This window comes from Haliotis rufescens, unplaced genomic scaffold (assembly GCF_023055435.1).
Source record: "Haliotis rufescens isolate VD_foot unplaced genomic scaffold, xgHalRufe1.0.p SCAF_2, whole genome shotgun sequence".
Classification (NCBI taxonomy): domain Eukaryota; kingdom Metazoa; phylum Mollusca; class Gastropoda; order Lepetellida; family Haliotidae; genus Haliotis; species Haliotis rufescens.
In genome coordinates, this window is record NW_025963890.1 from 53,799,723 (window position 1) to 53,866,429 (window position 66,707).

Sequence of the window (66,707 nt, forward strand, 5' to 3'; positions counted from 1 at the left end):
TACCAACGCTGCTAAAGCTCCATCAAATCCTTCCAGGAACGCGCCAGTCGGTGTTTGTTGTTATCAGACGACTTCCGGTAACGGAAATAAAGAAACCGAGCCTGCCCGTAACGATTCAGCCTCATTATCATCTACAGATCTCATTAGTAAGATATCCCCTGACTCGAGAACGTTCACCCCAGACAGATGTGTCCGCCCACAGCCTTCAAATCTTTCCCGAGACTTCATTTAATTTTTTTTAAAAGTTGGTATCTCTACTACTGGAACTCCATCACACTGGAGGATTTGATCAACTTTACCTTCCCTAAAGATAGATGCATGTGGCTCTATTGAATTGTGAACCTGGTACACACAATTCTGACAGAATAGTCATAAACTTTGCTTGTACTATTGTTTGTTGTTTAACGCCGCATATAACGCAGCTATATGACGGCGGTCTGTGAATAATCGAGTCTGAACCAGACAATCCAGTGATTGACGTCATGCGCATCGATCTACACAATTGGGATACGATGACATGCATGAACCAAGTGATCGCAACTAAGTAATGTGGAGTTAAATGGTTTTTTTGCAATCGCTGTGCTGTAACAATTTCAAAGTCAGCGAGCCTGACCACCCAATCCCGTTAGTCGCCTCTTATGACAAGCACAGTCGCCTTTTACGGCAAGCATGGGCAGTCTATGAATAATATAGCTGGAATATTGCTGAGTGCGGCGTTAAACATCAAAGAAACACACCACGTCTAACTTAATTTAAGGTCGTGTAAGTTCAACACTAATACTGACCTTCACATTACTTCAAAATGGGTAAAATGACCATTTCACGAAGTGCATCCCTCTTGTAGTGACGTAATCCATATTTTATTGTGCGTCAAATACCCTGCCCTTGATTATCCAGTGTACTATGTCCCCATTCTATTATGATAAATACCCTGCCCTCGATTATCCAGTGTACTATGTCCCCATTCTATTATGATAAATATCCTGCCCTCGATTACCCAGTGTACTATGTCCCCATTCTATTATGATAAACACCATGGACCCATGTATCGGCGCTTCGCAAGTGACGTCACTATCCCCAAAGCTCCTACCTCCAGCACATTATTCCTCTCGCTCTTGGACGGCTATTTTTAGCTTCATGTCGTTCATAGCTCAAAACTACACTATGGTAACGAATGGGTATAGGGTATTTGTCAAAATAGAATAGAGATATCATACACTGGATAATCGAGTGTGGCAATACCTTCCCTTCCTGCATTCCCGAAGCAAGGGAAATAACTGACTGTAAACGTCCTGTATATATAGTCAGTTAACTCCCTTGCCTCGGGAATATGCACTTCCTGTTTTTCAAGGTGGTTCTATTTAAAAAAGCTTTTAACCTTAAGTTTTGTGAAATGGTGTTTCTTTAGGTCCTTGTCAAGGACGTCCTCAAAATATTAAAACTGGCGCAGCATTCGCTACACAAGGTATGGAGCGTGACTACAGGCCCGATTATTCGATTAGTATCAATTAAAACTCAATTTAATTTAAGCGCATAAAATCCAGTCATTTGTGAACAAATATTCTGCATGACATGAGCAGTGTGTCATACACTCACCACGATGCAAATAAGTCTATTTGAAGAGGCCTAGTATCTAGCGTTGGTTTTCAAAAAAACGAAATGTTGGGAAATAGTTTTCCAGAACCAAAGGGAAACGAAATGACAGTGTCACAGACGCCACCACTTAGTCAGGCTTTACAATGTATGCACCAGAGTTCATACATAGTCGATGGGTATCATCCTGTCGAGGCAAGGGAGTTAACTGACTATAAAAGTCCAGTTTCCACCCTTGCCGAACTAGACTGGAATTTCTGAGCTCGATCGTAGCGCCACCAGTGGTTATTACGAGTTGTGTCCCTTTTATGTCGCTCCTATACTGACCAATCAGATTCCACCTCTTGTATCACTTGCATTAGCTTCAAACCAAATGGCGGCGCCCTGCCAAGACGGGTCTTACATCGCAAAGTGCATCAAATCACGTGAGCATCTTGATTAAAAACATGAAAAGATTTGGAAAATATCTGCTGACGCCGATTTGGCGGTGCACATCATTTGCAAATCCTGCAATCGACCGACTTCTGCACGACAGTTTACAAACCGGATTCGATTTCGTAACGCGATTTTAATTGGACTATGCATAGACTCGTTAGTCCAGCCAAAATATAACTACATAATACCAGCCTAGTTCGGCAACTGGACTTTTGAAGTCAGTTAACTCACTTGCCTCGAGGAGATGGTTGGGTATATGATAAACTGTAACCTCAGACAACTGAACAGTTTCTCCGAGATACCCGTATCATTGTGTCGGAATACCTCTCGGGTACTGACACGTCCTCTTTCGGAAATATAATTTGGGAACCGTTCTTGTTCCATTCCACAATGGCGCGGCTCCAATGTCACTGCAAATCTGTCTCCGTGATTATCTTGACCCTTCTAAGCGTCTTTTGGGGGTCAGGGGACGTGTGTTGACAGACTGAGAAGGGAGTGGAGTTTGGGGATGCGGAGTGTGGGGATGAGGAGAAAGAGGAAGAGCACAGACTCCTCCCGTCTGGATGGGGGGCAGGTAAACGGTATCTTTGTCTTCTCTTCGTGGTTGTCACCATTGTTCTTTAGTGTACAACCATGTTTAGTTGGTAAGCGTTTGCATAGTTGTTGTGTTTATGAATATCCACTTCGTCAGATTGATTTTTCATGATCTCTACGAAACTACGCTAAGAAATATCTGATCAGATCAGTTTTATTAAAGGAAGCCATCGAACGATACACAAAGGCTGGAAGGCCTAAATTACCACGTTGCCGAAATACGTTACAATGGAACGGCCTTGTTCCCTGGGTAGGATGCGCTTACCCTACACAGTGGAATTACCTTTCTGTGTGTGTGTGTGTGTGTGTGTGTGTGTGTGTGTGTGTGTGTGTGTGTGTGTGTGTGTGTGTGTCTTTAGTTGCCGTATACGGTGTCATACTAGGTTAGCAGAAAAATATTGCGCGAGGCGTAAGTGACTAATTATATCCTCTAACTATAGGTACATTTAGTCACGTGTCAGGGAGGATCCATTTGATTTGTATGGGGGTGGGAATTTTTTTTAGAACAATCTATTTTTCCCCAGATGAATCCCACAATCTATTTATTTACTGAGCGCCATCACACAATCTATGCATTATCCCTATCAACAAACATTTTGACGCTTGGGAATTTTCCTCAAAACAAACTATTCATTTTCTTCACCGCTGCAAACAAACTATTCATTTTCTTCACCGCTGCAAACAAATTATTCATTTTCTTCACCACTGCCAACCAACTATTCATTTTCTTCACCGCTGCAAACAACTTATTTAATTTGGGCATATTTCATGTAAACCCACCTCCACGTCCACCTCCACCTCCACCTCCACCTCCACCCCCACCCCCCCACCCCCGCCTTGAAATCAAATGGATGCTCTCTTACAGCATTATTATTCAATTCATTCCATTCATTCATTGGACAACACTAAAACACATAAGTTGATGAAGTTTGTTTGGTGTGTGTATTCTGTTACTGTATGAACGTCACAGCGTGAGCTTTACGTTGTCGCCACGCTCACAATTATACAAAGTCTCATCCGGTGCCAAATAGTGGGATCAGCGGATGCTAGTTGTACTTCTTATTGTCTGTACATTCAATTGTCAATATGTGCCCGGAAATCTCAACGCTAAACAAGCAAGCTTCAGCAACAACGTTTCCTCGTGGAAAGAGAAACTGAGACCGATAAAGTATTAAGTGAAAAATTACGTCAATGCACTTCTCCGTCGTGAAGGTCAAAAGGCTTAACTTAATTCAAACTGTAAACGGCAAAAACATGATAATATTTTGGATTATGGGATTCTGCAGGCATCGGAAGAATGTGTTTATAAGTTATTCGTGTAATATGAAGGGATATCAGGAACATAGTGACGTATTCTGAGTAGAAAGGTGACTGACATGTGGGGTAATCGAAGGTGCAACGGGCTTCATAGCTTATGGTTGACGGTTCTCTCACCGAAAAATGTGGAATAAGATTAACATGTATGCGACAGTCTTGTTCTATTTCAACCGAGTCTATAAACAAAGTTCAATAAAAATAACTCCATGGTGTACACGAGAGGCGAGATGATATGAAAATAGGCTCAGGACTGTTATATAGCGATGTGTGGACGTGTGTATGTGTATGTGTGCTTGTGTGTGTGTTTGTGCTTGTGTGTGTGTTTGTGTGCGTGTGCGTGTTTGTTTGTATGCGTGCGTGCGTGCGTGCGTGCGTGCGTGCGTGCGTGCGTGTGTGTGTGTGTGTGTCTACTTGTACTATTTAGGACTTATGCGGTGCTAGCCCACTGTGATATTATGCCGCAGTTTAACATGAATCCCCCACACAGTATACGAGGGCTGGTCAAAAAGTCATAAGCCTAACAACCAAAACCAACAATTGTGAAAAAGTTTTTAATTTTATTTTTCAACATAATCTCCCTGCTTTTCCATACACTTCTCACATCGATAGTGAAGCTTTTCAATTCCAGTTGGGAAGAAGTTTTCTGAAGACACCCATTCTGGCAGCTTTGGGGTCATCATTGTGGTCATAGCGCTTTCCGCGAAGGTGTTCTTTAAGTTTAGGAAACAGGAAGAAAGCACTTGATGCTAGGTCTACTGAGTATAGAGGGTGAGGAAGCTCTTTGAACCCACATTGTCGCATAGCAGCCTTTGCAAGTCGAGAGGTGTGAGAAGAGGCATTGTCATGAAGTGGTAGAACTCCAGCAGTGAAGCAAATCAGCATAGTAGGCACTGGTAATCGTCTCAGACTTTCTAAGTAATCAACAAAGATCACGCCCTTTGCATCCCAGTATACAGTGACCACTTTCTTAACTGATCTTGAAGACTTGAATTTCTTTAGTGCCGGAGAAGTGAAATGGTGCCATTCCATGGATTGACGTTTTGACTCGGGATCATAGCTGTAGACCCATGTTTCATCACCCGTCACTAATCCTTTTTTTTTAAATTTGACGAAATCCTCCTCAATTAGCTCTAACTTTTCTCTGGCAATGTCAGTACCCTTTTGCTTAAGATTAGAATTTAGAATCTTTGGCACCCAACGAGCAGATACTAGTATCTTTATTATCTGTAAATATTCATGAATAATAGTTTGAATGGACCCATGGCTTAGACCTGTGATTTCCTCAAGTTCAGCAGACCGCCTCCGTGGTCTAGTGGTAGAGCGTCCGCCCGGAGAGCATAAGGTCCGGGGTTCGATCCCCGGCCGCGTCATACCAAAAGACGTTAAAAGATGGTACTTGTTGTTACCCTGTCTGGCGCTCGGCATTAAGGGGCTAAAACAAGGACTGGTCGGCTCGGAGTCAGTATACTGTGTCTGAGTGGGGTATTCATGTTAAACTGCGGCATGGTATCTCAGTGGGCTAGCACTATAAATCGACATCAGTCCGGTCTAGTACAAGCAGCCACACACACACACACACACACACACACACACACACACACACGTACATGCACGTCGCTATTTAAGTGCAATAATCTTGGACGCGACGTTAAACCCAATTTCACCTCTCCTCACCTCAAGTTCAGCAATGGTAATACGTATATCTGACGGTATACATTTTTTCTCTCTCCTTGATTGAATCTACATTGCTGGACGTTCAGGGGCGTTCAGACCTAGGGTCATCATCAAGGCTTGTTCACCCAGCCTTAAACAGCCTTACACTTGTGACCTGCGGTCATGAATTTCTTCGGGAGTACCTTTCTCTAAAGTCAAAAGCTTGATGAGTGCTCGGTCCTCGTTCTTTTCCATTTCTGTGTCCATTTGGACCTATATCACGTTCAACTGGCTGTCGCTAATATACAAACGGCTTCAACAGATCCAATACACTTGCAATTAACTGCTCAAATAATGAACTACACTGACTAGTTCACTTGGTTAAGGCCCCCGACCTTCCGCTCTCCAGACAGACACTCTATACCACAAGACCATGGAGGAGGTCCGATCAGTTAGGACGTGTGAGCAAAAGAAAAAGCCCAGGAGATTACACAATAAACCGATAATGTAAGCTTCCTTGTGGGAGAAGCAAAGCTTGGAATGGGCACTCAATGGTAACCTTTATGCAGTTGGAATGCACTCTCATCAGTTGACCAGGGAATTAATGTAGCGTCAACAGCATGGGAAGTTTAACGCAATGTCCTTATCAGGGTCCACGTGCACAGAACCATCTTAGCGCTACAATTATTTACTATATCCTCCATTGGTCAGAATGTGCTCGGATCTGAGCAGAGATTGTGGAGTTTCAAGTCACAAAATGACATTCCATTAACAGGCTCAGTGCTGGTCCTTATGCAGAGGGGCCTAGGGATGGCTTATCTTGAAGACATATAACGGAAATCATACTACTAAGCAAACACCACTGTGTAACAAAGTATATTGTAAATCCTCAAGATTACGATCTTAGGCTTCGGCTACAATCGCCATCACTTGCACAAAGCGATTGCAGGCTAAGATCATTGTAAGCTACAATCGAAACTTACAGTTGGCTCGGACCAATCTTGCAGACAACTGTGGACAGGAGTCGAGTTTAAGATATTCGTACCTCCACGGTTGAAGATTTCAATCTTAGCTAAGATCGCGATCTTAAATCCAAGCCGCCTTACAATCGCGCTAAGATCGGTTTGTGCAAGTGGAATAGGACAATTGTATGGTGATTGTAAAGGTGATTGTAGGCGCCGAAGATCGATTGTAACGAAGATTGTTCTGTGAAAGTGGCCCCAGGAAAGGAAATCAATTCATGATTAAATATGACAAGAGTTATGCTACTGATTTCAACTGTTTTGTTAATACACGCACGCACACACGCACACACGCACATACACATACATACAGACACACACACAAGCAGACACACACACACACACTCACTCACTCACTCACTCACTCACTCATTACACACACACACTACGGTGCCCATACGCATATTGTTGAAAAGAACCAAGAGAGATATAATATATGCCATACTTCATGATATACACACCGACGTTTTGTGTTTATTGCACATGACTTTTAAAGCACAATGTATACGTGTACCGTGTTTAGGTTCTACAAAGGTGGGAGATGTCAGAGAGGTTAAACGTCATGACCGTACGATCAGTCTAACAACTCTCAGTCTCAAGCCATTACTATTTGGTAAGTATAATTGATAAAAGTGAGTGAGTGAGTATGGTTTTACGTCGCTTTTAGCAATAATCCAGCAATATCACGGCGGGGGACACCAGAAATGGGCTTCACACATTGTACCCATGTCGGGAATCGAACCCGGGTCGTCGGCGTGACGAGCGAGCGCTTTAACCACAAGGCTACCCGACCGCCCCCAATTGATAAAAGTAAATTAGAATATATAGAAATCTTAATAGAAATTATGGCCACCACTTATGTAGAATGGAAATATAGAGTACAGTTGCAGTACTTTCATTACCACATATGTTGAACACAAACAAAATTAATTCAAAATAAGAGGTGACGTGAAATGGAGTTTTACGTTGCATCACGCTGTGACAGCTTATACTAGTCCAGGCTTTCGCTTCAATAGTGCTCGTCCACTGAGATACCATGCCGCAGTATAACCCACTCGTACACGTTACTCTGACTCCGAGCTGACCAGTCCTTATTTTATCCCCTTAATACCGAGCGCCAGACAGAGTAACAACAAGTACCATCATTTGACGTCTTTTTGGAAAAAGTAGCCAGGGGATCGAACCACCGACCCTCTACGAGTGCGTGTGTGTATGTGTGTGACTGCTTGTACTAATCTGGACCCGTGAAGATCCGGGGTACAATAGGTCTTCAACAACCAATGCTTGCCGTAACAGGCGACTGTGCTTGTCGTAAGAGGCGACTAACGGGATCGTGTGGTCAGGCTCGCTGACTTGGTTTGAAGCATGTCATCGATCCCAATTGCGTGGATCGATGCTCATGATATCAATCACGATTGTCTGGTCCAGACTCGATTATTTACAGACCGCCGTCATATAGCTTGAATATTGCTGAGTGCGGCATTAAACAACAAACAAACAAAAACAAAATTGTACTAATCCGGACTAATGTCTTTGAAGGAAAGGTCTGACATTAGGATATGAATTATACCTTTCAATTCAGCAAGACTCCTCAACGTACACGTTACATAATTTTATTTCGTCAGTATACACAGAAAACCCCGACTTCCTGACTGAGGAAGAATGTGACCACTTCCGGTTTCTGGCTGTCAACTGGGGTTTGGAGCCATGAAGACTGACGTCAAACTGAAAAAAAATGACTGCACTTTTTCGATCCCGACAATGATAGAATACTGACTATTAAAGATGTAAGTAAACACGTCATTGCTAGTTACTGATCTGTGATGTATTGGTTTAGCTCACAGACCATAGAGCATAATTGTTGTATATGTAGCGGCAATAAAATTTCCAAGTACCGTGATGGGAATCGAACTACGGACCTTCTGATCCGAGGTCGGACGCCTTGTCCACATGACCAAAGAGGATAACCCCGTCAGCAAGCTGACAAGGGAAGGATATCATCTGTGGGATGACTCCACGCCCTGCTACATATACTTTATACATAACTTTATTTCGGAGACTATATGTTGATATATTTTCCTATTTAGATGCGAATGATCATTGAGTGAGTGAGTGAGTTGGGTTTAACGCCGCTTTTAACAGTATTCAAGTTATATCACGGCGTGTCAGCTTAATGTGGGAGGAAAGCCCGAAGTGATGAAGGTCTCAGACGTTTACCACTTTGGTGAAACCCACAAGCACGGGTATGGTGCTGACAAACCTAGAAACATAATCAGGGCGAACCGGGATTCGAACCCTCAATCATAGGTCTCTGGCGTGTCCAAGGGACGCAACTCCGCACAGCGAATCGCGGCGCTTTAGACGACTGCGCCACCCGTGCCCCCGAATGATCATTGAGAATGCGTCAGATGTTTACCCAGTAGTGTATGCGAACTCAAGCTATCATCCAAAGCATTGCATACGAAAAACATGCTGCAAATAATGGAATATAAATAATTAATGCTCCAGAATGTCAAGATGACAGTGATAGCTTCCGACTTGGTTTTTAATATAGAAACAATAATTCTTCATTGTAGTTTATTATACACCGGAAAACAGATGGATTTTAACATTGAATAGTGTGTGTGTCACAACGGGTTTGCAAATAAAGATTCTGCCTGTTTCATGTTTTTCTTTCTCTAAAATCGCAAAGTAAATACAAACATTCCGAAACGCTTGATAGAGCGCCTGTCCGGACACCGCCTCCGTGGTGTAGTGGTAGAGCGCCTGCCCGGAGACCGTCTCCGTGGTGTAGTGGTAGAGCGCCTGCCTGGAGACCGCCTCCGTAGTGTAGTGGTAGAGCGCCTGCCTGGAGACCGCCTCCGTGGTGTAGTGGTAGAGCGCCTGCCCAGTGACCGTCTCCGTGGCGTAATGGATAGAGCGCCTGCCCGGAGACCGCCTCCGTAGTGTAGTGGTAGAGCGCCTGCCTGGAGACCGCCTCCGTGGTGTAGTGGTAGAGCGCCTCCCCGGAGAGAGCCTCCTTATACAGTGGATAGAGCGTCTGCTCGATGATGGGAAGGTCGGTGGTTCGACACATGGCCGCCTCGTACCAAAAGCGTTAAAAGATGGCACTTGTTGTTACCCTGCCTGACGCTTGGCATTAAGTGGGATGCACGTCGCTATATAAGTGCAATAATCTTGTACGCGACGTTTAACCCCATTTCACATAAATGTGCACACATATCAGATTCGTCAATTGTTAAATGTGTTTATCCGGATGGTTAATTTATTGGTTTCACACCCCACTCAGCAATATGACGTTCTGTAAATACTCGAGTCTTGACAATAGACAACCGAGTTAGTGAGTGAGTGTGTGATTGAGTGAGTGAGGGAGAGAGGGGGCTCGGGTATGATGTTCAAAAACCACAGGTCATAATCGGAGCGAATCTTGATTTCGAATCGTGGTATTTTCGAATTCATGTATTCCCTCGCTCTTGGTCGGGAAATACAAAACTTCTGACACTCGTTTCGTAAAATCAGTATTAGGACAGACATGCTCGTATAATAATCTATGTATAGCGCTATTACAAAAGTACAACGTTCGGCTTTGCATTATTCTCTTGACGTCATTTGACGTATGACGTCATTAGACTGTGCTCGTGAGTCATTCACTCAGCACCTCCTGACGTTTACAAACAAACACGTGAGACAGACAGAAGATAATGACCGTATACATGAACTTTTGTATGCATGTACAGTATCAAATGTGTTTCAATTAATCAAAACCTTTTTCATCAGTGGATTACATTTCTGCTTTTATCGAAATAGGCTCATGGTAAGTTTTCGTATAAATACGGTAGTGAGTTTTTAATGTGGAGGAGTATAAATATATTCAAAGGCCCATGCATGTAACAAGAGAGAAAACAAGAGATGTTGGAGTAAACGACCACTTAGAGTTTTGGAAATACTTAGATAAAAGTCAATTTTAATCGGGCTAAAAATATGAAATACGACTTTAAAATGACTGTTTACACACATAAATATATCATTTAGAAACAGAAGGAGGTTGACGCTCAAATACCGGAAGGAAAGATTGTATTTATTTCCTCCTAATTAAATGAGGACAAACGCTACAAGCATTTTAACCATAGAATAATTGTTTGTGTTAATTTTGGGATGAGCTTGGTGAAAATCGCCAGCAACTATAGGGTGGTGGAATCCTATTTGGGTACCAACTGTCGCAATTCTTGACATTCTATTTGAATTTTGGAACGGATATCTTTCTATATTTATTATTATTGATATGATGTATTATATATATGCCATCTGTGTGGACGCACTAAAATGGGTAGTCTTGTGGATAAAGCATTGCTTTGGCACCCCAAGGATCCGGGTTCGATTCCCTATTCACGGACAATCTGTCTGAAGTCATTTCCTAGCTGTGATATAGTATGAATATTGATACAAACGGCGTAAAACAAAACTCGCTCACTCCAGTGTACCACGGGAGTGAATACCGTTATTCTGCAAACTCTACTTAGACATATGAATTGTACGTTATCGATGCCCCATCATGCCGTGTTCGCTGACACTGAAATTGTTTTGGTCTTTTGTTGTTGTTTAACGCCGCATTCAGCAATATTCCAGCTATATGACGGCGGTCTGGAAATAATCAAGTCTGGACCAGACAATCCAGTGATTGACATCATAAGCATCGATCCACGCAATTGTGATACGATGACATGCATCAACCAAGTCAGCAAGCCTGACCATCCGATCCCGTTTGTCGCCTCTTACTACAAGCATAGTCACCTGTCACTGAAATAATCCATAGATTATAGACTACAGGGACAATAATTATCTTTGCCATATCGTAACTAGATTTTTACACATCGGGTTAAAAACAACAGAGTTCATAAACATCGTGCAAATATCACTTCACGCGCACTGATGTATTGTTTAAGTCACGTGGACGGCATTGTTGACGTCATTCGAACCTTATTGTGACGTAAGGTCGAAATGACGTCGCACTAGAAGCGACGTCATAGCTTAAATTGTGGTTTTCTAAGCCCGTCATGATCAGTGCATTTTTCAAAAGTGGAAGCTCTAAAGGATTACGAAATAATTGGTAATAAATAAATTATTACACTCGCATGTGTGTCATACTCGTGTAAGGATTCATGTATTACCCTCGCTCGCTCTCGGTCGGGAAATACAAAAATTCTGATACTCGTTTCGTAAAATCAGTATGACACACATGCTCTTATATAATCTATGTATACTGCTATCAGAAAAGTACAACTTTGCGGCTTTGCATTGTTTTATTGACGTCATTTGACGTATGACGTCATTAGACTGTGCTCGTGTGTTCAGGATATGTATCGCCGTTGCAAAAAGAATTTTATCTTAATTGGCCACGATGGTCTTTTTCTACATCTACTCAGAATGTGTAAGAAAGAAGTGACATCACTATGGAATAATTGATGCTCATCCGACAACGGAATCGAAATAAATCAACTAAAGTATGTGTAAATATATATTTTATATTGCCATGGCGAATCTTCCAAATGTTAAGACTAGTGTTTAAATTATTAACACGTCTACATCGTGAATAGCCTTGACATACAGGCTTCTAATCCTTTTTTCGTGCGCTTTTAAACCATCATATAGCGACACCTACTATCGATTGTGTTACAATATTGAATACAATACCCCATAGCCAATACCACACCATTGATCCATCACGCATGCAAAATCACAAATGCCGTAAAAATATCATGATAAAACCACTCTCCCATATATACAACGTGATTGTAATTGGATACGTTTGATCCTATGTTTAAAAAATTGCGAGCCAACTTCAAAGACAATATCTCTTAAAGCAAACTTTGGCAGTTCCACAACACAGGTTTAAATAACGTGCTCGTACATGATAGAATAAATATAAGCTATTGATTTATTTTGTTTACGATTATATTGCCAAGCAACGATAAACATGGACAGCTTACTAACGTTACCGAAACTTTCGAATCGAGTAAACTATTTATAAAACAGTTTAATCAAACGTAAACCGATAATAGCGATAGGAACAACGAGTTGTTGTTTTACTCAGCGCGAGAGCTCGCCACGTGTGATAGTGGATAACACACCCGGAACTCGGCTAATACAGTAATAGCCATGGCGCGACTCAGGCATCGGTTGCATGCGGTTGTTGCGGTCATTTTGACCCTCCCGGGCAATTGCTGGGGGTCTGAGGGCGCGTGCAGGCAGACCGACGAGGGGGTGAAGTGTGATAGTGAGGAGGGGTACCGACTCACCCGTCTGGACGGAGGCAAGGTGAGCGGCGCTAGTTGTTTACGTTTCATCGACAGCGTTTCCATATTGCGTTGGATGTCTAAACGCAAATGTGTGACTGGATGTAACAAAGCTCTCTTCTTGATGTATGTATTGCCATGCATTGTGGACATATACGAAGCGGCGTATCTGACAACCGATACACGATTTATAATCAGTGATACTGGTTGTGATATGCAATTAAAGACATGTATTTACCAATACAGTTTGATTCAACAATAAGCAGCTGATAAGTACTAAATAATCAGGGTCATTTGAAAGTCCGCTATAAAACGAGTAACTGACGTAATATTAAATCAATAATTTAACATCGTGTCAAGACCCCAGATTAGTATTTTATCAAATGTGGGAAGTATTTATGTCATGGATAACGCCGGAAACGTAGAATTTCGTTGAATTTCAGAGTTTTAAACCGAATTATAATGGGTCTTCTCACAGAAGTGCTATGGTTAAGTAGTATTCTTGTAAGTCTCCTTCAGAATATAATATTCACGCGGTTTGTCATGCAAGGGGTGACTTCAGATTTTGTCTGAAATTTCCATATATCCAGAGTCTGAATACAGTCCTTTGTCATGAACTGCTATAGTCTCTCCATGCACAGCTGACTATTTTATGTCACTTCACTTAATATTACAATGAGCCAACATTGCTCCTATTCACCAGTGTTAAGTGGCTTTAAGCAGATCAGTGCCCGATAAATATTGAGTCTAATATTTTGATTTGTTATAAAATATCCACGAATCCACCTAAGTATCCAAGAACAGGTACAATTTAGCTTTAGGAATAAGATTTTTTAAAAGTTTGATTTAATCAAATTTAAACATTAAGTTTGCTTGCCTGTGTCGCAATAGTCATACAGCCCATGCAAGTCTATAGTAGTTGGCAGATCTAAAGTTACTGCATTTTCAGTTTCTGAAAATGAAGAGTCTCTGTGCGCCTTTTTAATATATTTTATTAAGATAATTTAATAACTGTTTTTTTTTCTTTAATATGTTTTCATTTGAGAAACTAGATGTTAGCCTAGTGTTGCATTTGCATATGTCTTGATACAGCCAAGACTTACCTCTTTCCAATTTCTTCCCTAAATACTGATGTATTGTAGATATTCATTCCTCCACATTTCTCCATCCTGTTACCATGAATACCTGGGAGACTTCATCTTTACAGCTTTCTTTCTTCATCGCCTTACTCCTTCATCAGGTGAATAAATGCTATATCACCTACCAGCACCAATTATATGTTGGCTTCCCTTGTTAGTTTCCACCTTTGTTATCTTTTAACTTTTGCTGTTCTTACAGGTACATATATATGTTCTCTGTCTCATAGCATTTATTCACCTGATGAAGGAGTAAGTATGTATGTTGTGCTCCTCATAATAAAGAAGTTGACTTCCATAAATTCTCTTCCTTAACTTACTTGTCCACACAACATCGTTTTAGTAACACCTTCTGTACCTAAAAGCTTTTTTTATCCATACTATGCAAGGAATCATTGTGTTATGTGTAATTCATGACACATGACACAGTCTACATAGATCTAAGATTTTACATATTTGGACTAGTGTATCTCTGTTTAAACTTTCATAAATTGATGGAACCAGGCAGCAACTTGGTTTTGTCCTGTGCTACTTGGTTTAGTCTGGTGCAACTAGGTTTAGTCTGGTGCAACTAGGTTTAGTCTGGTGCAACTTGGTTTTCATGTCAACATGCACCTGGTGCAAGTTAAATCAAGTTCCTTAAATCGAGGGGGCACGGGTAGCCCAGTAGTCTAAGGCGCCGCGATTCGCTGTGCAGAGTTGTGTCCCTTGGGCATGCCAGAAACCTATGATTGTGGGTTCGAATCCCGGTTCGCCCCGATTCTGTTTCTAGGTTTGTCAGCACCATACCCGTGCTCGTGGGTTTCACCGAAGTGGTAAACGTCTGAGACCTGCATCACTTCGGGCTTTCCTCCCACATTAAGCTGACACGCCGTGATATAACTGGAATACTGTTAAAAGCGGCGTTAAACCCAACTCACTCACTCACTCCTTAAATCAAGCCCTGGAGTGGCTGGCTGGTTTTAGTGTTCTGACATTTAAATCACAAAGCTGTGTTAATGATGGGCCCAAGTATTTATCATAATTAATTGTAAACACAAGGATGATATTCATTTGGTATGTTTGTCATTTGGAACCAGTACTTTAGAACAGGCTTTGTAGAGTCATCTTTGTTGTCTTTGCAAGAGCATGTCAAGATTTTCATCAACATTGAATAGTTTCCCCCAAAATTCACACTTTGAAAGACAAGGTCTCACTGTGAGGAGGCAATCAATTATCTCACTGTTGGTCTTAGTTTTGAAATATGACCACAGAACGATCTATTGGCAAGGATTATATTGTACAAGTATACAAACAACTGAACCAATTTGATGAGAGTGTTCTCTTGAAAGCTGTATTCAGAGAGAGTATACTAGAGTTACTTCCCTTTGCAGAGAAATGTCTTGTCAAAGAAGGTTGACAAAATGTGTTTTAATGCTCTCATTAAATTAGTTTATAATATACGTTCACCATAAGTAATGTTATCATGCTGTAGTTTGAGGTTATGGATATGGCTTTTGTTACTAAAATTCCTAATTCAGGACTCCAGATATTTTTTTATCGTGATAAAAACAATACATGTATATGAGTATTTATTCACATGTACAAAATATATTGAATACTCCAAGAAAACAGTCAGTACCCAGTGTGAATGATAATGTGAAATACACAATGGTAAAAAAAATAATTAAAGGCCTGACACTTTTCTTTCTTTCTGATGTCTACAGGTGGGGGACATCAAGGAGGTGAAACTAGATGGCAGGACGGTGACCTTGAAGACTCTCAGTTTGAAACCATTGTTATTTGGTGAGGAACCTATTAAAAAAATAACATTTTTGAAAAAGACTTACCGTATTTGACGTGTTAAGTGCTCAGGGCGCTCTCAAAATTAGAAATAGGGGGCTCTTATTGGAATATTACTTTGGTGGAAAAAAAACAGTTGAAAGATAAATTTCGTGGTTTATGCTGACAGCCTGAAATGTTTATGTGCGACAGATATATTTTTCCAGAAATTAATTGCCCATAATTAAGGGTGCATATAGCACACGAGTGCGTATTATACGCGAAAAAATAAGTCTTGTGTACATTGATCAATCGGAAGGGGTGCCAATTGGGATTGTTCACTAGCCAATATATTAGCAAATATTGCCGTGGGCGCTTATTAGAGCGGGGCACTTATTACGTCGAATACGGTATATTTTTGTGACAGTTTTATTGTTTAGCAGCTGTTTTCTAAACATAAAACTTAATATGTCACAAATATATCACACCAGCCCTTAGGCAGATGAAATGGAGATTAAATTGTCAGTATGGCCGAGCGGTTTCAGTCCTTTAATCACTTGTAAAGGGCTGCCCAGCAACACTGTTGTGTTATGTGGCATTGAGATCCATTGATAAATTTCTGCTGTAAATGAGAGCACTTAGTACCATCCAAAAACAGCTTTCACTGAAACATTTTTAAAATGATGATTGCATATTAGAAAATTATATTGTTTTGAAAATAATAATAATGTATTTGCGTCTGAAAAATATGAAAGTTTGCATATACTATACAGAAGAAGTTCAGATTATTTCATATTACTATTCTTAGTCTGTCATGCCATGACAGATGAACTATTGTAATATGAAAGAATTGGGTGTTCTTAAATTCTTTTGAGTAGCATACTTTTCAGTTTATTAAACACATTCTGAGTTAATGAATTTTTGCATTTCATTCTGACTGCTTTAAGCATGGTGAGCCAATATGTTTATATCATTAGCATTACAGTTAGTTTGGTGTATATTTCTGTCTGCAGTAGACTTTTTGTCTAGTGGAAACAATTTTGCATCAGATTTCTCAAAATGTAGGTCAGTCAGGATTAATGGATTGGTCATTACAAATAAAAAAATTGAATGGTTTTTTTAGGGCGTAAAATACAAAAGAAAATGTTTCATGAGATGCATTAATTTTGCAGCAACAGTTTCTTTAATACATGTAGTATTGTTTTACCAGAGATCCCTGACTTCTTGACGGCGGAGGAATGTGACCATTTCGTGTCCCTGGCAAAGTCTGAGGGGCTGGAGAACAGTCAGACCACCACTGGGGGTGGGGCGGCACCCCCTCGCTTCCAGATCCTTGACAGCAATGGGGACAAAAAATTAACAGTTGATGAAGTAACTACAGTGTTTCAAACTGGGGAACTCTTATCTGAAATTATTGATATTTATGCTATGCATATTAATAATAACTAAACCTCCTGGGTTAGAATAGTCCTTAATGGACGACCAAGTCAATCCGGTGGTCAGGCTCGGTGGCTTGGTTGATTGCATTTCATCGTTACAGGACTACCAATTGAGTGGATCGATGCTCATGATATTAATCACTGGATTGTCTGGTCAAGACTCGATTATTTTCAGACCGCTGTCATATAGCTGGAATATTGCTGAGTGCGGCGTTAAACAACGAACAAACAAACAACAACATCATAACAGGACAATGTGGATTGATGCTTGTAATAGCAATCACTGTATTGTCTGGTCCAGACTCCATTATTTCCAGGCCAAGGTCATGTAGTTGGAATATTACTGAGTGTGGCTTCAAACAACCAGCAAACAAGTTCACACAAATTATTTGAATTGGGTAATGCTCCCTGCTTAAATCTAAATGCCAGTGCAACATATATGTGCAAAATGTTCTTGACTCTTTACCAAGAGGCTACACAGTAAACTGGTACAATGAAATTAGATGCAGAGTAAGTTAATGGTAAAAAACTGGAATTTGAATGTGTTGTATGCCGGAATATTGTGCATATTTTGTAACCAACAAATGTAACCTAGATTTTATTGTGACAGAGTTTTTTCAAAGTACATTGTTTTTAAAGTGTTTTTTGCAGGGTCATTTCTTTAAAAATCAGGCAATCCATATTTTTCTCTCGATTTGTATTATCTTTAATTGAAAAAATATGATTTAGAGGTCAAGTTAAAGGTTAAAAACATTTCCTGTAAACAAAATTTAGAATGTCATAAAATGTAGCAGCAAGTTGGAGAGAACAGACATGTAATGAAAATGTAACTAGATTTGAGATAAATGGTTGATGAACACGATTATTTCCCATTATAGATTTTTTTCTTCACAATGTTGAACATGACAGATGGATTTGTATAACGAGTCATTTAAATATGTCTGGCCTTATTGGTCTGTCAAATATCCGGGGTTGAGGGGCTATATTAAACCAGCCACAAAGAGGTAAATATGTTGTCAGAGATCAAGCAGTAAACAGTAAACAAAAATGTTGATGAAACTAAAAAAAATTCATAATAGTCACCAGGCAATTATATTCCTCTTCTCTACACCGATGTGTTTTCTGTAAAACAAATCTTGTAACAAGAAGCTAATAACTTGTCTTGGGTCTTGGAATGGAGAATTTACGAAGATTACTAACAGATTGGTCTTGAAGTTTATCAGTGGCGCTTATTGGAATGGGTCGCTTAATACAGCGAATACAGTACATTAAGTGAGTGTTTGTAAAAATGAGTGGTATAATTGCACTGTCACATTTATTTCAGATGCGGCTTACAATTGAGAATGGTTTTGACATATATCCTGACAATGAAGATGTACTGCAGTTGTAAGTCAGTCAGTCCTCTGTATCTCCATCTGCCAGCATAAAGGCAGACAAGTACACATCTTCCCGAGGCAAGGGAGGTAATTGACTGTAAAAGCCCACCACTAGACCTGATTTCTGGGCTCGATCGTAGCGCCACCAGTGGCTTCTACGACTTCTATGTCCCTCCTATTGACCAATCAGATTCAACCTCTGATATCACTTGCATTTGCTTCAAACAAAATGGCGGCACCCAGTGAAGACGATCTGATCGATAATCAAGATCTCTATTGTAATAAAACAGGTCTTATTTCGCAAAGTGCATCAGATCACATGAGCACCTTGATTAAAACATGTTCTTCAACTCTATTGACTGACAACGTAACATATTACTGTCCAAGGTCTATTTGATAATTAGTTGTGTTGACTGTGTATCAATATTTGTTTTTATTCGGTGTTGACCATTTTTCTGTTTCTGTTTAAATCCTCAGTTACGCCGATACCCAACTGGATGGCAATGGTGATGGTAAGTTTGGGAGCTGTGACCCTTAATTGTTATTTTGGGGGGTCTGAGGCATACACAGATGCGGAAGGGGATTCAGGGGTGTACAATTTTAAAGCATCCTAAACATTTATGCACCCATAATTGAGACAGTGATCAGGTGTACTAGCATTAGACACCTACCGTCATTGCTATATTAAAGGCCTGGGACACGTCCCACCTTGAGCTATATTAGCGCTAAGACTATCGTAACTCCCATACTTTAACATAGACTTATGACAATTGTAGCGCTACGATTGCTTTGTGGAATGGACCCCTCTCAGTTACGTGTTCCCTGACAAACTTCTTGATAAGGTTGAGTGAGTATGGTTTTACGCCACTTTTAGCAATATTCCAGCAATATCACAGCGGGGGACACCTGAAATCGGTTTCCCACATAGTACCCATGTGGGGAATCGAACCTGGGTCTTCTGCGTGACGAGCAAACGCTTTAACCACTAGGCTACCCGATTGCCCCATTGACAAGTTTGTAAATAATCTTTATATAATATTCTTTCAATAATGGTCAAAAAAGTTTAAACAAGCGTTTGGCACAAGCCTCAATTCTCTGTGCAGAGTTCCCTCACTTAGGTATACTAGACATCTATGATCATGGGTTTGAATTCCTATTCACTCTGATTTTTCTAGGTTTGTCAGCATTATGCCTGTGCTTGTGGGTTTCACCAAAGTGGTAAACGTCTGAGACCTGCATCACTTCAGGCTTTCCTCCCACATCTAGGTTACATGCCGTGATATAACTTGAAAACTGCTACGAGCAGCATCAAATCACTCAATCACTGTGTTGCAGGTGTGATCACACCAGATGAGATGGAGGCTTTGACCCCTGATGGGATGCAGAAATATTTGTCAGATTTCGTCAAGAAACAACCTGAAAAACACTCTCGCTTCAGCAACCAGGTCTGGCTGTACCCAGATAAATCATCAGACGCAGTGTTCAAAACAGTACAGAAGAGGTATGCCTGAGGTTTCAGTGTTTTGGAGCTTCAATTATTTCATCTTCCTGAGTTGACTGACTGTAAAAGTCCAGTTTCCACCCTTGCCGAACTATGCTGGAATTTCCAGGCTCGATTGTAGTGCCACCAGTGGCTATTACGAGTTATGTCCCTCCTATGTCCCTCCTATTGACCAATCAGATTCCACGTCCCATATCACTTGCATTTGTTTCAAATAAAATGATTAAAAACATGTAAAGATTTGGAAAATATCTGTTGATGCTAAGTTGTCGGTACACATGCTTTGCAAATTCTGCAATCCACTGACATCTGCAGTTTACAAACCGGATGTTGATTTCGTTACGCGATTTTGATTGGACTATGCTTAGATTCAATGGTCCAGCCAAAATATAACACCATACATGTTATTGCATCCTATATATATATAGTCCGGCAAGGGTGGAAACTGGACTTTCATTGTAAGTTAATTCCCTGGCCTCGGGAGGATGCAATTATTTCTACATTATATGGTCTTTTTTATCTAGTCTTTTAGGGGGCACGGGTGGCCCAGTCGTCTAAGGCGCCGCAATTCGCTGTGCACGCCAGAAACCTGTGATTGTGGGTTCAGATCCCGGTTCGCCCTGTTTTTCTAGATTTGTCAGCACCATACCCGTGCTCGTGGGTTTCACCGAAGATATAAACGTCTGAGACCTACATCACTTGGGGCTTTCCTCCAACATTAAGCTGACACGCCGTGATATAACTGGAATAATGTTAAAAGCGGCATTAAACCCAACTCACTCACTCACTCTAGTCTTGTAATTCAAGTTCCCTTATAATGGCCTACAGCATGTATGTTCATCAAATTCTATAAATTCAATAAATTAATTTGCAAATACAAAAGCAAGGAAGAAGAGACTTAATAAAGTCTAGAAGTTGAACATAATGGAAAACTCTGCTGGAAGGAATGTTGATGGGGCTCACTAGACATGTTAACAATCAGTCCTTGGTATTGCATAGCCTGTATTTAGGTCTCTATTCCCCATTTTCCCTAGGCAAGAGAGTTAACTGACTTTAAAAGTCCAGTTTCCACCTTTGCCGAACTTGGCTGGAATTCCTGGGCTCGATCGTAGCGCCACCAGTGGTTACTACCCTTATGTCCGTTCTAAGCCTCTCCTATGGACCAATCAGATTCCATCACTTGCATTTGTTTGAAACAAAATTGTGGCGCCCAGTTAAGACGATCTGATCGATAATCAAGAACTATGTTGTGATAAAATGGGTCTTTAATCGCGAAGTGCATCAAATCACGCGGGCACCTCTATCAAAAACATGAAAATGTTTGGAAAATATCTGTTAACAAAGGAGTTGGCGGTGCACATGCTTTGCAAATCCTGCAATGGACCAAAATCTGCGAGACAGTTTACGAAGCGGATTTCGATTTCGTTACGCGATTTTGATTGGACTATGCATAGACTCGTTAGTCCAGCCAAATTCTAACTCCATAAAACCAGCCTAGTTCGGCAAGGGTGGAAACTGGACTTTTATAGTCAGTTAACTCACTTGCTTCAGGAAGATGCTATTCCCTGGGGCAGGCCAGAAACATTTGACGGTGGGTTCAAGGCCCAGATTTTCCCTGCTTATGTTTCTTAGTTGTCAGCGCCATATGTGTTACGATTCCGAGTTTAATCAGCTTGTTCCTCCGTGTATATGATAAATGCATGCTGAAGTCCTAAATGTCTTGTGTCATTCTTCGTTCACTCAGCGTATGACGTCATATAAACATACGTGTATATATGTGTATATATTCTATCTATACTTGTGTTTTTGTATCAAACGTGCAGTCATCGTCACCAGAAAAGCGGAATGTTTTGATAAGTAGTGTACTCTGTGAAATCCAACATATGTCTATAGTACATATATTCAGTAAACAACCTTCAATAAACACTCATAATGCTTAACATATATTTATGTCATTCACATATTTGAAATAACAAAGGGACAAATTGTGGCACAGTACGTTTATCGGTGTGTCGAAATTTGCTGTTTTTAAGCATTACAAAATCTCATACAGTATTGGGCAGTATCATTTATTTATTACTGCGTACGTTTGTCCTTTATTTGAACTTTGTATTTTTTGATCGGATGGCCACCTATACAATCTCATTTAAATCAGATCTTATTAATTCTCGTTTCCGCTAAACATAGAGGTATGGCATGGCCTGAGAGAAATAAAGTGCCATTCTGTTCTGTTGCGAGAAATAAGATCTCAGTTTTAATGAGATTGTGTTAAACCAAACTCACTCACTTCTATTTTCATGAAACTTAATATAACAGAGTCTCCATGGTGACAGAACTTCCTGTAGAGCTGGTCCGTATGAGTGACTTTCAGGTAAGTCAAAGGGAGACAACCCATGTGCCATTTGTCCTTGAGCAGTGGGGTGAACAATAAGGATGAGACTACTGAAACAAAATTTTACACACTGATGTAACTGGTCATCTTCTCAAATGACGAAAATTGGTATCGTAAATTATTTTACAGAGTTATCGCCGTAGCTCCATTTTTTTCAACTTAGTGCATACTGTGTACAATGGGGTCAAGTTTTCTCAGAAACAACTGAAGTTGCATGAATGAAAGTTTGCATGCTTGTCTAAGAGATACATGTCAAGACAGTTTGAAAAGGTTCCCAAATTATTTGTTTACAGAGGTACAGACCTAAATCCATGTTATTTTACTTGGTGCATACTATGTGCAAGGGGAACAAGCTTTCTCAGAAGCTACTGAAGTTAGCTTATAGATAAGCTTAGAGATACTTATCAAGACTGAGCTATTTTTTTCCAGAGAAAGGTCCTTTTGTGTGTATCAATTTCACATTTAATAATTTTTTAAGCGACCCTAGAGCCTATCTCTTCTCAAGGCTTTATGGGGCTCTTTTTAATAGTTTATATTATTATATTCACTACTTTATGAACAAACAAACTTCTAATGTGCCTAATGGCTGGGGATAGTTTTCTTGTTTATTTTGAAACTGTTTGTGAATGAATACAACCACTGTAAAAGAATTTAAACCTTTAACAAGATTTCATTTGATTATCAGTTGTCAGTCATATTCGATAGTCCTGCAATACCATTGAAAACCGTCATTGATTAACAAAACAAATTAAAGAGTAACCATTTTTTAGCAATCACAGTGCCAGCAAAGTCTCCAGCCATGGGGGTTGATTATGTATCCAAGCTTGGGTTGTATCCCTTCAGGGAACTTAGCGTGAAAATCAAGTGTACTCTGATACATTGACCGGCACGATAATGTAGCACTTTGGGCGTGGATTCGGCGCATTTTAAATATGCACATTATAATTATGCACATTATAATACCATGTAAAGAACAGAAAGGCAAGATCACGGGTTCATTTGTGAGAAGGACGTACAATTAAATCTGTGATCCAACTAGTGACTTCTTACTCTACGGGACAGTACTCTTGAGAGCTACGGCCATCTGTCCTGTTACACCTTGTGTTGCTGCATACGCTGACGGGAGTGTGTTTGTACTCAGCAATATTCCAGCTATATGACGACAGTCTCGAAATATGGGCCAGACAATACAGTGATTGATATTGTGAGCAACAATCCATTGGGGTACGATGTCACGCCATTAACCACGTCACCAAGCCTGACCACCCGATCTATTTGGGTGGTCTTACAACCAGCATACGTGGCTGGGGAACAGTTCTATCCCTGAGTCTCCACAGGCTATACTGACATGGACTACAGGTACCTGACTGTGTAGAGACTATAACATAAGTCAGATTCTTGTTCTATCATGGATGTACAATACTCAAAATAAGTTCAAGAACATCCTATTCTTTCACGTTACTGTAGTAAATATGTCAAGGCATGGTGGTATGTAGTGATAACTTTTGTTTGTTTGTTGTTTAATGCCTCACTCATCAATATTCCAGCTATATGACGACAGTCTGTATATAATAGAGTCTGGACCAGACAATCCAGTGATTGACATCCTGAGCATCGCAATTGGGATACGATGACATGAATCAACCATGTCATTTGTGAAAGGACATACAAATCTGTGAACCAACTAGTGATTTCTTACTCTACAGGACAGTACTCTTGAGAGCTACGGCTATCCGACTACCCAATCCCGTTAGTCGCCTCTTACGACAAGGATAATCTCCTTTTACAGCAAGCATTGGTTGCTGAAGACCTATTTGACCCCGGATCTTCACTGGTCATATTGTTATATCATGGCATGACAGAGTTACTATAGTAATATGAAAGAATTTGATGTTCTCTAACTTCTTTTGAGTAGCATATTATGAAATTCTACGTCTGTGATGCTATTAACCATTGGTTAATTGGTTAACGTTTCAGGTTGTTCAGTATGATGTCAAAGGTCACTACAATGCACACTATGACTCCTCGAGACTGAGCTCCACTGTGCCGTGCTGTAAGCGGTTTGATAGGAAGAAGTGCCGGATATGCAGGTTAGACAAGTAATTAGTATACATGAGTGAGTCCCATGTTATCTCATATATATATGAGTGAGTCCCATGTTATCTCATATATAGACCCGTGAAGATTCTGGGGTAGAATAGGTCTTCAGCAACCCATGTTTGCCGTAAAAGGTGACTATGCTTGTCGTAAAAGGCGACGAACGGGATCGAGTGGTCAGGCTCGCTGACTTGGTAGATGCATGTCATCGATCCCAGTTGCGTTGATCGATGCACATGATATTAATCACTGGATTGTCTGGTCCAGACTGGATTATTTACAGACCGCCGTCATATAGCTGGAATATTGCTTAGTGCAGCGTTAAACAACAAACCAACCAACCAACTATGTCATATATACCACTCAATGTTTCACAGGGATACTCCTATTATTCCATAAAACAACTGATTTCTTTTAATATAACCTGATTATGTTTCTGGCTTTGTCAGCACCATACCAAAGTGGTAAACGTCTCAGACCTGCATTACTTCAGGCTTTCCTCCCACATCAAGCTGACACACCGTGATATAACTGGAATACTGTTCACAGAGGCGTAATCCCAACTCACTCACTTTTACTATTCATAACAGTTTCCATTGTTTTTTAAAAGAATTTGTTCCTGAAAATACTGGAAAAGATATTTAGAAAAAGTAATTGCTGAACATACTGGGTGCCCTGAATAAAACGTGTTTGACTTCCCCCTTCAGAGAATAGATCTTGAAATAGTGACCAAAATCATCTTCATCTCTAAAAATAAAACCAGGTCCCATCCCCCCCAAATCGTAAATGATCTCTGGAAGAGTGAGTGAGTTAAATATTAACGTCACACAGGCAATACAGTCTGTAAGAGTGATTTGTATATATCTGATATGACCCATAACTGTCCTGTTACACCTTGTGTTGCTGCATACGCTGACGCTAATATCATGTAATGAATGAATAGTGAGGCAAGATCACAGGTTCATTTGTGAAAGGAAGCACAAATCTCACTTCTTACTCTACGGGACAGTACTCTTGACAGCCACGGCCATCTGTCCTGTTACACCTTGTGTTGCTGCATACGCTGACACTAATATCATGTAATGAATGAATAGTGAGGCAAGATCACAGGTTCATTTGTGAAAGGAAGGACAAATCTGACTTCTTACTCTACGGGACAGTACTCTTGAGAGCTACGGCTATCTGTCCTGTTAGACCTTGTGTTGCTGCATACGCTGACGGGGGGGTGTTTGTACTCAGCAATATTCCAGCTACATGACGACAGTCTCTAAATATGGGCCAGACAATACAGTGATTGACTTTGTGAGCAATGATCCACACCATTTGGGTACGGTGACACACTGTGAGTGATTTGTATCCATCTGGTATGCTCCATTACAACTGTGTTGTTTCAGATACATGACAGTTCTGTTTTATCTCAATGATGTGGAGGAGGGAGGAGAAACAGCCTTCCTTGTTGCTGACAATGAAACTGTTCATGATAATGTGAGTCATTAAAGCTTCATTGATATGTCAGACTTCTACAGAATGCAGAAAACAAGCACTACAAAGATAATAGACAATATTATCACATTTTACTAAAAAAAGTTATTCATGTTTGAATTTTAGTGAATGGTATTGTCTTTATTCAAATATCTATAGATGTCGTCACATTCATTTTATTTAAATTGTATTTGGTATTCACATTATATTTGGTTCTCATGTGATATTTGGTGTTCACATAATACTTGGTATCCATATTATATTTGGTTCTCATGTGATATTTGATGTTTACGTTATATTTGGTTCTCATGTGATATTTGGTGTTCACATAATATTTGGTGTTCACATAATACTTGGTGTTCACATAATACTTGGTGTTTGCATAATACTTGGTGTTCACATAATACTTGGTGTTCACATAATACTTGGTGTTCACATAATACATGTATTTGGTGTTCACTCGAGCCTGATCTGGGTCAATCCCTAAGGATGAAATGTACAAAGTTTCTTTGACCTACTGCCAACAGTAAATCCTTCTCCAGAAAACAAACTTATTTGTAATGATATGACCAAGAGGATGACCTTGACCCTTGACATCACATATCAATGTGTCCAGTAAAAGTCCTAGTGCTATTACGGACATCTACATATGATATCCCTGAGATCTCCAAAAACAAAATGTGTCAACAATCAAATTCAAGCAAAACCTTGACACAACCTAATTTACATGGGGCTACTTAAATAGGACAATAAAAACAATATATGTTTTTACTTGAACTGTTAATCTGCCGAAAAGTTGATTTTCTCAGATGGAAAACTTGATGACCTATTTATTTACACACACACACACACACACACACACACACACCACCCCCCAACTCTAAACAATTTGACTGCAAGTCAAATGAGTACATATAGACAGATGTTCTTTGTTTTAATGTGTAAAAATGTGTGGAAAAGGTGACAATTTTCTTCCTGTCTCACAGGTAATGAGGGAGAGCAATCAGGTGAACCTCTACCGTCGTTGTGCAGACGCACGTCTGACTGTCAGACCGGGCAAGGGCAAGGCCGTCATGTGGTACAACCATTTTGTGAAGGAGGAGAACCAGTGGTTAGGGGAACAGGATGACTTTGGTATACATGGCGGCTGCGCGGTCGTGTCTGGGGAAAAGTGGATCGGCAACTTCTGGATAAAAGTAACAGATGATAAGGAAGAGGATATAAAAAGAATGTTGAAACTCAAGTATTAAATGTATAAAAGAAATATTTTTTTAAAAGATGACACTTTGAAAATAATTGCATTGTTCTTCAAACAGTACTGACATTTGTAGTTTTGCCTTGATGCGAATAGCTGCAAGATTGCTGATGCTGTGGTAAGCTTTGGTTTGTTTGTTGTTTAGCACTGGAGCAATATTCCAGCTATATGATGGCAATCTGTAAATAAAGCAAAATATTCTGATAATTTGGAGAAAAAAGACAAAGCCAGGAATTTAGATATATTTTTGACCTCGTTCCATGCATTGTCACATATAGAATCAATAAGTCATGGAGAAATCATGAGAATCTATTTCTGTCATTAGTAGCATCAACAGATTTGAGTGATTTCTCTGACTTAAACCATGTTATGGTTGATATATAATTGCCCTATAATTTTGCATAATGACCAATAATTGTGTCAGTTTTACTGTTGCATGTTCAGAGTGGCCTGTGAATTCCTGCTTCAGAGTCAACTGCAACAACACAAGCATGGCATCATTATAATTGTTTAATAATTAGTGGTGATGGGAAGATTTTGAGCAGATAAGGTATTAAAATGCAATGCAAATGATTTATTTTTTATCAACATCATACTAGTCAATCATAACAGTTATTTACCATTTGGGGGAAATTACTAATCCTAAATATTCCTATGTGCCTCAGTTAGGGTCTGGGTTTTCTGTACACCTTTATTCTTTATACTCATTAACCTTACAAATTGTATCTGATGACCAACTGGATGTTTGAGACTCAATGACTTGTTGCTCTCAGGTTTCTTTGGGGTTTTGGTTGTCTAGGTGACCTTGGCAAGACAAACCAGTGATCGACATTATGAGTACCGTAATCAAGTCACCTAGCCTTACAGCACGAACCAATCTAGTCACCTTGTACAACAAGCAGTACTGCTGGGGATTTCACTGTTCCCGCCTTTCGACATACATGTATGTAATCTAAACTAGTCTTAGTTGAATTTGGCGGCTCACCAGTCAAACAAGGCCCTCCAGCAGTCTTGAGTGTTAGACTCCCTCACAACTAAGGCCTTATGTTTATTATAGTTGGTTTACAGCAGTATTGTTTAAAGTGTTAGACCCCTCAAAGGTGAGGCCTTTAATTTCATATTTGATTAACAAAGTTGAACTACAAAGAAAATTGAGATTAGATTGATTGGTTGGTTGGTTTGTTGTTTAACGCTGCGCTCAGCAATATTACAGCTATATGACGGCGGTCTGTAAATAATCGAGTCTGGACCAGACAATCCAGTGATTAATATCATGAGCATCCATCCACGCAATTGGGATCGATGACATGCATCAACCAAGTCAGCGAGCCTGACCACCCGATCCCGTAAGTCGCCTTTTACGACAAGCGCAGTCACCTTTTACGGCAAGCATGGGTTGCTGAAGACCTATTCTACCCCGGAAATTGAGATTAGAACAAAATTATTGACTTTGGACGTTTTTGGAGTCGCCTAGTTGATAGATGTTTTGGGGGTGAAACCACTAGCATTTACAAACTGCTGTTCAAACCTGGCTACATCAGCACCTTTTACCAGCAGCTCAGTCACTTGCTGCCACGGACTGTCACTATGAATATATTAACAGCAGAGTCTGCCACCACTAAACTTACACTAAACATTAGCCATGACAAGGATGACAGAATCTGATAAAACTATTTTACCTACCTATTGATCAGGATTTTTCTTCAACAAAAATATCTATATCTATAAACAAAGAAATAAAAAGGCCACCCAAAGTTTTGTTGATACATATTTTATTGTAGTCATTTGTCGGAGGGTAATGTTTACATTTGTTGATGTTTTTTAACTTTTTATTGTGCAATAACACTGTGATCCAACAATAAAACTCAATATACTGCTTTTGATCCCTGTTTTCTCTGTTCCTACACAGACAAGTATGCATGAGTGAGTTGGGTTTAATGCCGCTTTTAACAGTATTAAATTTATATCACAGTATGTCGGCTTGATGAGGGAGGAAAACCGCAGGTGATACAAGTCTTAGATATTTACCACTTTCCTGAAACCCACAAGCACAGGTATGGTGCTGACAAACTTGGAAATATAATCAGGACAAACCAGGATTCGAACCCAAGATCATAGGTTTCTGGCTTGCTCAAGGGACGCAACTCTGCACAGCAAATTGCAGCACCTTACACAGCTATGCCAGCCATGTGATGGTATACCAGCATTACAATTCCACTGGAGGTGAACTGTTTACAGTATACTAGCTGGGTAGTATCCGTTCGTTGATTAACATCACTCAGTTCGAAGCCACCAGACAATAATGAAAACAATACCAACAAATGGAAGATGCACTGTATGAAGAAGTATTTCACAGCTGAAGATAGACAGCAGAAATTGAGTTGGCAAATGTTTTCAGCAGTCAATGAGACTTCTCTTGATGTAATCTGTGATTGAAATAGGGAGTGAGTGAGGTTTTACACCGCTTTTAGCAATATTCCAGCAATATCACAGCGGGGGACACCACAGACAAGAACACGGGGGACACAAGAAAGGGGCTTCACACATTGTGTGTCTGAAATCGAACCGGGGTCTTCGGCATGACAAGTGAACGCTTTAACCACTAGGCTACCCGACTGCCCTATCTGATCAAAATAGCTGCCTGCCTCCTAGCAAAATGCCAATGACAACAGTAGTCAATACATATTTATTTCTACGAATCAGCAAGTCTGTTCAGGCGTCGTTTCATGTAAAAGTCTGCTGTTTTCATTTTATAGTTTATCGGAAGTGTAAAAAATCTTTGTAGTAAATAAGAGGAGGCAATCTTTGACTAAAACAACAATTATTAAGAAGCTTAGCCGAACATGTGGCATAAAAATAACAACAAAATGATACATATTTCTTCAGTTATGGCAAGGTACTATATCATCTTCTGATAATCAATTGACACAGCGGTCCTGTGTTTTTCAAAAATCAGTTAGCTCAAAGGGAAGAACTTAGTTAATCCTTGGCTATGAGGTGAGGTGAGGTGAAATGGGGTTTAACGTAGCGTCCAAGATTATTGCACTTATATAGCGACGTGCAAGCACGTGTGTATGTGTGTGGCTGCTTGTACTAGTCCGGACTGATGCCGATTTATAGTACATTTACTAGCACACTGAGATATCATGCCGCAGTTTAACATGAATACCCCATTCAGACACAGTATACTGACTCTGAGCCGACCAGTCCTTGTTTTAGCCCCAAAATGCCGAGCGCCAGACAGGGTAAGAACAAGTACCATCTTTTAACGTCTTTTGGTATGAAACTACAATATAAAGTAAATCATACAAGAAGCAGAGATGAGAACAAATTTGAACTTTTTTAATTCATGATCATAAAATGTACTACATTTCATTGCATGTAACATTACAACAAATCTTGAATAAGAGTCTTATAGGACAGACTATACATACATATAGATATACACTCAATAGCAAGGCCAGAATAAATTAGTCATCAAACTATCACGGCCACCAGTTCATATTCTGGATGTCGAACGTGGATACAGCTTAAAGACAGGGAGAATTTTGCGATTTTTGGCAATTTGTGTTTATCATGTTTTGATGAAAATATATTTCCCAATGAGCTTGAACTAGTGTTGTTATACTGTTAGTTACAGTACCATATGGAACGTAACATTCAGCGACTAAACCAAACTTGTCTAGACCAATACAAAGTCAAGCTTGTAGAATCCAATATGAAAAGCGTAGCGTACTGCATGACAACGACTGGTATAGGTTTATAGAATGACACTTCTCACAAAGATATTTCTGGTACTGATGAAGTAGAAAAAGAATGTTTCTCAGGCATATTTTACTGAACATTGAGGAGGAAGGAAAGAAAACAACAGTGGTGAGAGGGGAACCTTTCATCTTTTTACCCACAAACACGTATAGAGAATCTCACCCGAGTGTCTTTTGATATCAAATATATCAACACGAGTTGATAAAAGTGGAAAAATCCGAGGCTTGCCGAGGATTTTTGCCACTTTTATCAACGAGTATTGATATATTTGATATCAAAAGACACGAGGGTGAGATTTTATTTATCATCCAACATCATTCTTTCAACTTTTTCAATTTGTAGACAGTAATTAGCAGTGTCTACAGTGTAAAAAGTACTGCAAACAGCTTCAGTAGCAGAGCCATTAGTGATGTCATTTGATTGTGACGTCATGGTAACCCAGATGTCACAATGGTCTGCAAAGCATTGGGATGTAATTTCATTGCAGCGATATCTACAGTGTAGATATCGCTTGATCTCATCCAAGCGATATCTCCTGTGGGAGCCAGTTTTGGATGATAAAAAATGATCCCGTCATGCATACACTGAAATTGACTGAAGTTTTATCATTTATTCAAACATATAAAAGTCAGAAGGAACGGGTGCATAGTCAGAAAGAAAAGGAACGTAAGTGGCTTTTTGTGTAACCATAGAGCTTTAGATAATTTTTGTCCTTAAACAATATATCACTTGACTAACCATGGGTCCGGGTAGTCCTGTGGGTACCCGGGTCCTACTCTGTACCAACCTGGCACACATCGAACTCAGCCTTTTATGCAACATTACAGATGTCAGATTCATGTCACATGACATGGGAAATTTGAAAATATTCTCTTATTAAAACTTTGAAAGGCATTTAGAAGTGATACACAAAAGGAAAAGAACTTAAGGATGTCAACTTCTTTGTTATGAGTAACAGCGTTTAGCATGTTTAGTAGTATATACTTACTCCCTCATCAGGTGAAGGGGTGGTGGGGTAGCCTAGTGGTTAAAGTGTTCGCTCGTCACGCCGGAGACCGGGTTCGATTCCCTACATGGGTACAATGTGTGAAGCCCATTTCTGGTGTCCCCCGCCATGATATTGCTGGAATATTGCTAAAAGCGGCGTAAAACCACAATCACTCACTCATCAGGTGAATATTTATACTATTCACCTGATGAAGGAGTAAGTTTATACTGTGAAACGTTGTGTTCCTCAAAACAAAGAAGTTGACATCCATAAATTCTCTTCCCTATTCTCTTATTGGCCATAAAAATAATGCGGGTAATTTAAAGTGACACCCTAATGCCTGATCAACATTCCTTTTTTTCAAAGCCTAGTACATGTAGAACTAAACACGAGTAAATAACAGAGGACAACAAATACTGTTAAAATACATGATCAGAGATAACATACATAACAACCTCACAACACATGGGACATAATTAGTATGATTAGGTCGGAGCAAACTGATCATGCTGATCACTGTGTGTGTGTCTGTTTATCGTGTGTGTGTTGGAGTGTGTGCTCATGTACATATCATGCATCGTAAGTAGGCTTCCAATGCCACTGCATCATCCTACCAAGGTTCAAAAAAGATTTAACACATAATATACTCACTGGCAAAAGAAACGCAAACCAAAGAAACATATCGAGAAGTATGTACGTTAAGAAGAGATGTTTCCAATGTGTACCACTTAATGACAAAACTAACAATCAGTCAAGTGCATATGATTTCCAGACTTTACAAGCTAATCCTGCATGAGACCAATGGTACATCTCGAGTCATGGATCTATGACGCTACATGTGATGCGTTCTTGAGTGTCAATTCACACATCAGTATAATCGTTTGTGCGTCAAACCAATCTCAGATCTCTTGAATATGAGTCATTTTTCATGTATTAACCAATGAGTATGGTATTTGCGTTTCTTTTGTTGGTAAGTATATAAACCATATACATATTTTATCTAACCAAATTCGTGTAGTTAATGGTCATGAGGCCTGCACATGCTATTATATTGACAGTGTACATTTATTGTTCTATGTTTATCAAAATTAATACATTTTATATAATTTATCAAAAAGCAAGCAAAAAGCAAATACTGATGTAATGTATTCATTTATGTCCTGGTGGCGAGTTGATGGATCCATTAGCCACAAGATTAAACGACCACCGAGACGCCATCTCTCTCCTATAACAAGAACAGGATAGGCACAGAACAAGTGTACATGTTTCTGAAGGATATTTTCCAATTTTTTTTAAAAATAATCATATTTAACTCCACAATTCAATTTCTACACATGTCAACTGGTCATTTTTGTATTTGTGTGGGTTCCCCATGCGACAGTGTCTTTAACATATTCCGTCTCTCTTCATCTCACTCGTAGTACACAGTAGCAATGTCAAAGAACTTGGTGTCGGTTGTTCGGGTGATCGTGTGGTTCACGTGTTTCACAAATCGGAGTGTTTCCTTGTCCCTGTATACCAGTGCCAACGAGTTGTCTGACGGACACACGGTCAGCAGCTGGAACACAAGATATCAGACAGTTTCATAAATGCATGAATATTCATCATGCATAAATAAGAAGTATAACCACATCTGATTTCTTGATTTCTACTCTAGTTATCAACAATGTAACAATGATGCGGATCAAGACACAAGAGCAAAAATAATAAATGATTTTGAAGGCAATCCCAAAGACAGAATTCTCAATAATGTGTCTTCAATTAAACTGCTTTCGTCCGTATTATTTTTACATTGCTTTGAGCAGTTTGTTATTGTAGTGTTAGCATAAGGCAGGCGTAAAGCTAAGGATGTTAACTACAGAGTGACTAGTGCAGATAGACAAAGGATCACGACCAGGGTAAATCTGGGATTCAAACCCACAGCCTAACGGCTGTTACACTAATGTTCCACCTGGGCCCATTCAGGAGTCTTGTTCATGCTTGGACTAAAAATTATTGTAACATAAACAGTGATGATTTCAAATAGAGGGCAGCTTTTACTGCAGGTAAGTATTGTGCGATGACTGTATCGAATCCTACCTCTTCGTCTTCTCCCTTAGCTATGTAAGTTGTGTAGCCACCGTTGTCAGAATCCCAGTCTGGAACAATGAATGTCATTCTCATCCATTCATGATTTTATATTTCATAGCCCTAACAGCAACACCTAGAAGTTATGTATCATGTAAAAAGGTTTATATCACTGACATGCACTTTGTTTATACACACTCTCCTGAAAAATAGGGGATTATGAAACAAAATGTTATGATTGGTTGTCAGAACAAATATCAGCTTTAAACATGACTGCCAGAGATCAATCTCACTAAAATCAGATCTGAGTTTTCGCTACCGCTAATTTTGACCGACCAATGAAATGACAGACAAGAAATCAACATTAGCCAATCAGAAGGCAGCTTTCTGGAGCTTAATTGGCCAGAGATAGAACGGTTTTGGAGCCGAATCCTAACATCCCAACACACCCGAGACATTGGGCCTGGACCATGCAATCCCTCTATGCACGTGGGCAGGAGTTCGTTCTTGGTTTTGAAAAAATAGTGAAAGGTCGCAAATGCCTCTGAGCCATTAATATTTTTTATTTCTTATTTTCATATTCCACAATAAAATGTAAGCTCTCTACTCTTGCTTTAATATAGCATTTGTGATCAGATTGAGACTGTGTCGCCAACACCGTGACAAACGCCCAAGGGATATTGGCATGTTTCAAATGGCTAGAACTTGGCGAGAAGTCAATACGTTCAATGTGTCTCAGTCTGTGATTTGCAGACACAAAAAGTTAATGATCGGATCCACAAAGGGCGCCTTGGTCAACAACACATGTCCATGATCAATTTATCAGAAACCAGGCTTAAAGAAAACTAATTGGTGTTCATTTGCGCCAGGCCGCCAAAGTTCAAGTTATCGAATAACTACAACTAATCTGTATGTTCGTTGACCACACAGTTGCCTCCCTTGAGTTGTACCACCGTTAACAAATCAACATATTCTAGCCACAAGCCAATCGTGTTTAGAGCCAATGGTCATGTGTAATGTTTCCATATTTGTAACGATTCCCTCTGGACTTTCTGGAGAAGCATGGATGTGTCTGGAAGCGTCCTTATGAGCATCGTGTAAACATCGATGTAAGGCAACATGACAGATTTGGGGGTGGATGTGTAATGTGGGGCTGGATGACTATAACTGCAGAACGCCACTGCATATATTGTACACAGAAAGGTCACTGGACAGTACTACCGAGACTACTGCACCAATATGTATGATGTGGCGCTCCATACTGGTCCTCTTTTTCAAGAAGGCAACGCTCTTGCCCTCCGTGGACGTATCATGACTGACTACCTCCAATCACAAGGATGTAATGGCCAGCCATGAGTCCTTTTCCTAATACAGCTTGACATGCGGAGATGTGAACCCTGGCGTCAAAGAACACCCGCTACATTAGCCACGTGCTGCAAGAGGAGTGGACAAGACTTCCTCAAATTGTCATTGGACCATTGATTTCGACCATACCATGCCATATAAACGAATGTTTGACCAATCGTCCAGGGGGTATGATCAAGTCAACATTTACATTTTACTACACCATCCTGTCATCTTCTTGGATGTTTGCACCCCTACAATACACCGCCAACTGGTTCTGCTTATTGACATTTTACCTTTTTCTTATCCATCCACTTACATCACTCGACACCTCTTTGTATTTCTGTAATGATGTGTTATTTTCAAATATCCCCTACTTTTTGGGGAGAGTTAACAATACAGTAAACAACGTTTAACATGAATATGCTTATAACAAACTGACAGATATAACAAACTGTTATTTTGATCCCTGCCATCCGTTGCATATATGCTGTATGTGTACTTCTAATGAACTACGGTTATAACAAAGTAAAATTAATGGGACATTAGTTATTACAATGTTACAAAGGTAATGTCATTTACAAATTGTAGCTATGCAAAATATTTTAGTTTCTGGACTTCGTTCCACACTTTGTTTAAAAACCAATAATACAGTATATTGACTTTATAGGCAAGAATTTATATGTATGAATAGCTTTACATTTCTTGAATGCCATATACCACAATTTTATTGACATACATACATACATACATACATACATACATACATACATACATACATACATACATACATACATACATACATACATATATATGCTGTATCTGCTGAGATGAATAAAGAAGGAAAAGATATTTTTAAATAATTAAATTTTTTTAATGGTCCCTTTGAGTTTGTTATAACCATAGTTTACTGTATGTATAGCATGTAAAGAGGGGGCTGTTTGACAGAAGAAAGACAAGGGACTTTTGACAGGCACATTGTCCTAGACTATGGCCAAACTGACCTCATTGATCCACATGACACAGTAATCTCCAGCCATGCCAAGTGGACTGACACAAGACATTCCTAGAACTTGTGTCAATGGTAAACACACACTGGATTATGGAAAGACGTGACTCAAACTTTGTGGATGAATCTGAACGTGACAAAACATCCCATTCCTGCCAGGGTTGAGAGATTGCTTTGATTCCCTACCTGGACATCCGAAGTACATGAAGGCGTCTAGAGCGTACTCGGAGCCCTCGCTGTCGGTGTCATGGATGAGGGTGTAGCTGCCGTGCCGCCACTGCCGTACCACGCTCCGGCACTGAGGACTGCCTCCCAACTCTGAAGAGTTAAATAACACCATCTGTAATAGCATATCATCTTCAACAACTGCTTTCGGGAATCTGAACTGCCAGGTAGAACCATCCTGCTCTATGACAATACCTAAACATAGGCATGACAAGGAGACAATAGTACTACAACATAATATTTGTTGACATAATAGAAATGGAACAGAGTCTGTTCTGAATGGAATAAAGCCTGGTCCCGTTCCACAATGCTAACTTAGTGGTACAAGTACTACTATCATAAGTCAATGGTAAAGAATATATGTTATGAATGGCGCTCGGGTCCATACCCCTTTGCAAGTATACTTCATTCAATTCTGCTGATGTAATCTCTACTGAGTCTATCAGGCCACAAGTGAGCAGGGGCGGTTGGGTAGCCCAGTGGTTAAAGCGTTCGCTCGTCAATCCAAAGACTTGGGTTCGATTCCCGACACGGATATAACATGTGAAGCCCATTTCTGGTGTCCCCCGCCGTGATATTGCTGGAATATTGCTAAAAGCGGCGTAAAACCATAACTCACTCACTCACCACAAGTGAGTGAGTCGTCCTTAACGCTACGTTAAACAATGTTCCAGTTATATCACCAGGGCTTTACCCCACGCACAAATGTGCATCCTGTACATACAATGTTGAGATTGGTCACAGAAAATTAATACACTGCGTCCTGAGACACACACAATAATATTCATTGTACCTACAGTGCATAAATATGATTCTGTCATGCCTAAGGGAGGCAACTCTGTACAACAAATCGTAGTGCCTCAGCTGATTCTGACCTTGTGGCCCTCCCCACCCCTCCTCCAACATCAGGCCACAAGAGTTTAAGTAGACAATTCATAGACATTTTCTCAGAAAACAAATGATATGCTTGTTTGGTTTGTTTGTTTGTTTGTTGTTTAACACCGCACTCAGCACTTTAATGGCAGTCAGTGAATAATTGAGTCTGGAACAGACAATCCAGTGATTGACATCATGAGCATCGATCCACACAATTGGGATACGATGACATGCATCAACCAAGTCAGCGAGCCTGACCACCCGATCCCGTTCGTCGCCTCTTACGACAAGCATAGTCGCCTTTAACGGCAATCATTGGTTGCTGAAGACCTACTCTACCCTGGATCTTCACGGGTCTCAATGATATGCATGAATATGCTCCTGACAAGTATACTGCAAAATAATCTTAGCACTAAACCTATCTTAAAGTATTTCTATGTACATAAGTTAAAACAGTGCTAGTGAAGAAGCAGAGCCAAACAGACTGGCTCAACAGGATACCTTTACTCTGATTGCCTGTTCCATTAGAGGTGTCAGCTGCCTCTTCCTCATCATCGGACGACGGCGCTAACTCATGCAGTTTGAGTCCTGTCAGGTTGGAGAGAATAAGGAACATGGCATCGGACTGGAGGAAGTTGACACACTTGGTCAGGACCTCTGGCCTATCCCCATCGATGCATGCATCATAGTTTCTGAAAAAAAGTACACAAAACATGGAAAATATAATACGTCAAGGCCAGAGAATAACAAGTCTCAATTATCCGGCAAAACAAATTCCACTGGGTGTAAAAGCCAAAATAGCAGTGACACATATATGAATGGGTCTCTGAAAATCAGTGATGACACCAGGTGTTTTGGGGAAAAGTGTAAATATATCCTGCTCTACTGGTAGGAATGATTTCATGACACTGCTACAGTTTTTGAGGATGCAGGCCTGATGTACCATAATTCACTGACGATTGATTGTTTGTTGTTTAATACCACATTCAGCAATATTAAAGCCTCTAAATAATCAAGTCTGGACCAGACAATCCAGTGATCCACTCGATCGAGGCACCATGACCCACAAACCAAGTCACTGAACCTGACCACCTAATCCATCTAGTCAAGTATAGGTTGCTAGGGACCCAGAAATTTATCTTGACCCGTTCAGAGGCTGATATTCGGCTCCAAATTCGGCAGCAAATGACAGTAAAAATTCCAAATTTGAATGACAAATTTCTTATTTCCCCAGAATTTACAAAAATATGTTTCATTTGTTTCAATTTTGTCTGCAAAGGGCACTTAGTATGGAAATGACAGAGATGGACCAGCCAACACCCATGTCAAGGGCTCCTGTAACAAACAGGAAACTGGGTGTGTTTTCTGGAGGCTTTGCGACACAGATGATGGTACATGCTACTTGCCCACCTTTTGTTTGCAGGGCCCTGTGGGGACCAGGACACACCCACATCACTCATTGCCTGCAGAACCGTCTTGTACTTCTCATCCTGTAAACAACCAATTCTTCAGTACATATCTTTTAATGCACATACTTCACTGCATCTGTACATATCCTTTACTGCAACATATCCACTACTACAACCTATTCTCTTCTGCAACATATCTTTTACTGCAACCTATTCTATACTGCAATATATCCACTTCTACAACCTATTCTCTTCTGCAACATATCTTTTACTGCAACCTATTCTATACTGCAATATATCCACTACTACAACCTATTCTCTTCTGCAACATATCTTTTACTGCAACCTATTCTATACTGCAATATATCCACTACTACAACCTATTCTCTTCTGCAACATATCCTTTACTGCAACATATTCTTTAACGCAACATATTTTCTTCTGCAACATGTCCTCTACTACAACCTATTCTCTTCTGCAGCATATTCTTTACTGCAACATATTCTCTTCTGCAACATATCCACTACTACAACCTATTCTCTTCTGCAACCAGGCAACATATCCTTTACTGCAACATATTCTTTAATGCAACACATTTTCTTCTGCAACATATCCTCTACTACAACCTATTCTCTTCTGCAACATATCCTATATACTATTGTCTACAACATGCTACATTTGGTTATCAAGAGGGGGAGATCAGACCCCCTGGACACCCCCCTCCTCTAGATCGACCGATGTAGTTAACTGTATCTCAGCATATCCTTTACTATATAACTTATACAACAACACTTGTAGTGCCCCATATTCACCTTTGAATGCATGCTCCTAGCATATAGCACAGAGATATTTACAACCTTGTCGCAACTCACCAGCAAATGTGTGCTTCTTTCATAGCCTGAAGATCATAACTTTTGGATAGAACTGTTTTACCAGTTGTAATGTCTTAGAAGCATCAACCAGTACATAACCCACTTGTTTAAAGTCAGTTCCTTCAGCTCAACATAATACTGAAGTTACATCTTCTTAAGGCTCCTTCTGTTTCCTGTCTACAAACTTGTTTCTACAGTAAACGCCTACACCCTCATGGTCATACCTGGAGAAAATCCTTCAATTCAATCTCTGAATCATTCTCGAACTTCTCCTTAATATCAGCCTGAATCTCGGGGTTGAGATAGATCGGGTTGATCCAGCTGTACAGATCATCCTCCTGTAACCATGGCAACTGGGTGAATAAGTGATATACTATTTTGCAGAAATAGTAATAAAAACAGACACTTTTTTGAAAATTCTCATGATTCATGTCTGGCTGAAAACTTGTGTTATAAAATCAGATATTTTAATTCAGTTAATTAGTTTTTTATAACTTGTTTCAGATCTGACCTGTGTAAAATAATGAAAACAGGAAAAATGAATGAAATAAATCCCACGATTGCAAACTGAAATGTTGACAATAAAAATCTGCATGCTATACATCCAACTACAAGACTGACATGACTGTGTATGGCACCATAGGCAAGAAACCTTCTTAAGAACAGTCAGCATGATCAGACGAGCTGAATATGTAAGGTGGGCATGGTCAGAGGTATTTTATCTCTTAAACATATATTTTAAACTGTTCAACATGTTCAAGGCATGTGTTAACACAATTCACATGATTCAACTTGTTCAAGGCATGTGTGTACACAATTCACATGATTCAACTTGTTCAAGGCATGTGTGGACACGATTCACATGATTCAACTTGTTCAAGGCATGTGTTGACACGATTCACATGATTTAACTTGTTCAAGGCATGTGTGGACACGATTCACATGATTTAACTTGTTCAAGGCATGTGTGTACACGATTCACATGATTCAACTTGTTCAAGGCAGTTGTGTACACAATTCACATGATTCAACTTGTTCAAGGCATGTGTGGACACGATTCACATGATTCAACTTGTTCAAGGCATGTGTGGACACGATTAACAGGATTCAACTAGTTCAAGGCATGTGTGTACACAATTCACATGATTCAACTTGTTCAAGGCATGTGTGGACACGATTCACATGATTCAACTTGTTCAAGGCATGTGTTAACACAATTCACATGATTCAACTTGTTCAAGGCATGTGTGTACACAATTCACATGATTCAACTTGTTCAAGGCATGTGTGGACACGATTCACATGATTCAACTTGTTCAAGGCATGTGTGGACACGATTCACAGGATTCAACTAGTTCAAGGCATGTGTTTACACGATTCACATAATTCAACTTGTTCAAGGCATGCGTGGACACGATTCACATGATTCAACTTGTTCAAGGCATGTGTGGACACGATTCACATGATTCAACTTGTTCAAGGCATGTGTTGACACGATTCACATGATTCAACTTGTTCAAGGCATGTGTTGACACGATTCACATGATTCAACTTGTTCAAGGCATGTGTGGACACGATTCACATGATTCAACTTGTTCAAGGCATGTGTGTACACGATTCACATGATTCAACTTGTTCAAGGCATGTGTGTACACGATTCACATGATTCAACATGTTCAAGGCATGTGTGTACACGATTCACATGATTCAACATGTTCAAGGCATGTGTGGACACGATTCACATGATTCAACTTGTTCAAGGCATGTGTGGACACGATTCACATGATTCAACTTGTTCAAGGCATGTGTGTACACGATTCACATGATTCAACTTGTTCAAGGCATGTGTGGACACGATTCACATGATTCAACTTGTTCAAGACATGTGTGGACACGATTCACATGATTCAACTTGTTCAAGGCATGTGTGGACACGATTCACATGATTCAACTTGTTCAAGGCATGTGTTGACACGATTCACATGATTCAACTTGTTCAAGGCATGTGTTGACACGATTCACATCATTCAACTTGTTCAAGGCATGTGTGGACATGATTCACATGATTCAACTTGTTCAAGGCATGTGTGGACACGATTCACATGATTCAACTTGTTCAAGGCATGTGTGGACACGATTCACATGATTCAACATGTTCAAGGCATGTGTGGACACGATTCACATGATTCAACTTGTTCAAGGCATGTGTGGACACGATTCACATGATTCAACTTGTTCAAGGCATGTGTGGACACGATTCACATGATTCAACTTGTTCAAGGCATGTGTGGACACGATTCACATGATTCAACTTGTTCAAGGCATGTGTGGACACGATTCACATGATTCAACTTGTTCAAGGCATGTGTGTACACGATTCACATGATTCAACATGTTCAAGGCATGTGTGTACATGATTCACATGATTCAACATGTTCAAGGCATGTGTGTACACGATTCACATGATTCAACATGTTCAAGGCATGTGTGGACACGATTCACATGATTCAACTTGTTCAAGGCATGTGTGTACACGATTCACATGATTCAACTTGTTCAAGGCATGTGTGGACACGATTCACATGATTCAACTTGTTCAAGGCATGTGTGGACACGATTCACATGATTCAACTTGTTCAAGGCATGTGTGGACACGATTCACATGATTCAACTTGTTCAAGGCATGTGTTGACACGATTCACATGATTCAACTTGTTCAAGGCATGTGTTTACACAATTCACATGATTCAACATGTTCATGGCATGTGTGGACACGATTCACATGATTCAACTTGTTCAAGGCATGCCTGGACACGATTCACATGATTCAACATGTTCAAGGCATGTGTTTACACGATTCACATGATTCAACTTGTTCAAGGCATGTGTGTACACGATTCACATGATTCAACATGTTCAAGGCATGTGTGGACACGATTCACATGATTCAACTTGTTCAAGGCATGTGTGGACACAATTCACATGATTCAACTTGTTCAAGGCATGTGTGTACACGATTCACATGATTCAACATGTTCAAGGCATGTGTTGACACGATTCACATGAACGTTTGCTGGGACTGTGTACAATGGTGTATATGATATACTTCATCAAGTATAGAAAGAGGGGTCCACATTAAGTGACTTCTTTTGTCTATAGGTAATTGGGTACTTATGTGTCGTGTTCAGCAGTGAGACAGGTGGAGACTAAAATCAAATGCTTATTTATCACGGCCTAGTGGCAAATCCTCTAAACAATGACAACATGTTTACTTACATCTATCGTGTTGGGCGAGATGAGGGGAGGCAGGGACTCCACGAAGGGTTTAGATCTGGGTACAGCGGGACCATGGTACCAGCCGCTTACAGACAGTCGACACTTGCTCTCCGACAGAATCTCAGCCACCTGTAACGAATGAGTTAGATACATACAGAATTGGCATGCATGCAACATGCTTTGAATGAAATCCTGATCCAGTGTGCTGCATATGATTATGTCAATGCCAGACATGCCCTACAACATGTGCTTGGCATACAGTTCAAATTAATTTAGAAAGTTACAAGCCAAAACAAATGTTTAAGTACATCTCTAGGTTGAATAAGTTGCATAAAATGAAAGTCACAAAGTTTGATGATGGATAAACAGTAGTCTTCTAGTTTGCACACTATGATTCCAAGGGGCACTTCTAAACATCTGTATGAGTGCCCCGTGGCACACTTGACAACATGGCATGGGTTGTTGCTCCTGGTTGCAGTCACTCACCTGATGAGTGAGTGAGTATGGTTTTATGCCGCTTTATAGCAATATTCCAGCAATATCACGACGGGGGACACCAGAAATGGGCTTCACACAATGTACCCATGTCGGGAATCGAACCCGGGTCTTTGGCGTGATGAGCGAACGCTTTAACCACTAGGCTACCCGACCGCCCCTCTCACCTGATGAAATGATGCCTCCGTCACTTCAAAGAACAGCAGACAGTTCCTCTGGGGGCAAACCGACTTGACAACCTTGTTTGGCTGTCCATGCTCTGAAACATGGAACAATGCCAATGACTGACAGCTGCTGCATGAGAAATGTTCCTTCTGTAGTTCCAGAAGTTTGTTTGTTGTTTGTTGTTTAACGCTGCACTCAGTAATTTTCCAGCTATATGACAGCAGTCTGTAGGAAGGACATAGAAGGGACGTAACTCGCTACTGGTGGTGCTACAAACGAGCCACTAAATTCCAGCCTAGTTCGGCAAGGGTGGAAACTGGACTTTTATAGTCAGTTAACTCCCTTGCCTCAGGAAGATGGCATGGAACCACCATGTCATAAGTCTAAAAAGTCCACATAATATCGAGCACCATTGTGTCAAATTCTTGCAGGTCTCCCTTGCAGTGGCACATTCATGTATCAACATTTTTTCTTAAAAGCGTTCAAATAGACGTAACACCTTTTCAAATGTCCTTGTCTTTCTTTGAGGTTCCAGTCATTGACCACAGGTGTAAAGTTGCCGTAATAATACTTAAATACTTCAGATGCTATTTAACTCACATCAGCGTCTCATAATCAAAAGGAATATAAAGTTGCTTCATGGTTTATTAAACTGAATTATGATGAACATTTGTGTCAATTCTCAGAATGGTCAAACCATTTTTCTGGTTCCAATGAGTTCAACATGAGTCCATGGGCGGATACAGAGGGGGGGTGCGGGGGTGCGCACCCCCCCTTTTTATTTCGAAAAAAATCTTTATTTCTGTATAAATTACCACCAAAGACAATAAATAGATCTTAATTGTGCACCCCCCCTTTTCAAAAAAGCTGTATCCGCCCATGTGAGTAACCAATGACATGAAAGTTTTGAAGTACATAGTTTCATTTTCAACTTTATGACAACATTGTAAGTGAATGGGTATGGTTTAATGCTGCTTTTAGCAACGTCCAGGAACAGGGAACAGCAGAAAAAATGAGCTTCATACATTATACCCATGAGGGGAATTGAACCTGGGCCTTCAGCGTGATGAGCAAACACTTTAACCACTAGGCTAGCCCGCCACGCCTACAGGTTAAACTCCACCAAATCAGAATGAGTTGTTCCCCGTCGTGGAGACCCTTCAGTGCCTTTCAGACATCTGGCAGCTGTGATTCCACGATTTTGTGTAAGATTTTTATGTTTCTTATAATGTACATCTATCCTGTTATTAAAACTGACCATGTTTTTCAATATTTTGTGCTGTCTTTTTCAACATGATGACTTACGCTGAATGTGACAACAGATATTTTCAAGCAAGTGACATTTGGTGCAGAACTGGGTAAGGCGTGTTTAGCGTCCTGTAGTGTGAAAACTAACTTGCAAACCTAGCCATTTTTATTGTTTTCATTGCTGCTTTAAGGCCAGACTGTGCACACATGTACAGGAAATAGCTGTTGAATGCTTGTTGTTTTAAAAAAAATATATCTCACTATAGGAGACTATGGGAAACCATTTGGTTTTGTGTACCCTACAACAAAGTGACAGGTCTATCATCTTACCGTCCATGTCGAAGAGGTCAAGCATGCCGCCATCAGCCTCCCCCCAGCTGTCAGGAACCAGGTAGAAGATGAAGGCAATCCTCCGACCCTCCAGCTCGTCATCGTGACACAGGAGCACATCTGTGTTCACACAAGATAAGAGACAACTACAGAGAGTGAGTGAGGGAGTTGGGTTTTAACGTCGCTTTTAACAATATTCCAGTTATATCGCGGCGTGTCAGCTTAATGTGGGAGGAAAGCCCGAAGTGATGCAGGTCTCAGACGTTTACCACTTCGGTGAAACCCACGAGCACGGGTATGGTGCTGACAAACCTAGAAACATAATCGGGGCGAACCGGGATTCGAACCCACAATCATAGGTTTCTGGCGTGCCCAAGGGACGCAACTCTGCACAGCGAATCTCGGAGCCTTAGACGACTTGGCCACCCGTGCCCCCTCAACTACAGAGAGGCATCATGACTTGTTTTTAGAAACACTGACTTCCTAATCCGGCCATGTAAAAGAAACAATGGCCGTGTCAAATTAGGAATAGTCAAGCTTTATCATGGAAGATTGTGAAAAATTAATCTGGACCAGCTGCACCAATGATTGAAAGCATGAGCAATTATCCCCAGCATCAGTAAGAGTGAGTTGGGTTTAGCGCTGCTTTGAACAGTATTCCAGTTACCGTATTCGACATAATAAGCGCCCCACTCCAATAAGCGCCCATGGCGATATTTGTTAATATATTGGCAAGTGAACAATCCCAATTAGCACCCTTCCAATCGATCAATGTACACAAGACTTATTTATTCGCGTATGATACACACTCGTGTGTTATATGCACCCTTAATTATGGGCAATTTAATTCTGGCAAAATATATCTGTCGTACATAAACATTTCAGGTTGTCAGCTTAAACCACAAAATTTATCTTTCAACTCTGTTTTTTTAAACCAATATAATATTCTAATAAGAGCCCCCTATTCCTAATTTTGAGAGTGCCCTGGGCGCTTATATGTCGAATACGGTATATCAAGGTATGTCAGCTTGATTTTGGGCGGAAAGCCTGAAGACATGCAGGTCTTTGATGTTGACCACTTTGTTGAAACCAACAAGCACAGGTTTCTGGCATGCTCAAGGGATGCAACTCTGCACAGTGAATTGCAGCGCCTTAGACTTTGGAGTAATCAGTGGGGTTAAAAAGAATAATGTTAACAGTACCAGAAGTTCCCTGTCTGAACCTGCAAAAATCAACTGATAAAATGAGTGAGTGAGTGAGTTGTGTTTAACGCCGCTTTTAACAGTATTCCAGTTATATCACGGCGTGTCAGCTTAATGTGGGAGGAAAGCCCGAAGTAAGGCAGGTCTCAGACTTTACCACTTTGGTGAAACCCACGAGCACGGGTATGGTGCTGACAAACCTAGAAACATAATTGGGGCGAACCAGGATTTGAACCAACAACCATAGGTTTCTGGCGTGCCCAAGGGACGCAACTCGGCACAGCGAATCGCGGCGCCTTAGACGACTGGGCCACCCGTGCCCCCACTGATAAAATGACTTGAGTGTGTTTTAACATAACACCCCATCAGACATCTTGTGTCAGAGAGTAAGAATATCATGTGCATTATGTGAATTGAAAGCACTGCTCTCATTGGCCAGCATAGTTTGCTGTCGAAAGTTTCATGTCACCGGTGCATTCACAAATTGCTCAACTTGATATTCTTGGCATTTCAATAATTCGGGGGAAAATCACAAAAACTGTAATTTTGGGTAGGACAAGCAGAATCAATTATAGCGTAATTTCTGGTTCAGAATCATAATGGTTGGCATCTCTTCAGAGACGCTATACATCTTAACAGTAACCATGGTAACAACCAAAGTTTCCTGATGTTTGTGAGACTATTGTCCGCCATGTCTGGTCCCCATTACTACCATGCTGACTGTCCCTTACCTGTGTATTTATACTGAGAGCAGAATATGTCCACATTTGACGTTAACGGAATATCCGTGACCTCCTCAAGCCATCCATGAAAATCTTCATTCAACAGTTTTCTGAAAAGCGTAGGCAGAAACATGAAACAAAACACATGTGACCATAACGACTTCATACCTTATTCAGCAGCAATATATCCTGAGAACTTAAATATCCCTTTTTGAGAATACTGAACAGCAGTTAGTTAAATATTGAATGAATGAATTTTGTTTCATATAGTCTCTACATTAATCAGCCTTGAAGAAAATACTTATTTGGAGGCTTCCAACATCAAAAACTTGCTTCTGATTGAAAAATTGATTTAGCAGCCACTTATGAAATTTCCACACAGCTATAGTCCAGCTTTCAAAGCCATTTCAAAAGTAATTTTCCAAAGTTCATTTCAGCACCACAATTAATATGAAATATGATTTACAAAGGTATAGCTTTTTTGTCATTTCTTCTTTATCACCATATATACATGATATCATGAGATATACCATGGCGGCTCTATTAGCATTATTAGCAGGGTTGAGACACATATATTCTTTACATTTAACATGTTCACAAACTGACATAAAGTCAGGGATTTATCTGGACCTGCTCAGAGGCTCATATTTGGCCCCAAGTCTGCAGCAGATGACGGTAAACATTCCCATTTTAAATGTTTTTAATTTACCAAACTAAGAATAATTTTCACAATTTGCCTCCAAAGAATACTTAGTTTGGAATCCTAGATAAATCCCTGAAAGTATAGGTACCGGTAGTTGAGTGAATACCCCTTATCATGATAAGTGTTCTAATATGCATGATATGTGTACCGAAACTCAAGAAGAACGTGTAGAGAATAGATCTTCAGCAACCCATGCTTGCCATAAGAGGCGACTATGCTTGTCATAAGAGGCGACTAACAGGATAGGGTAGTCAGGCTCGCTGACTTGGTTGATACATGTCATCATATTCCAATTGCGTAGATCAATACTCATGATGTAAATCACTGGACTGTCTGGTCCAGACTCGATTATTTACAGACTGCCGTCATATTGCTCAAATATTGCTGAGTGTGTCATTAAACAACAAACAAACAACACCCTAAACTGTGTAATCAAGTATTAAATGCCATACATGAATTTACATCTTATTTCTTTGCCAGCAGTTGACACAAAGAATTGGGTTGTTTTTTTCACATTTATTTGTCCTTCTCGCATCCTGTTTAGGAACTCATTTAAGCATTAAACTAGTCTGCACTTAAAACCAGAGCCTATCAACAAAATAACTGTCGTCTGCTTCTTGTGACAACTCAGTACAATACTTTTATCGCAGGATACATTCATAAAACAATATTCAATCACTCACTTGAGATGTGCTATGCATGGGGAAGCTGTCTTCTTCAGATCTGAACTCTGCGAAATAATAACCATCTTAAAAGTTTAGACACAAGAATTGCCAACACAAACATTTAACACAACAGTAATCATGATAACAAAAGTACAGTATTCCACATTTTAAGGTCTTATTTCAATGTGGCATTAAATATTATAAGCAGGTAGAATGCTTATTTGTCCCCCCATTATTCAGGCATACAGATCCATACAAGTTCATGAATCATACCGGTAGTCAATGTTCACTCCCAAAGTACGAGTGAGTGAGTGAGTGAGTGAGTGAGTGAGTGAGTGAGTGAGTGAGTGAGTGAGTGAGTGAGTGAGTGAGTGAGTGAGTGAGTGAGTGAGTGAGTGAGTGAGTGAGTGAGTGAGTGAGTGAGTGAGTGAGTGAGTGAGTGAGTGAGTGAGTGAGTGAGTGAGTGAGTGAGTGAGTGAGTGAGTGAGTGAGTGAGTGAGTGAGTGAGTGAGTGAGTGAGTGAGTGAGTGAGTGAGTGAGTGAGTGAGTGAGTGAGTGAGTGAGTGAGTGAGTGAGTGAGTGAGTGAGTGAGTGAGTGAGTGAGTGAGTGAGTGAGTGAGTGAGTGAGTGAGTGAGTGAGTGAGTGAGTGAGTGAGTGAGTGAGTGAGTGAGTGAGTGAGTGAGTGAGTGAGTGAGTGAGTGAGTGAGTGAGTGAGTGAGTGAGTGAGTGAGTGAGTGAGTGAGTGAGTGAGTGAGTGAGTGAGTGAGTGAGTGAGTGAGTGAGTGAGTGAGTGAGTGAGTGAGTGAGTGAGTGAGTGAGTGAGTGAGTGAGTGAGTGAGTGAGTGAGTGAGTGGGGTTTTACGCCGCTTTTAGCAATATTCCAGCAATATCACGGCGGGGGACACCAGAAATGGGCTTCACACATTGTACCCAACGTACTAGAAATCACAACACTTTGGGCCATGATACAACATAAAATAGCCCCATTGTGAAGTGTCAATATAAAATGGCAGACAGATATATGACATAAGAGAACACATTAGGAAAGTGCTATAAACATGATATAGACACTACTCCCCTTTTGATAGGGATATTTATATCTTTGCATGATTCACAAAACTGATTCTCAAAATATCCATGTCAAGATGTCTTAAAATTTGACCTGACAAGTGCAGAGTTTTCATGTACTGTACTGTGAATCATATTACTTCAAACCTAATCGACACCATGGTTACAGGTAATGCAGCATTTGGGGGAACAGGTAAAAAATATATGTATGTTTCCATGGTTCCTAACCTGTTTGAACTTATATAAGTCATTGTTTTTCTCTGCAAAAGGCACTGCATGAAGTTCAGCTGTCAGATCATCCAGGAAGCTGGAATCTTGTATGAAGTCTGGCAGTAAACTGTGTGTGAAGGGCAGCTGGTTCACACAACACCCGCTGTCATCTGCAAATAATTTTTTAATTTGAACTTTACACGATATACGGCTTTTCCATTGGACGATAGGTCGGTCACATGACCGCGAAATTGAATTGACACAATTTGACATTCATATATTTTTCACGAGACCGTGTTCTTGAAATGACGTAAACATTGACGGACTACTTCCACATTTCTGGGGAAACCCCTGGGAATTCCCTAGCACGAAAACATACATAAGTGTTCTTTCTGATCATTTAGAACCTTTATTCTTGGTCTCAGCGTTTCAGTATACATTGAGAAATGTCGCAAGCTCCAATGTTCATACGGTTTGGCCCTCACTCTACATGCTCTATGAAGGTTCATACTCCAATGAACTCGCACAAAGTGAAAGTCAATTCTTAAATAAATTATTTGCATTCGAGACACATGTAGAGAATTAATCATGTCATCTAATCATAGTCATGGTTTAGACTGATTCAAATGTATTTATACAACATATGAGTATAAACAACTTTTTATGACCTGTGTCATATAGAAATTCAGAAAGCAACTAAGCACTTTGTTGTTGATGTGTAAAAAAATAAACATCACAAATTAATACTCAGTCATTGATGGTAGACAAGGTTCTCGACATAAATGGCACAGATCAAGTTATTTCTTATATGATTATCAAACAGTATGCATAAGATTATGAAAGAAGTCATAACATTCTTGAGTTACATGCTCACTTTTGGGAACATGTGTCAAACATTTTGTATTTCCTGAGCAAAAGTGATAATGCAAAAACATATACCGTATTCGACGTAATAAGCACCCACGGCAATATTTGCTGATATTTTCAACTTTACCTGCTGATTACCGGTACTTCCTGTTGGGAACAATGGGCGTCGACTATGATTTTTACTTATTGTTAATGTGGAGTTGCGTTATCACAAATACGTAGTTATGTAAGTCAATACGTGCAAGCATGCACATAGTATTATTTGTAAGAGACATATATACCTAAAGGGGTAAAATACTGAGGGCCATCGTTTTCTGTGTTCACCAAACCACAGAATTTACAATCTTTAAATTGTTTTTTTTCACACAAATATTATATTCTACTAAGCGCCCCTTTTTTCTTATTTTGAGAATGCCCTGGGTGCTTATTACGCCAAATACGGTAGTCACTTTTCATAATCTCACTTGTTCCATATTCTCATGGAAATACAGGGTTTGAATTACTGCTGGGTTTTTTGCCTCTGCAGGCTCTGGTTAGACAAAATGACTAAAAAAGTACCTGCATTGCTTTAAGTTTGTGGCCTGGTAGGTCATTACATTGCGCCTATTCCCATACCTGTGTCTCATACTGCACATCATCAGCTGGTAATAGTTTTTAAAAATGATTATATTTTGGGACATCCAAAACTTTGATTTTAAGAATAGGTTATGGTCGGCATGCATGAAATGTACACTTATCACATCACCAACGGTAGTGGTGTATTTAAAGGGCAAAATATGCACTTATAATATAGAACATAGGTGATCAATGCTATCGTCCCATATAGTGCATTTGGCAAGAGTGAAATTATTGGGCGCAGCTGTCTGCCATCCACCCGACTAGCTTAATGTCTCGTCTCCTATCAATCATTCTCCAGTCTAAACAACACAAAGTCTTTGATAATATTTTCTCACCATCTGTCACACACTGTTTTTGGCTAAAGGCGTTTTTAAATGTTGTTTTCAGATTTGTCACTTTAGAATTTATTTTCACATCCTCCAGATTTGGCGGTCTGTGCCGTTTTGTGACAACTTCCCCATCAGACACTTGTGGTCTTTTACCACTCATCGTGAGCAACTGTACACGGCGACCCAATGTACAATACTGGAAAACGTCTACATGATCTGTAAAATCGACGCGCAATCCTGTCAGTGCATCCCCGCCAAAACACGTGCATTTGTTGACGGAAGTGCCGTTTTCCGTTATAGTCGTAATATTCTTGAACGGTGTTCCTGATAAAATCTTAGATAAATAATCATGCTTGTCATTCATATCGGAATAGAGTGTTAAAACTGGTAGAAATTAGCCTGTTGAAACAACGCTTCAAATTTTAAACTTCGGGAAGATTTCAGTTGTTTACGACTTATCAACATCGTAGCTCTATCTGTTTCCGGTTCAGAAGCATGTTTTGAAGAATTATCTAGGTTTAAACGTTTATCTGCATCGAATGCCATTACAATGGTAAAAACACACATTTTAGATGACTGCGTTATATTAATTCCTTGTGTGATACATTAATGAGTAATATGTGCCAAACACAAACCTGTTAACAATGGTTTAATCAATAAAAGAAAAGGTCTAAAAATTGTTTTTGTTAATTGTGTGATGTTGGCGTTTTGTTTAATTTCTTGAGTCTAGGCGACCCCAAGCATCTATTTCGTCGAATTTCACTTGCAATCTTGTCAATGAATGTTCTTTCTACTTGTAGTTACCCTTGTCACTCCTGAGAACTGCTGTCAACCATCCAATGGTGAGTATCCCAGTAGCTTTGTATTTTAATGGCAAGAATTCAGTTTACCGGCGCAGCTTTTATCCCTAATTAGCTCCGTCTGCAGGGGGTGCAGGCTAAAACGGCTACTATGTGTTGGGCGAAAACGGAACCTCTATGTTTAATAACGATAACAACGATTTTTGTAGTAATATATAGGGTTTATTTACATGGCATTTGATGTATTGAGTACATCTGAAGCCGTAATGTGAATTTCCGATAGGTTTGGTACTATCATTTCTTCATCATCTTCTGACTGGAAACTGACATGAAAGTTACCGATCACCTCTTCAATGACGGGAGCTACGCATTTCACACAGCGGAAAGGGAAGTCAGTACGGCAAATTTCTCTAAAACGGGCCATAGAAAGTCCGGTTCCACTGGTCACAGTTATCACATGATACAGCATGTTGATTTTTTTCTGTCATTCTTCTCGCATGCAACACATCGAAAGGCCATTGTGAATAATTGTGATCTGACAGCACCATGTTAGGCCTCTTAAATACAGTTTCAGCTTAAATTGAGTAAAGGTACTTAAAACTTCAAAGCGTATAGTGAATAAAAGTCGGTGAGTAAATTGGAGTAGGGGGCTAATTTCTTATTTGTTTTATTTCACAATTAGTTGTGTTTGTAAGAGACGATGTGAGTTTAATTTCTATTATCTCTCGTCAAAGCATGTTATGTTTTCACCATAAGTTGAGTTGCGTATAAGCTAAGTTGGATTATAGTTGGAGCAGAGGCTAATTTCTAATGTAAACTTTTTTTAACATCTCACAATTATTGGCCTTTGCAAGTTACAATGTAAGTTTAATATCATTCATTTGACCAAGGTAACAAAAAAAATAAGGTGCCGTTTTCGCTCGAGTCGAGGTGCCGTTTTCGCCCGGTGACGTTTTGCTGAGGTGCCTTTTTCGCTATAACCCTCTGCAGGCAGTGTCTCTTCAACCCTTAGGATTGGTTGTGTTAAACTAAGGTAGGTTTCCTCCAACGCTTGGATCCCCTTTCCAATCAAGCACCCTTTACGATCATTAGGTTTAAGTACCCCATGCCAATCAAACACCCCATTGTGATCTTTAGGGTTAGTTGTGAGTTACGGAATGGGTTAACTAGTTCACTTCTTGTAATGGATTAATACAATGTAATTTGAGGAAAATCCTTACAATTTCTATCAAGATTCGAGTTTTGCAAAGAATAATGGCTACTTTGGGTGTTGATCACTTGGAAGGGGACACTAATTATTTGTGATAGTGCCCATGGTCCCATGTTAAAGTTTTTGCTAATTAGATCATTGTCATGATTGTAGTCATACTCATGAGCATGATTATCCAAGTTTAGTTTGAAGCAAAGAATTATACCATAGCAATGACAACCCTGATCATGATGATGACAGTTGATTGATAAATAATATTGTCGTAATATTAGTAATAATTTTTAATAGTGTATTTGGACACAATGAATAATGACAGTGAAATAAAGTAAGCATGGTAAGAATGACCTAAAGAATCTGTTTGAAATCTACCTTGTAGTTGTGTCTTTCTTTTAGCCTTGAATGTTAAATGTTTAAAACAAGCCTTGAATCTAGCTCAATTTTTTTATCAACAATGTTATTTGTACTATTTCCATATAGTTGAGAGTTCATTTTATACCAGTGATTAAGATCAAAGATTTTGGTTGAAAAAATAGTCCAGATTTGTCATTGCTGAGTGAGGCAGTAAACAACAAATGTCATGTTTTTACGTATATCTTAGTGTCGGAATAGTTGCTGTTTCTAACTTTATTTTCAGCTTTATCATGTTTACAGCATTAACATATCAAACGACTCGTGAAGATCAAGGGTAGAATAAGTCTTCAGCAACCCATGCTTGCCGTAAAAGGCGACTATGCTTGTCGTAAAAGGCAACTAACGGTATCAGGTGGTTAGACTCACTGACTTGGTTGATGCATGTCATCGATCCCAATTGCGTGGATCGATGCTCATGATATCAATCACTGGATTGTCTGGTCCAGACTCGATTATTTACTGATTGCCGTTATATAGCTGGAATATTGCTGAGTGCGACGTAAAACAACCAACCAACATATCAATCATAGCTTAACCTTAGCGTTTAAGACTATGATCTGATGATACGTTGAAGTATGGTGTTGGGCAAATGTGATACTAATCTCTGCTGTTTCTCTTGTACAATGTGACCGCCTCCGTGGTCTAGTGGTAGAGCGTCCGCCCGGAGAGCGGAAGGTTCGGGGTTCGATCCCCGGCCGCGTCATACCAAAAGATGTTAAAAGATGGTACTTGTTGTTACCCTGTCTGGCGCTCGGCATTAAGGGGCTAAAACAAGGACTGGTCGGCTCGGAGTCAGTATACTGTGTCTGAGTGGGGTATTCATGTTAAACTGCGGCATGGTATCTCAGTGTGCTAGCACTATAAATCGGCATCAGTCCGGACTAGTACAAGCAGCCACACACACACACACGTACATGCACGTCGCTATATAAGTGCAATAATCTTGGACGCGACGTTAAACCCCATTTCACCTCACCTCTTGTACAATGTGGTATTTGCCTGGTTTGTGAATGATTAAAATTATGGTCAGTGTCATTTGGTTGGCAGTGTCGGCCTAGCCATTCCTGTATGACCTACTAACACTTGACATTGATCATGTAAATATTAACTCAATTCTGAGGATCATTGCCAATGATCATACGAGTGCACTGCAGCATGTTCAGTGAACACATGACTAATCAGCATCCCCATCAACAACGTCAACCAACTCTTAATCATGTAAATGATCAAGTTGGATTTTTCACTTATTTTCAGCTGGTTGAGTTGAAGAATGGCGAGACATACAACGGACATCTTGTCAGCTGTGATAACTGGATGAACATCAACTTGAGGGAAGTTATCTGCACATCTCGGGTAAACACACGTTAATCCTTCCATATGACTCAAACCTGTAGGGCGGTCGGGTAGCCTAGTGGTTGAAGCATTCTCTTGTCACGACGAAGACCCGGGTTCGATTCCCGACATGGGTACAATGTGTGAAGCCCATTTCTGGTGTCCCCCGCTGTGATATTGCTGGGATATTGCTAAAAGTGGCGTAAAACCATACTCCCTTTCTCAAACCTGTGGCAAACTAGGTCCCCATCATCCGATGCTTGTCATAAGACCTGGAGTCAACTAACATGAAGATAGGTTATAGTGTGTGGCAGCAATTAGCCTTCACTCACTGTTTTGGTGCAATTAGTCATCTAGTCATGCTGGTTGTGGTGAAGTTGTATTTCATGTTAACTTGACCCGTGAAGATCCGGGGTAGAATAGGTCTTCAGCAGCCCATGCTTGCCGCAAAAGGTGACTATGCTTGTCGTAAAAGGCGATTTTTACTTGTCATAAGAGGCTACTAACAGGATTGGGGAGTCAGACTTGCTGACTTGGTTGATACATGTCATCATATCCCAAATGTGTAGATCAATGATCATGATGTCAATCACTGGATTCTTTGGTCCAGACTCAATTGGTTACAGACTGCCGTCATATAGCTGGAATATTGCTGGGTGCAGCATTAAACAAAAAGCAAACAAACAAATCTTGTTAGCTTCTTCAATGTGTTTAGGATTTGGGTTTAAGGTTAGTTTTGTGTCTGTTGCACCAATATCGGCAGTAATGAACAACAGTATAAACCTCATTATTTCATGATTGTCTTTTTCCTATTGCTGTATCGATGAAGAGATCGGTGATTACCCAAGTCATAAACAGTGATAAATGCAGGCTATGACAAGGGGCACAAGCGCTACAAATTGCTATACAGAATTACATCCTTTGGGCATGCCAGAAACTCATGGTTGTTGGTTTGGGGCAAATATGTTTCTAGATTTTTCAGCACCAATACATGTTCTGCATCATATTGCAGGATGGTGACAGATTCTGGAGGATGCCGGAGTGCTACATCCGAGGAAGCACAATCAAATATCTTAGAATTCCTGATGAAGTCATTGACATGGTGAAGGAAGAGGTCATTCAGAAGAACAAAGGTCGTGGAGACATGCGAGGGAGGGGAGGTCAGCGTGGGAGGGGGAGAGGTAGGTTGTCTCTTCCATGCCTGTGTCACCTGTTGAGAACCCAGGTCGGAGTAGGTATCCCGTCACCCATGCATGTAACGCAGCCCTCCATCCTTGCCGTATGAGTAAAACTATAATAACATTTGGATGGTCGTCGTCGTGGGAAAGGAAGTGGTTAGATGTCTTCTCCTCGTCAGTGACATCTGTCTAATACCCCGGTCAGAGTAGGTCCCGAGTACCCGCGGCTTGTCATAACTCTACAATGGGGTAGCTACGTTTATTGACCTTGGCCCCGTTCCACAAAGCGATCGTACCCCCCATACTTTAACATCGACTTATGACAGTTGTAGCGCTACGATCAATTTGTGGAATGGGGCCCTGGCTGATTGTTGAGTCATCCTACTCCCAACAGTATGTCTGCTCATGCTTATAATCATGCTATTGACCCCCAATGTTGAAAACACTGAGTTAGCAGACAAACATTTTGGGTTTTAAAGGATTCAATCAGATGTGCCAGAAATGCAAACTATCTGAACCTAGTACCCATTTAATGACCAAAATAATAGTGGTGACACTGCTATTCTTGTGTGAATCTCTTTCGTTTAAAAGAAAATCCCAGGATACAAATCGTATCTTAGCAGTTGAGTCCAAGTGAATGTACAAATCGTTATCATATTGACTACTGCAAGTCAGCACTATACCCATGCTTGTGGGTTTCACCAAAGTGGTAAATGTCTGAAACCTGCATCACTTCATGCTTTGTTCCCACATCAACATGATTAAAGGGCAAGTTCACACGGAAATGAACCTAATTTTCTTATACTTTTTCCACAATAAAAGTGTTAACCTAGAAGTGTCATAGACAAAAATATAAAAATATCACAATTAATCAACAAATGTTTTTTTCATTAAAACGATTTATATTTTTCACATTTACCAAGTGTTCTATTTCCATAACAAAAACACCATGGCTTATGCCCCTTGCAATATGACGTCATTGGTGCCAATTGATAAACATTATGACGTCATCATGCTTTTTTAGAGCCGCTTCACGTGGTGCAGGTACAGGTGTGTGATTCTAGCGTCTCAGATGCCAGCCAGCATAGTGTCATGCTGAGTCACCACTGCGCCGGAGTGTGTCGTAGGCCATGTTGTTTTACCGAAAACTTGTACTTGATATCTTTTGCGTTCAGAATAGACAGGGACCCAGTTGAATTGGCACCAATTACGTCATAATCTAAGGGAGATAACTCAGACCTGTTTAGCTCGAAAAACGAAGGCCTCATAACGGCATATCATTTTCACACTATTGTAAGCTTCCTACTTTCACTGTGAAAAAAATGAGTGTATATTTTCAAAAACAGATACTAACTAATTCTAAAATTGCCTTTTGTTTAGAAAAAGAAAGAAAGTAATTTTTGCGTGTACACTTCCCCTTTAAGCTGACGCACCATGAATTTAAACCCCACTCACTCACTGCTACTGTAACTGTAAGATGAACCACATGCAATCAATGACCTTTTGCTGACTGAATATGTTTTGTGCAGGTGCATTCTCGGCTGGAGGTCGGGGAGGTCGTGGTGGAGGTCGAGGAGGGGGAGGTGGAGGTCAGCAGAAGCCAGGCAAGGGCCGCGGCAACTGAGAAGCCAAAGTTCAGAAAGAAGGCTTCCTACCATTTAGTCATCACAACAAAGGCTAATTGCCAGTCAGTTATCTCCCTTTGGAAGGCTTCAGATTTGAAGCTGGAGCAGCAAGTTGAATATGGTGTGGAATTTAACAGAAAACAAAAGTGCTAGGGTAGTTAGAATATAGCCAGACTGACAGGCAAAGACAGTATTGGAAAGATCAGATTGTTTTCTTAGATTGTCAGTATGAACCTTTATTCCAGTATAAGGTATAATACTTTTTCGGTTTCATTTGTAAATATGTATTGGTTCATGCCCTCCTGAAGGTGACATGGACTTTCAATGCTGGAGGCATGAGCTTCGAAAGTCCATATTGCCAGAGAGGGGGGCGCTAAATGACTTATACCACATGGGCCACAAATGCAACTGTGATCCGAGGCTCGGTCCCTCTTGTTCGAATCGAATCATCCAACCTCGGTCTATTGTATGTGCAGGGTCATTACGAAGAATAACTATCTGCCACAATAGTAGACACAACACACCCTAGTGGTATAAGTGACAGTAGTCCCCGTCTAAGAAAGACTGGTCACCATGATGAGGTGGCAGTTATCGTTAATGCTTACTTACTTTTTGAGGGTGTAAAACATACGTTCCATTTTCCTAGTCAACCGATTAACAGGCACAAATAAGACTACCAGTAACTCGGAATGAAGTGTGTCATTTACTGACAAAGATATAATTTCTCTATTTGTAGAACAATCATATGTAAAAAATTTAAAAAACACACACACGACTACCGGTAACTCAGAATGAAGTGTGTCAGGTACTGACAAAGACATAATTTGTCTATTTGTAGAACAATCATATGTAAAAAATTTAAAAAACAAAGTTTGAAAGCATTCTTATCTGAATTTAGTCATTGTCATCGGATAGCATGGCTAGTCCAAGACTACCGGTAGTCATATTTAGGAAGGACTAGTGACATTTCCTTATGCACTTTGACTAATTACTGTTAGGCACATGGCAAATGAAGAATATCATCTTTGCAGACTAGTGAAAATAAAACTTGGTTTCTTAGTCTGATGCAGTCGGTGAACTATCTCTTCTTTTATTTCTTTGTTTTTGAAAACTTTTTAAATGCCACGATTAGGGCAGAACAAAGAATGTAACAGAGATGGACTAACTTCCTCCCGATATCTGGTTAGATACAGATTGGGGGAAGTCATGGTAGTTGCCATAGTTACACAACTTGTGAAATATGTTAACACTTGTGCTAATGCTATCGTGTTTCCCCTTGTAACTGATCCTCCCTATACTATACTTGAAGGAAGCTAAGTATGGCTGTTTTGACTCTTGCTTGATTTTATCGTGATGTTACTATGTTTGTCTTTCATACTTGTAACACATATTTCATTTTGATATTTTCAACATTATGTATGACGGATGCATTTCATCATCGATTTTCATGGTTATTGTATTGATGACAGTGAATGGCTGTTTGTCTGTCCTGGTTAGATACAGGTGAGAAACTGAATAAGGCTACGTTGTTCATCACTGTGTTATAACTGTCTTTACATTTGTTTGTAACTTTAACAAATAAATGTCACTTTCGACCTTCATTCATTTTCAGTGTTCTGTGTTCTGTTCAGTTTTACTGGAGATTTACCAAGGATTTCTCTAAGGTGTTTTTTAGTTCTAAGAACGGACAGACAAACCCATGTACAAAACCACAATTTGCAATATTTAAGTGAGACTCTGGATTCAGGGGAAGAATGGGTTCCCAGTATCTGTATTGATGTAGCTGGTATATTGCTGGAGTGGACTGCCTCTGTGGTCTAGTGGTAGAGCGTCCGCCCGGAGAGCGGAAGGTCCGGGGTTCGATCCCCGACCGCGTCATACCAAAAGACGTTAAAAGATGGTACTTGTTGTTACCTTGTCTGGCGTTCGGCATTAAGGGGCTAAAACAAGGACTGGTCGGCTCAGAGTCAGTATACTGTGTCTGAGTGGGGTATTCATGTTAAAATGCGGCATGGTATCTCAGTGAGCTAGCACTATAAAACGGCATCAGTCCAGACTAGTACAAGCAGCCACACACACACGTGCATGCACGACGCTATATAAGTGCAATAATCTTGGAAGCGACGTTAAACCCCATTTCACCTCTCTCACCATTCTATTATGAAAAATACCCTGGACCCATTCACTGCCAACCTAAGCTTGTTGTAAGAGGAGGGGGCAAGAGGAAGACCTGCATCACTTTGGGCTTTCCTCCCACATTAAGCTGACACACCGTGATATAACTGGAATACTGTTAAAGGCAGTGTTAAACCCAACTCACTCACTGTTGTAAGAATAGACTAAATGGATCCAGTGGTCAGGCTCTGTGACTTGGTTGATTGTATATCATTGTATCTCAGTTGCATTAAGCAGTGGTCATGATGTCAATCACTGGATTGTCTGGTTCAGACACGTTTTATTCCAATCAATACAGACAGACAGATCTTTAATCAGAGCCTCACCTTATGCATATGTTTGTATTTATAGTCCATATAACATGTTGTCATGCATAAGACACTCCATATGGAATTAGGGGTGGTCGGGTAGCCTAGTGGTTAAAGCGTTCGCTCGTCACCCCGGAGACCCAGGTTCGATTCCGACATGGGTACTATACACAGTAAAAAAAGTGTTGCACCCCCACATTAATACGTTTGATACATCACAACATTTAAAACGCCCGACTCTGGTTTTAATGGTAGGTATTCCTTGGGATCTGATGTTAAATGTGTAATGTTTTCGGAGGGAAGATGATCACCAAAACGTAGCAATCAGCACGTGAATTGCATGGTGCATGACATTTGCAGATTGCAGTATCTTCTTAAGCTCAACATCGCCTATAAAAGATGTTCTCTGACAGCCCAGTTTATTGTAACCCACAATGCCGGGTAGACGATTGTCAGAAGCAGTCAAGTGGCAGATTATTGGCCTTCATGGAGCAGGTCTTTCGTTCAAGGAGATTGGCAGAAGAACCGGACATCACTACTCAACAATAAGCCGTTTGGTCAGAAAACTCGCACAAACTAATGATGTAAGGAATCGCAGACCCTCTGGCAGACCACGTAAGACAACAGAGCGTTGTTGAGGGTGGTAAGGCATCATCCATTTGCTACAAGCACAACCTTGAAACGTCTTTGGCTTCCTCGTCAACAGTTCAGTACCCAGACCGTGAGAAATCGTCTTAAAGCTGCAGGGTTGAAGTCCAGAAGGGTTATCAAGCGACCTAAACTCACAGACAACCACAAACGACTACGTCTAGCCTGGTGTAGACTGAGACAGAACTGGAACTTGAGGTCCTGGAGAAAAGTCCACTGGTCGGACGAAAGCAGGTTCCTTCTGCATGTTGTGGATGGCAGAGTGAGAGTATGGAGGCGTCCTGGAACAGCTTATACTGCAAGAAACATCATGCCAACTGTACCATATGGAGGTGGATCTGTTATGGTCTGGGGATGCTTCTCATTTGATTGTAAGCTTGATTTAGTGACCATACGAGGCAACTTGACAGTGGAGCGCTACATCCAAGAGGTGCTGAATCCAGTTGTGGTGCCCCATTTTGACAATCATCCACTGGCCACCAGACCGATATTCATGGATGACAATGCCAGACCACATCGTTCACGAGCTGTGACCCAGGTTATCCACAACAATGCTCTGACGCAGGTTCCTCTGGAACATGAATGGGACATTTTGGGACGCCTGATTTATCGTCGGGACCCTCCTCCACAGAACTTGCGTGAATTGGAAGCAGCATTACACGAGGAGTGGCAGCAGCTGCCCATGGAGCGATTCCAACGTCTGGTGAGGAGTATGAGACGAAGACTTCAAGCTGTGATCCAAGTGCTTGGTGGAAGTTCTCGATATTGACTTACTGTGTTCGTCAAATCTCCATATGACATTCTTACCCTATTGGATGAATTTGGTCACTAAAAATTATTGAGATGTCACCATACTTAATGCGTCTTCGTTGTTCGTTCATTTTTCGTAAAAGTTCAGCATGAGATTATTACATGCCATAAGGTCATGGAATACCCCATTTAAGTTCATTGTATAGACAATACACTGGTTTGTTGGTATACACGAAATCCTGGTTATAATATTAATTCGGTTATCTTTACACCCTTTCAAAACACCCCTCCATGAAAAAGTATAGGGGGTGCAACACTTTTTTTACTGTGTATATGTGTGAAACCCATTTCTGGTGTCCCCCGCCGTGATATTGCTGAAAGCCGCGTAAAACCATACTCACTCACTCACTCACTCACTCACTCACTCACTCACCTTATGGAATTATGATAGTTGTTGAAATTGGGTTTAACGTCGCGTCCAAGATTATTGCACTTATATAGCGACGTGCATGCACGTGTGTGTGTGTGGCTGCTTGTACTAGTCCGGACTGATGCTGATTTATAGTGCCAGCTCACTGAGATACCATGCTGCAGTTTTAATATGAATACCCCACTCAGACACAGTATACGAGCCGACCAGTCCTTGTTTTAGTACCTTAATGTCGAGCGCCAGACAGGGTAACAACAAGTACCATCTTTTAACGTCTTTTAACGTCTTTTGGTATGACGCGGCCGGGGATCGAACCCCGGGGCGGACGTTCTACCACAAGACCACGGAGGCGGCGAATTATGAGAGACTTATCTGTAAGACATATGTACAATGATATACGAACACAATTACATGAGCAATATAGTGAGTGAATGAGTTGGGTTTAACGCCGCTTTTAACAGTATTCCAGTTATATCACAGGGTGTCAGCTTAATGTGGGAGGAAAGCCCGAACTGATGCAGGTCTCGGACGTTTTCCACCTCGGTGAAACCCACGAGCACGGGTATGGTGCTGACAAACCTAGAAACGTAATCGGGGAGAACCGGGATTCGAACCCACAATCATAGGTTTCTGGCGTGTCCAAGGGACGCAACTCTGCACAGAGAATTGCGTCGCCTTAGGCGACTGGGCCACCCATGCCCCCACATGAAAAATATAAGAGGCTTATAAGTCAAATAATGTTAACCAACAAGCAAACAAACCATCAAAGTTGAAGTGACGTCATGTAATGATATCAATCTCTCTTACCACCAACAACGTAACGCAGAATGGCACATATAATTATACCGAACCATATGTGGATTGTCAGAGTGAGTCCTTCCAAAATTTATGACGAAACAGGTTGCACTTCACTGAGCGATCACTGGTAATGTCACAATATATGTGTATTTTATCAAATGTTCTGTAACAAAACGCCCGAGTGCTTATCTGATTTAATTCTGATTAATATATCTGCCACTTCCACTTATGAAGCGACCCGTGAAGATCGGGGTTATACTAGGTGTTCTGCAACCCATGCTTGTCGTAAAAGGCGACTATGCTTGTTGTAAGAGGCGACTATGCTTGTTGTAAGAGGCGACTATGCTTGTTGTAAGAGGCGACTATGCTTGTCGTAAAAGGCGACTATGCTTGTTGTAAGAGGCGACTATGCTTGTTGTAAAAGGCGACTATGCTTGTTGTAAGAGGCGACTATGCTTGTCGTAAAAGGCGACTATGCTTGTTGTAAGAGGCGACTATGCTTGTCGTAAAAGGCGACTATGCTTGTTGTAAGAGGCGACTATGCTTGTCGTAAAAGGCGACTATGCTTGTTGTAAGAGGCGACTATGCTTGTTGTAAGAGGCGACTATGCTTGTTGTAAGAGGCGACTATGCTTGTTGTAAGAGGCGACTATGCTTGTCGTAAAAGGCGACTATGCTTGTTGTAAGAGGCGACTATGCTTGTTGTAAGAGGCGACTATGCTTGTTGTAAAAGGCGACTATGCTTGTTGTAAGAGGCGACTATGCTTGTCGTAAAAGGCGACTATGCTTGTTGTAAGAGGCGACTATGCTTGTCGTAAAAGGCGACTATGCTTGTCGTAAAAGGCGACTATGCTTGTCGTAAAAGGCGACTATGCTTGTTGTAAGAGGCGACTATGCTTGTCGTAAAAGGCGACTATGCTTGTCGTAAAAGGCGACTATGCTTGTCGTAAAAGGCGACTATGCTTGTCGTAAAAGGCGACTATGCTTGTTGTAAGAGGCGACTAACGGGAAAGGGTGGTCATGTTCGCTGACTTGGTTGATGCATGTCATCGTATCCCAGTTGCGTGGATCGATGCTCATGATGTCAATCTCTGGATTGTCTGGTCCAGACCCGATTATTTACAGCCCGCCATCATATGGCTGGAATATTGATGAGTGTGGCGTTAAACAACAAACAAAAAAACTCTTACTTCTATACGCCTAGTAATATAAAGTATATTTTGTGCCTTGACATCAAATGCATGTTTCATTGTCATCTAATAAAGACTTCTTTCTCTTTTCTTTTCTTTTAACAGACAGACAAATTTATTCCGTATTTAGGCCCAATAGACAAAAGTACCTACAATGCACTAATTTCTGCTTCCAGCTGTGAACAACACAGGTAAATGTATGAAGCATACATAAAAGTTCTTACACTGGCCATAGGTGAGGTGAAATGGGGTTTAACGTCGCGTCCAAGATTATTGCACTTATATAGCGACGTGCATGTTCGTGTGTGTGTTTGTGTGGCTGCTTGTACTAGTCCGGACTGACGCCGATTTATAGTGCTAGCTCACGGAGATACCATGCCGCAGTTTAACATGAATACCCCACTCAGACACAGTATACTGACTCCGAGCCGACCAGTCCTTGTTTTAGCCCCTTAATGCCGAGCTCCAGACAGGGTAACAACAAGTACCATCTTTTAACGTCTTTTGGTATGACGCGGCCGGGGATCGAACCCCAGACCTTCCGCTCTCCGGGCGGACGCTCTACCACTAGACCACGGAGGCGGTCTACACTGGCCATAACTCCATATAACTGCACTGTTACATGCTAAACACAAAACAACATCTGTGGGTTTACTTTGCTGCTTAAACTGTAAAATATTTACAAGGTTTTGTTTACATTTATAAGGACGAGCATTATTTGGTAAATACTTATCTCGCAACAAGAGATTTTTTTTTTTTGACATTTAAATATTAATTATGATACTCATCTCAATTTCACCACTTTCACAATTTGTACATACACGTTCAGACTCCTGTAAAACATATCCTCTTGGGTTTATTTTTAGATTGTGCAAAGATATTCTAAATTTACAGAGCGCCCTTATAAATGCCCATATTAAATATGTATCTTGTAATTGCAATATGTACATTTCCGGTTGCAAGTCGTAGTTTAAATCCGCGTAAATGTGTAGGAATTTTGATGTTGATATTGAGGTTTTGATGCACAAATGTACAGAAAATGACCCTCTCATAACGCTTGTCATATTTTTTGTGGACCCTCCCCTTGTCCTTCACTATTTTTTCATAACCCTCCCTGAAAAGACAAAATGCTAAATAACTTTATGTCCAATTTTATTACCCACCCAACTGTGTGTATTATTTATGATGACCCTCCCCTAGAGTCTGTCGTATTTTTGGGCGACCCTCCTTTAATTCCCTTTGACCCACCCACCCCTATAATTAATTAACTGTGCCTCAAATAAACGCCTTATTTGTCAAGAAAAGACAAATGTTCTATATATTATGTAATTTCTTGTATCATCTCATGATCTTACTCTGAAAACCACAGTGTAACCGACTTAGTCAGAAAGTAGTTACGACATAAAGTTGTATTTCACTGGAGTGAAATATCGATTATATATTTGGAGAGAAATATAGTACTATTTAAGTTTCAAATTTAATTTCTATTCTGTGGCATTTTGTTTCTTCGTTTGTTTTAGGTGATTTAGTATATTATTTACATCTTATAATATAATTGAGACTACGCCTGCCTATCATAGGTCTTCAGCAACCCATATTTGCCGTAAAAGGCGACTATGCTTGCCGTAAAAGGCGACTATGCTTGCCGTAAAAGGCGACTATGCTTGCCGTAAAAGGCGATTATGCTTGTCGTTAAAGGCGACTATGCTTGTCGTAAAAGGCGACTAACGGGATCGGGTGGTCAGGCTCCCTGACTTGGTTGATGCATGTCATCGTGTCCCAATTACGTGGATTGATGCTCGTGATATTATTTCGATTATTTACAGACCGCCGTCATATTGCTGGAATATTGCTGAGTGCGGCGTTAAACAAAATCAACAAACTCTACAATCTGAGGTGCTCGTAAAATCTCTAAATTCCCCCACACATTCAGTAAATTAGCATTCACCAGGTTTGAATAATAAAATAAGTAGTCCCACCGCATTGAGAACATCATACACTGGCAGTTACATGTTCTGTGGTCAATAAACTCATTTATCGTTCTACTGCTTCT

General features: G+C 40.4%; 3 protein-coding genes across 3 annotated transcripts; 2 read left to right on the forward strand and 1 right to left on the reverse strand.

The window, feature by feature from the left end:
- The first annotated feature begins 12,590 nt into the window (after window positions 1–12,590).
- LOC124140670 (transmembrane prolyl 4-hydroxylase-like) lies at window positions 12,591–28,630 on the forward strand. The gene is made up of 10 exons (XM_046508357.2): window positions 12,591–12,929; window positions 15,750–15,828; window positions 17,015–17,175; window positions 18,568–18,629; window positions 19,097–19,131; window positions 19,955–20,120; window positions 22,437–22,491; window positions 24,490–24,602; window positions 26,004–26,094; window positions 27,078–28,630. Exons 1-10 carry the CDS (start codon window positions 12,771–12,773, stop codon window positions 27,339–27,341), a joined length of 1,185 nt encoding a protein of 394 aa, XP_046364313.2. The 5' UTR covers window positions 12,591–12,770; the 3' UTR covers window positions 27,342–28,630.
- Window positions 28,631–32,476: 3,846 nt separating this feature from the next.
- LOC124140681 (prolyl 3-hydroxylase OGFOD1-like) lies at window positions 32,477–52,081 on the reverse strand. Its single transcript, XM_046508374.2, has 13 exons — window positions 51,807–52,081; window positions 50,005–50,156; window positions 48,726–48,772; window positions 47,349–47,449; window positions 45,416–45,535; window positions 43,840–43,931; window positions 43,178–43,306; window positions 40,126–40,239; window positions 39,031–39,110; window positions 38,122–38,312; window positions 36,706–36,837; window positions 34,179–34,237; window positions 32,477–33,657 (listed from the first exon to the last, which is right to left on the reverse strand). Exons 1-13 carry the CDS (start codon window positions 51,958–51,960, stop codon window positions 33,511–33,513), a joined length of 1,518 nt encoding a protein of 505 aa, XP_046364330.1. The 5' UTR covers window positions 51,961–52,081; the 3' UTR covers window positions 32,477–33,510.
- A 176-nt stretch (window positions 52,082–52,257) lies between these two features.
- Window positions 52,258–59,962, forward strand: LOC124140706 (U6 snRNA-associated Sm-like protein LSm4). Its single transcript, XM_046508405.2, has 5 exons — window positions 52,258–52,353; window positions 52,601–52,642; window positions 55,476–55,574; window positions 56,566–56,734; window positions 58,261–59,962. Exons 1-5 carry the CDS (start codon window positions 52,351–52,353, stop codon window positions 58,353–58,355), a joined length of 408 nt encoding a protein of 135 aa, XP_046364361.1. The 5' UTR covers window positions 52,258–52,350; the 3' UTR covers window positions 58,356–59,962.
- Window positions 59,963–66,707: the final 6,745 nt, after the last annotated feature.

What these genes read in the sequence shown, in the direction of transcription:
- LOC124140670 (XM_046508357.2), top strand. Translation starts at nt 12,771, where the DNA reads ATGGCGCGACTCAGGCATCGGTTGCATGCGGTTGTTGCGGTCATTTTG. An exon ending in AAAAATTAACAGTTGATGAA is followed by an intron (nt 17,176 to 18,567) that starts GTAACTACAGTG and finishes CATTTATTTCAG; the next exon opens with ATGCGGCTTACAATTGAGAA. An exon ending in TTCAAAACAGTACAGAAGAG is followed by an intron (nt 20,121 to 22,436) that starts GTATGCCTGAGG and finishes TTAATATAACAG; the next exon opens with AGTCTCCATGGTGACAGAAC.
- LOC124140681 (XM_046508374.2), bottom strand. Translation starts at nt 51,960, where the DNA reads ATGAGTGGTAAAAGACCACAAGTGTCTGATGGGGAAGTTGTCACAAAA. An exon ending in TGACCTCTTCGACATGGACG is followed by an intron (nt 43,932 to 45,415) that starts GTAAGATGATAG and finishes TCCATGTTTCAG; the next exon opens with AGCATGGACAGCCAAACAAG. An exon ending in TCTCGCCCAACACGATAGAT is followed by an intron (nt 40,240 to 43,177) that starts GTAAGTAAACAT and finishes CCATGGTTACAG; the next exon opens with GAGGATGATCTGTACAGCTG.
- LOC124140706 (XM_046508405.2), top strand. An exon ending in AAGTTATCTGCACATCTCGG is followed by an intron (nt 55,575 to 56,565) that starts GTAAACACACGT and finishes ATCATATTGCAG; the next exon opens with GATGGTGACAGATTCTGGAG. An exon ending in TCAGCGTGGGAGGGGGAGAG is followed by an intron (nt 56,735 to 58,260) that starts GTAGGTTGTCTC and finishes TGTTTTGTGCAG; the next exon opens with GTGCATTCTCGGCTGGAGGT.